Source organism: Aptenodytes patagonicus, unplaced genomic scaffold (assembly GCF_965638725.1).
Source record: "Aptenodytes patagonicus unplaced genomic scaffold, bAptPat1.pri.cur scaffold_134, whole genome shotgun sequence".
In the NCBI taxonomy this organism is placed as follows: Eukaryota; Metazoa; Chordata; class Aves; order Sphenisciformes; family Spheniscidae; genus Aptenodytes; species Aptenodytes patagonicus.
Genome location: NW_027472076.1, coordinates 4,123 through 75,115, shown reverse-complemented (window position 1 = coordinate 75,115; position 70,993 = coordinate 4,123). Strand labels below are relative to the sequence as shown.

The following is a 70,993-nucleotide window of genomic DNA, read 5'->3' as shown; positions in this document are numbered from 1 at the left end:
CCATGGCGGCAAAGGGTTTGAGCACGTTAAATAAATTAGGATGTTGGCTTGCGAAACAATCAAACGCAACCTCTGAAGCACTAACGGGGTTACTGATAGATGTAGATTCTATATGACATGTGACTTTGCAAAATAGAGCAGCAATAGACTTTTTGCTTTTAGCGCAAGGACATGGGTGTGAAGAGTTGGAGGGAATGTGTTGCATGAATTTATCTGACCATTCGGAATCGATTCACCGCAGTATTCAGCAATTGAAGGAAGGAGTGCAGAAATTGAGGATGGAGGACCCCTGGAACTGGCTAGACAGATTGTTCAGAGGATGGAGTTTTAGCGGCTGGTTAAAAGGACTAGCGAAGCTAGGAGGGATATGCCTAGTAGTGTTTATATGCATTTTGGTTTGTGTACCATGTTTGTTGCAATGTATACGGAAGATGGTCGAAAGGTCGGTTTCGGCAGTCTTTGTTGTAAAACAAAAAGGGGGAATTGAGGGGATAGGCATTGCGGAGTTTGACCTTGATGACCGAGCCTTCTGTCCGTGAGAAGAGAAGAACAAGTAAGAAGAAACTGCTGTGTACCGAGCCTTGTGTCCGTGAGAAGAGAACAACAAGAAGAAACTGTTGTGTTTATAGAAGACTAGCCTATGTGCTTCTGCCTAGGTGCGTGTGAACAAAAGGCTGTACCCTATCAGTAAGCTGCTGATAGCGCGTGAACACTTGAGTTTTGTATAAGAGGAGAGCTTAATGTATAATAAAGATCTTTGGTTGCCTCCGGCCAGAGTCCATGCCTTAATCCCCACAGTCGGCACCCTGAGCTAGCTGGCAAGATCAGAGTGCAAGTGTCTGTGGGGCTGTGGAAGGGCTGCCAAGGGAAGGTGAGGGCCAGCAACAGCTTGCAGTCCTGGCACCTTTCGTATGGGAGCTGTCGCTGGACGTTTGCAATTTCGGAGCTGAGCTCTGGCAGTGCTGAGAGCAAGCAAGTGAACGACGTCGGCACTGTGAGGTGGCTGGAAAGCTCAGAGCCCCTGTGTCTGTGGGGCTGTGGAAGGGCCAAAAAGGGATGGTGATGGCCAGCAACAGCTTACAGTCCTGGCCCCTTTGGTGTGGGAGCAGTGGATGGACGTTTTCAATGTGGGAACTGGGCTCTCGCAGCGTGAAGAGCGAGCAAGGGAATGATGTCGGTACCCTGAGGTGGCTGGCAGGCTCAGAGTCCCAGTGTCTGTGGGTCTGCGGAAGGGCTGCCAAGGGAAGGTGAGGGCCAGCAACAGCTTGCAGTCCTGGCCCCTTTGGTGTGGGAGCAGGCGCTGGACGTTTTCAATTTGGGAGCTGGGCTCTGGCGGCGCTGAGAGCGAGCAAGGGAAAGACGTCGGCACCCTGAGGTGGCTGGCAAGCCCAGAGTCCCAGTGTCTGTGGGGCTGTGGAAGGGCTGCCAAGGGAAGGTGAGGGCCAGCACCAGCTTGCAGTCCTGGCCCCTTTGGTGGGGGAGCTGTTGCTGGACATTTACAATTTTGGAGCTGAGCTCTGGCAGTGGTGCTGAGAGCAAAGGAATGACGTTTGCACCCTGAGGTGGCTGGCAAGCTCAGATCGCCAGTGTCTGTGGGGCTGTGGAAGGGCTGCCAAGGGAAGGCAAGAGCCTGCAACACCTGGGGGTCCTGGAACCTTTCATGGGGGAGTAGTCGCTGGACATTTGCAATTTGGGAGCTGGGCTCTGGCAGCAGCGCTGAGAGCGAGCAAGGCAACAACGTCGGCACCCTGAGCTGGCTGCCGAGCCTGGAGCCCCAGTGTCTGTGGGGCTGTGGAAGGGCTGCCAAGGGAAGGCGAGGGCCAGCAACACCTGGGAGTCCTGGCCCCTTTGGTGTGGGAGCAGTTGCGGGACTTTTTCAATTTCGGAGCTGGTCTCAGGCAGTGCTGCGGCGAGGCCCTTTGTGACAGAGGCGTGTTACAGGGCCAGCATCACCAGTGGCATCACAATGTCCCCACGGTGCCGCCCGGCTGCACACGGGCTCCATGGCTACGGGCCAGCCCCAGCCCGCAGGAGGAGGGCGGCTGCCCAGCAGCACCACCGGCCCCGCGGCACCACCACCATGTGCCGGTGGGTCCGCTTGTAACCGCCCCGGCACAGGAGAGACAAGAGGAGCCCCCAGGCCGGCTGGCAGTGCAGGCGGCGTGGCGGGAGGAGGCGGCACAGGGGCAGAGGTGCCGGTGGCGGTGCTGGTGCCGGTGGCGGTGGTGCCGGCTGGCCCCATGGCTGAGGGCTCCCAGCTCTCGGTCCCCGCAGCCGGGGCTGGGAGCGGTGATGGGCACAGCTGCTCATCATCACGTCTCCCCCAGGTGTCATAGCCAGGACCATTGACTACTGCAAGAGGGTTGCGTGAGCCTCGCCACAGCTGCACCACAGGGACACCCATGGGCGCCGTCGTCACCCGCCCCCACCGTGGTCCGCCAGGCTCCCAGGGACATGTCTGTCATTAAAGCCCCCGCATGTCACCCCGCACCATCGCCTCCAGCCTTCCTGGTGCCACCAACCCCCGCTCACTCGCTCCCCAGCTCTGCCCCGGCCCCCTGCCCTGCCTGAGGTGACCCCCGTGCCCAGCCCTGCCCCGGCTGCCGGTGCCTGAGCCCGTCACAGGAGAGGGCTCCCTGCCAGCCCCGGAAATGCGGGACCGGTGGCCCCATGGGCTGCACAAGGGCCGTCAGCGCTAGGGCTGGGGGCTCAGGGATGGGGGGCTGAGCCGAGTCCTGCCCATGCTCCGGCCCGCGTGTCCTGGTTTCGGCAGGGATAGAGTTAATTTCCTTCCTAGTAGCTGGTACAGTGCTGTGTTTTGGATTTAGGATGAGAACAATGTTGATAACACACCAATGTTTTAGTTGTTGCTAGGTAATGCTTACAGTAGTCAAGGACTTTTCAGCTTCCCATGCTCTACCGACTGAGCAGGCTGGAGGTGCACAAGAAGCTGGGAGGGGGCACAGCCAAACTGGCCAAAGGAACATTCCATACCATGTGACGTCATGCTCAGTACATAAACTGGGGGAAGCTGGCCGGGGGGGCTGCTGATCGGGGACTGGCTGGGCATCGGTTGGCGGGTGGTGAGCAATTGTACTGTGCATCACTTCCTTTGTGTATTATTATTATTATCATATTATTATTATTATCATTTTATTTCAATTATTAAACTGTTTTTATCTCAACCCACGAGTTTTTCTCACTTGTGCTCTTCCAATTCTCTTCCCCATCCCACCGGGTGGGGGGAGCGAGCGAGCAGCTGTGTGGTGCTCAGTTGCCGACTGAGGTTAAACCACAACAGTCCTTTTTGGCGCCCAAGGTGGGGCACGAAGGGTTGAGATAATAACAGATTAACCGGAGTGTATTAAGGAACTTATATCTGTTAATACTTGTTGGTCACAATGTTGGTTTCTCTGTTCTCGATGTTGATTTGTATAATCTGCATCGCGCTCTTTTTCCTGCTGTACATGTTAAAGATTGGTGTTGGTTTTTGCAGTTTGCTGTGGTCTGCAGTGATTAGTGATGTCTCGCTTGTGAGGTTTGTTTTTAGAACATTGACCTTGATGTTAGCGTGGTATGTAGGTTTCGCAATGAAGCCGTTACTGTATCACGGATGCCATTTCATGGAGACAACTAGCAATTACAGTGACTTTTCTAAGAGTTTTTTTACGGAGGAAATACAGAATGGCAGTGTCACTACCTTCTTCTATGATGTTTCCTCCTTCATTACAGTAACTTTTCAGTATTTTGAACAGCCTTGGGTAGTTAAGATACTTCTATTAGTACTTCTTTGGAATATTGTTTCGGTTTTGTCTAAAGTTGATAAGCAATTTAAGAATATCATCCAGAGATCTGCCCCAAAGCCGAATAGTTATGAGTGGCAGGGTGTGTGGGACAAGATGGGCAAGTACCTAGGCCAATGGGCACCCCCAGTGTTTTGGAACTTCACCCCTGAGCAAGTGCAGAATCCTGAAAAGTTAGTAGAATACTTGGACAAAGTATGCTGTCACCCTGGCAACTCCAGAGAGATGCAGCTCATTGCAACGTGCTGGGGCCTGGCCCATGCCTACCGAGCCCTGTTCAACACCATTCAGTACCCTCAAAGGGAAGAGAAGGTCTCTGGATCTGGTGGTAAAACGACACGCCCTGCGGTCACTCAGACCCGGGCAACGCACCCTGCGGCCACTCCGACCCCAGCGACATGCCGTGCAGCCACTCAGACCCCGGCAACAGGCCCTGTGGCCACTCAAACTCCGGTGACATGCACTTGCACTGCGGCCACTCCAACCCCAGCAACACGCCCTGCGGCTGAACCAAAGAACCAGCCTGTGCCGGTATCAGTCGCCCCTGTACACAAGAAGAAATGTTGGAAGTGAAAGTCGGCTCGTTTAGTAAGGGAAGAAGCAGCTTCTTCTAAAAGGGAACCGGAGGAAGAACTGTACGACTACCCTGGAGAAGGGCCATCACGAGAACGGGAGGAGGAGAGCCGGCCGCTGATCAGGGAGGAAGAAGCGGAAGAACTCATAAACGAGGCAGTGACCACCCGATCTCTATCCCTGAGTGAGCTGCGAGATATACGAAAAGATTTCGGCCGTCGTCCAGGTGAGCATATTGTCACCTGGCTGCTCCGATGCTGGGATAATGGGGCCAGTAGCCTGGAATTAGAGGGTAGGGAAGCCAGGCAGCTGGGATCCCTTTCTAGGGAAGGGGGCATTGACAAAGCAATTGGAAAAGGGACACGTATCCTCAGCCTTTGGAGGCGACTCTTGTCAAGCGTGAAGGAAAGGTATCCCTTTAAGGAAGATGTCATATGTCGCCCAAGCAAGTGGACCACCATGGAGAAGGGTATCCAGTTTCTGAGAGAATTAGCTGTGCTGGAGGTGATTTATGATGACCTGAACAATGAACAACTATCCAAAGATCCAGATGAAGTCAAGTGCACACGACCCATGTGGCGGAAGTTTATAAGGAGCTCATCATCGTCATACGCCAATTCATTGGCAGTGATGACCTGGAAAGATGGAGAGGAACAAACAGTGGATGAATTGGCTAGTCAACTCCGGCAATATGAGGAAAGTCTCTCTTCCTCCCTCGTCTCAGCTGTGGAAAAACTGTCCCGGGAGATCCAGCAACTCAGAGAGGATAGGTCCTACTCCTCACCTGTACGGACCAGTATCTCGGCTATTAGGAGTCAGCGTTCTTTTGCTCGAGAGAGAGAGTATAAGGGGTACACACCACAGGGCACCCCATGGTTTTACCTGTGTGACCACGGAGAGGACATGAGGAAGTGGGATGGAAAACCTACTGCAGCCCTAGGGGCACGGGTACGTGAATTGCAAGGGAAAACAACCACAGAAAGGGGTTCTTCCAGGAAAATTGCTGCTCCAGTTTCCAGCAGGCAGTTCCCCAGACAGAGTAGAAGGGCTGATCTTACTCCTGATGTTAATGAAGAAACTTCTGATTCGTATGTACAAGAAGTGAGAAATGAGTACTGTGATGAGGATTAGAGGGGCCCTGCCTCCAGCCAGGGGGAGGAAAGGGACAACCGGGTTTACTGGACTGTGTGGATTCGGTGGCCTGGCACATCAGACCCACAGGAATATAAGGATCTAGTAGACACCGGTGCACAGTGTACCCTAATGCCATCAAGCTATAAAAGGGCAGAACCCATCTGTATTTCTGGGGTGACGGGGGGATCCCAACTGCCCTGGGCTAACTGTATTGGAAGCCGAAGTAAGTCTAAGTGGGAATGAGTGGCAAAAGCACCCCATTGTGACCAGAGGCTCTGTGCATCCTTGGCATACACTACCTCAGGAGAGGGTATTTCAAGGACCCAAAAGGGTACCGGTGGGCTTTTGGTATAGCTGCCTTGGAGATGGAGGAAATTAAACAGCTGTCTACCTTGCCCGGTCTCTCGGAGGACCCTTCTATTTCGGGGTTGCTGAAGGTCAAAGAACAACAGGTGCCAATCGCCACCACAACAGTGCACCCACAGCAGTATCGCACCAACCGAGACTCCCTGATTCCCATCCATAAGCTGATTCATCGACTGGAGAGCCAAGGAATGATCAGCAAGACTCGCTCACCCTTTAACAGTCCCGTATGGCCAGTGTGAAAGTCTAATGGAGAGTGGAGACTAACAGTAGACTATCGTGGCCTGAACGAAGTCACGCTGCCACTGAGTGCTGCTGTGCCAGACGTGCTAGAACTTCAATACGAACTGGAGTCAAAGGCAGCCAAGTGGTATGCCACAATTGATATTGCTAATGCGTTCTTCTCAATCCCTTTGGCAGCGGAGTGCAGGCCACAGTTTGCTTTCACTTGGAGGGGTGTCCAGTACACCTGGAACTGACTGCCCCAGGGGTGGAAACACAGCCCCACCATTTGCCATGGACTGATCCGGACTGCACTGGAGCAGGGTGGAGCTCCAGAACACCTGCAATACATTGATGACATCATCGTGTGGGGCAACACAGCAGGAGAAGTTTTTGAAAAAGGGAAGGAAATAGTCCAAATCCTGCTGAAGGCCGGGTTTGCCATAAAACAAAGTAAGGTCAAGGGACCTGCACAGGAGATCCAGTTTTTAGGAATAAAATGGCAAGATGGACGTCATCAGATCCCATGGATGTGATCAACAAAATAACAGCCATGTCTCCACCAACTAGCAAAAAGGAAACACAAGCTTTCTTAGGCGTCGTGGGTTTTTGGAGAATGCATTTTCCAAATTACAGTCTGATTGTAAGCCCTCTCTATCAAGTGACCCAGAAGAAGAATGATTTCAAATGGGGCCCTGAGCAACGACAAGCTTTTGAACAAATTAAAGAGGAGATAGTTCATACAGTAGCCCTGGGGCCAGTCCGGGCAGGGCAAGATGTAACAAATGTGCTCTACACTGCAGTCAGGGAGAATGGCCCTACCTGGAGCCTCTGGCAGAAAGCACCAGGGGAGACTCGAGGTCGACCCCTAGGGTTTTGGAGTCAGGGATACAGAGGATCCAACTATACTCCAACTGAAAAAGAGATACTGGCAGCATATGAGGGGGTTCGAGCTGCTTCAGAAGTGATTGGCACTGAAGCACAGCTCCTCCTGGCACCCCGACTGCCGGTGCTGGGCTGGATGTTCAGAGGGAGGGTCCCCTCTACACATCATGCAACTGATGCTACGTGGAGTAAGTGGGTCGCACTGATCACACAACGGGCTCGAATAGGAAACCCCGGTTGCCCAGGAATCTTGGAAGTGATCATGGATTGGCCAGAGGGCAAAGATTTTGGAGTATCGCCAGAGGAGGAGGTGATGCGTGCTGAGGAGGCCCCAATGTATAATGAACTACCAGAAAATGAGAAGCAATATGCCCTGTTCACTGATGGGTCCTGTCGTCTTGTGGGAAAGCATTGGAGGTGGAAAGCTGCTGTATGGAGTCCTATACGACAAGTTGCAGAAACTGCTGAAGGAGAAGGTGAATCGAGCCAATTTGCAGAAGTAAAGGCCGTCCAGCTGGCTTTAGACATTGCTGACCAAGAAAAGTGGCCAGTGCTCTGTCTCTATACTGACTCATGGATGGTGGCAAATGCCCTGTGGGGGTGGTTGCAGCAATGGAAGCAGAGCAACTGGCAGCGCAGAGGCAAACCCATCTGGGCTGCCGCATTGTGGCAAGATATTGCTGCCCCGGTGGAGAACCTGGTTGTAAAAGTCCGTCACATAGATGCTCACGTACCCAAGAGTTGGGCCACTGAAGAACATCAAAACAACCAGCAGGTGGATCAGGCTGCTAAGATTGAAGTGGCTCAGGTGGATCTGGACTGGCCACATAAGGGTGAATTATCTATAGCTCGGTGGGCGCATGACACCTCAGGCCATCAAGGAAGAGATGCAACATACAGATGGGCTTGTGATCGAGGGGTGGACTTGACCATGGACACTATTGCACAGGTCATCCATGAATGTGAAACATGCGCTGCAATCAAGCAAGCCAAGCGGTTAAAGCCTCTCTGGTATAGAGGATGATGGCTGAAATATAAATATGGGGAGGCCTGGCAGATCGATTATGTCACACTCCCACAAACCCGCCAAGGCAAGCGCCACGTGCTTACAATGGTGGAGGCAACCACCGGATGGCTGGAAACATATCCCGTGCCCCATGCCACCGCCTGGAACACTATCCTGGGCCTTGAACAGCAAGTCCTATGGCGACATGGCACCCCAGAAAGAATTGAGTCAGACAACAGGACTCATTTCCAAAACAACCTCATAGACACCTGGGCCAAAGAGCACGGCATCGAGTGGGTATCCCCTATCATGCACCAGACTCCAGGAAAATTGAACGATACAATGGACTGTTAGAGACTACGCTGAGAGCAATGAGTGGTGGGACGTTCAAACATCAGGACACACATTTAGCAAAAGCCACCTGGTTAGTCAACTCTAGGGGATTTGCCAATCGAGCTGGCCCTGCCCAGTCAGAACTTTTACGTACTGTAGAAGGGGATAAAGTCCCTGTAGTGCACATAAAAAATATGCTGGGGAAGACAGTCTGAGTTATTCCTGCCTCGGGCAAAGGCAAACCCATCCGTGGGATTGCTTTTGCTCAAGGACCTGAGTGCACTTGGTGGGTGATGCGGAAGGATGGGGAAGTCCAATGTGTACCTCAAGGGGATTTGATTTTGGGCGAGAATAGCCCGTGATTTGAACTGTCTGATGTTAACTGCTACATACTATTATATGCCATACCAATGGTATTATAAGAATCACCCAGATTAATGAAGAATGAACTTTGATGAAACCAAGCAAAGCAGTGATGATGGAACCAGAACTGACTTCAGCATGAAACAATCCAACACCACATACCATCTCCATCTTTCCTGCCCTGAAGGACTGTTATGACAGATGGAGCCCAAATTCATGGACTAAATGAACTCAACATTTCAGAGGGATGGCCCATAGACTAAGGGAATGATATCTGTGTGTATATATATCCAAAAACAGGAAAAGGGGTGGCGATTAACGGGAATGCATTGGAAAGTGGGGGACCTGGGCATGACATAGATGGTATAGAATAAGGGGTGGATACTGTCCTGGTTTCAGCTGGGATAGAGTTAATTTCCTTCCTAGTAGCTGGTACAGTGCTGTGGTTTGGATTTAGTATGAGAATAATGTTGATAACACACCGATGTTTTAGGTGTTGCTGAGCAGTGCTTACAGTAGTCAAGGACTTTTCAGCTTCCCATGCTCTACCGACTGAGCAGGCTGGAGGTGCACAAGAAGCTGGGAGGGGGCACGGCCAGGACAGCTGACCCAAACTGGCCAAAGGGATATTCCATACCATGGGACGTCATGCTCAGTACATTAACTGGGGGAGAGCTGGCCAGGGAGGCCACTGCTTGGGGACTGGCTGGGCATCAGTTGGTGGGTGGTGAGCAATTGCACTGTGCATTACTTGCTTTGTATATTCTATTATTATTTCAATTATTAAACTGTTCTTATCTCAACCCACGAGTTTTCTCACTTTTACTCTTCCAATTCTCTTCCCCCGTCCCACTGGGGGGACGGGGGGGGGAGCATGAGCGAGTGGCTGTGTGCTGCTCAGTTGCCAGCTGGGGTTAAACCACGACACTTGTTCAGGTGCTTGTGATGTCACTGGTGGCTGAGCAGTTGATTGGGTATGAATGGACACCTGGCTTGGGTAGGTGCTTGTGATGTCACATGAGCCCAAGAAGGTGATAGGGCAGGAGCAGGCATCTGGCAGTGCAGGCAGTTGTGATGTCACAGGTGGCAAAGTAGCTATTACTGCAGGAGCACGCAGCTGGCTTCTGCAGGTGCTCATGGTGTCATATGTGCTTGAGTAGGTGATAGGTTAGAAGGAGGCACTTGGCTTGTTCATGTGCTTGTGAGGTTACATGTTCCCGAGTAGATGATAGGGCCGGAGCATGTCCCCTGCTTGTGCCGCAGCTTCTGATGTCACTGGTGGCTCTCCAGCAGTTACAGCAGGAGCACACAGCTAGCTTGTGCAGGTGCTTATGATGTCAAATGTGCCTGAGTAGGCAATAGGGCAGGAGTATGCACCTGGCTTCTGCAGCAGCTTGTGATGTAACTGATGGCTGACAAGGTGATATGACAGAAGCACGACCTTGATTTATTCAGGTTCCTGGAAGGCCACTGGTTGGCTGAGTAGCGAACAGGTGTGGAGCCAGACAGCAGCATGTGCAGCTGCTTGTGATGTCACATGTGCCTGAGCAGGTGAAAGGGTGGAAGGAGTAACCTGTCTTGTTCATGTGCTTGTGATGTCATATGTGCCTGGGTAGATGATAGGGCAGAAGCAGGCCCCTGGGTTGTGCAGGTGTATGTGATGTCACTGGTAGCTCTGCAGCTGTTAGGGCAGGAGCATGCCTCTGGCATGTGCAGGTGTTTGTGATGTCACATGTACATGAGCATGTGACAGGGCTGGAGAAGGTACCTTGCATGTGCAGGTGGTTGTGATGTCACAGGTGGCGAAGTAGGTGATAGGGCAGGAGCAGGCCCCTGGCTTGTGCAGGTGCATGCGATGTCACTGATGACCAATTGTCAGAGATGGAGTGAGGCTGCACTTCACCTGTAAGAGAGAAGCAACAATACACTTTATTGATAGAAAACAGTGAGTTAACAAAGTTCAATGGTAAATGCGACAGTGATTTAACAAGATTCGATGGCAAGGTACACTTGATTATTTACTTCATAGAGGACAGGGTCAGACAAAAACTACCAGCGAGACACTCCCTTTGAGTAATGAGGTTCAGAAAGGACCCCCTTGCTTTCTAAACTCCGTTTCAGAGAGGAGTCTAGGTGCAACTGGATCCAATCCTAGTCCCAGACTTGGCCAACAGTTTATGTCTAAAGGATTACATATGCGCAATCAATCCTTTATATCACTTAGCTAAGACTTCAAAGTTTAGCACACTACTAGTCACTTGTTGAGGATCTGTTGCGGCAAGGAATCTTTCAATCTCGAGGAGTAACCTTGAGAGGTGTCCCTACTCAAGAGGAGATCCCGCCGTGCAGCCCGCTGCTGTGCAGGAGAGCTCAACGGGCCCTGGGCTGTCCACTATTTATAGAGTAAGATGATTGACTTATAGTCATATTTGTATCTCGGCAAGTCGTTTGAGTCACTGCTCCAGGCAGCACCTGGCTACTATGTTGTCATCCATTCCCGAAGTCCAGCATAAGCTGGATGCAGCCGCAACGACCCCCACCGGTGGTCACTGCTTACGCAGAGACGGGGAGCACACCGCCACACGGATTAGGTGCTGGGGCAGAAGCAGGCCCCTGGCTTGCGAGGGTGCTTTTGGGGTAACTGCTGCCTGAGTATCTGATTGCATCTGAAAGGACACCTGGCTTGTGGAGGTGCTTGCGTTGCTGTTTTTCCCTGCCTATGTGACAGGGCAGGAGGAGGCAGCGGGCTTGTGCAGGTGCCTGTGATGTCACCTGATCCCAAGGAGATGATAGTTTAGGAGCAGGTCCCTGCCCTGCGCAGCCGCTTATGTTGTCACTGATGGCTGAGTAGTTAATATATATACACACTTTGGAGTGTGTGTATATATATAATGTATAGTATAATATATATATTATAATACATGAAATACTGTTTGTTGATTAATTTATTAACTAGCTGAGGAGGACTAAATAACTAATACTTTAAGAGTAACGGTAATACGTTATCAAGAAAGACCAATAAATTTGCCATTTTTTATTATTAATTATGACTTAATATTTATTAATGCTTTCTTGCTAGATCATTGGTATGGTTATCATTCTCTGTCTAGACATATCCTCTCAATCTACAGGTGTTCAATAAAGTAAGTAAAAAAATTAATTGACCGACTGTTAATTATTGATAATTGAATTTCTTAGTAAGTATTCATTCCTCTTGATCGATGTTATTTGAGTTAGCAATTACCTCTCAGTGTACAATAAAGAAAGGAATAAAAAAAAAAATCGATGAATTGATCAGTGGCTTGTATTAATCAAGTTAGTATCAATCGTCAATAATTACTTACTATCTGGTTATTAATAACCGATATTAGTCTTCAATTAATAAGTTGCGATTACTTTATTTGTAAATTTTTTGCGATACCCCATTAATGAATTATCATTATTTGGTATTTTTATTTATCAGCACTGTTATTTGCTATCATAATTATGATCGACTGATAGTTAATGGTTGACTAATTAATAACACACGTTCACTAGGACAGCTCCATTCCTGATCCAGAGCGCGTTATCAATACAGTAATTCGTTATTAACGTGATCTTAATCCAGTCGGTGTTAATTGATTCTAGTAAAATTAATCCGTATCGCTCTATCGCTAATTAATTCATTGATAATTACCGCTTAATAAGGTAATTAACAGTCGTTAACTGTAGCTCGGTGTATGTTAATTCTACCAACAATTAATGGCGAGCGATAGATTCGCGTTCGCCCTAAGCCCGCCCCGCCCGCCGCCGTCCCGGAGTTCTGCGTCAAGAAACACGCCCGCACCCCGTTTCTTTTTCGTTCGTTTAGCTATTTATTTATTTTCTTTGCCCCCCCCCCCCCCTTTTTTTTTAATTCTTTTTCTCGCCGCCGCCGCCGGGGGGGCGGACCGGGCAGAGGTGGCGGCCCCCGGCCCCAACCGCCCGCCCCCCTCCGCCAGCAGGTTTGCCGCCCCGGGGAAGGCAGGCGGGAGACTTTAGGACCCGGCGCGGGCGGGGAGAGGAAGGGAGTCCCGGCGGCGTGCGGTCCCCAACCCTGCTGCCGAGCCGCTGCCCGTGCCCCGGCTCCCGCCTTTCTCCCTCCCTCTCGCCCTGCCGCGCGCCTGCCCACCCCCGCCGCGGGCTGAAAGCCAACGAACGCGAAACCGGGGGGGGGGGGAAGGAAAAAAACCCAAACGGAAATCTTCTCCGAAAAGAGGCAGCATTCCCCCCTCCCCAGCCTGCCTCTGCGCCAGGCTCCCCTCCTGCCGCCGAGCGCTCTCGCCCGCCTCTCCGCCAGGCTCCCTCCCCTGCCGGGCTGCGACTGACCGCGGGAACGTCGGCGTGGCGGGAACCGCCGCCCCTTCCCCGCGGGGGGAGGCCGGTTAGCCGGGCAGCGGGGGGCGCGCGCATGCGCAGAGCGCGCGGCTGCGGACACCCACCCACCCTGCTCCGGGCTCCGCGGCGCCGGAGAGTCTGCGGTCTCTCTCGGTCCCGGGGGGGGCCGCACCCGCCGCCCGGCGCGTACGGAACTGCAGCGCGGGGAGGGGGGGAGGGGCGGCGCGCGCGCGCAGGTGTGTGTGTCGGTGTGTCTGTGTCTGCCTGTCTGGGCGCACGTGTGCCGCGGGGAGGGGCAGCGTCTGCTGGATCGCAGATACTTATTTTAATGTATTTGTTTTATTAAAAGAAATAATAACCCGGCAAGGGACGCCCCGTCCTGAAGTCTCCCGGCAGACGGCGAACTCGCACCGGGGGCCGCCGCCTCTACCCGGTCCCTCGCCAGCTGGGGAGGAAAAAAGCCGGCCGGGTGAGCAGATTTGCCGCGAGCCGAACTGATGGGGGGGCGGAGAGGAGCGGAGCGGAGAGGCTGGACGGGGCGGTGAAGCCGGCGAGTGCACGGCGGCCACCGGTTCGGGGGGGGGCGGTGGGCCTGTGTGCGCGCGTGGGTGCGGCGGGGGGGGGGGGGAGCGTTTAAAAAAACCGAAATTCTTAAAAATTATTTCTTAATATTGTATTGATTTTTTCTATTGGAACCGATAAAGAAAAAATAACTCTTGCATGAGACAGTACGTTTAAACTTACTGCCTAGTATTAGAAGCCCTTAAATCTCGGAAACGGGGGTGGGGGAAGAAATGCTCCCCCCCGCCTCCCCCTGGCCTGGAGAACAGGGACAGGGTGGCCCTTGTAATAGATACGTTTAAATCTCGAGAATGAGAAAAAAAATAGAAATTACACCAGAATTTCTCTTCTCTCGTTGTCTTTCCTTACTGGTCGATGAGGCATCTCTGGTGCGTTGGAGACACTTCACGGCGCACCAGCTCTGTTGGTTTTCAGGCCGCATTGCACCTCTCCACAGATGTTGCCCTCTCGCTCACATGCAGGGCCCCGCGTCTGCCGCCCACCCCTGGGGTGGCGGCAGGCGCATGCGGCTGTCGCTGTCCCAGGACCATGGCTGTGGGGCCTCTGCTCTTTCTCCTCTCCCTCTTTCCTTACTGATCGATGAGGCCTTTTGGGTTGCATCGGAGAGGTCCCCTGGCAGGCCGGCTCCTCCATGCTCCCCCTAATAGGGAGCCACGGCAGTGTCTGGTGTTCAGGCAGGGTGGTCTCCTTTCCAATTTGCTTCCTGTTACATGCGAGGTGTTCTCCTCCCCTGAGCAAAGGGGGCCATGACAATGGTGGCAGTGTCAGCAGCGGGGCACACACCTTGCTACGTTGCCTCATTCCCCCCTGGCTTGGTGGGGTTTCCTCAGGCTTCTTTACCAATCCAGGCTGTGTGACAGCTGCGTGGCCTCGTGAGCCCTCAGGTGTCCTAAACCACACAAGGCGCCGGTGCTGGCCTGGGCCTGGGTGCCCGTGGGTGCCGGCCGCAAGCAGCGCTGGGCAGCAGGGTGGCCGAGCCAATAAAACAGGGAAAGAAAACAAGTGTGGGGCCGCACCTGCATGGGTGGGCCCCGAGGTGTGCCACAGGTGGCAGGGGGGCGTCCCCCTCCGCCGCTGTCGCCTCTGTGGCATCGGCTTGTCGTGCCACTCCCCTGCCCGCTGCAGAGCTAGCTGCCCCGGCAGGGGCCTCAGTCATGGGGTCACATGTGCCTCAGTGAGTTGCTGTCTCCTTTAGCACGTCTGATGCTCCTGCAGCAGGGGAGTGAGTCCCTGTCCCCCCTCCCGCTTGATCGCCTGCGATCTGCAGCTGGGCCAGTCTCGGGGGCAGGTCAGCCCCGGCAGGCCGATGCCATGTGGAGTGGGTGCGTGTGCACACATGCTTGTCCCCATCTCGTGGGAGATGGGAGCGCGGTGCCGCTGCATGCGAGGGAAAAAAGCTGTGCAGCGGTCCTGGCTCCTTGCCCACGGTGGCGTGGGAAGGGCTGGACACCTGGGTCTGTGGGGTGCCACCTCTCTGGGGCTATGGCACCGCTAGCCCTGCCCAGGCACCACGTTCGTGGTCGCTGCTGCTGGTGCTGCCACTGCCATTCCGCCACCATCACATCCATGATGCTGCTCCCATGGGTCGGAGTGGTGAAAGAGCAGGGGTGGTCAGGGTTGGCAGGGCACACTGGCAGGCTGGGCGTCTGCGCGCGCGCCGCAGGTGGCAGTTAACTGGTTGATCCTGCCTGTAGCATATGCTTCTCTCAAAGCTTAAGCCATGCATGTCTTAAGTACGTGTGGGCAGTACAGTGAAACTGTGAATGGCTCATTAAATCATTTATGGTTCCTTTGGTCGCTCCTCTCCCGCTCCTTGGATAATTGTGGTAATTCTAGAGCTAATACATGCTGATGAGCCACCTAACTGAAAGCTGTTGCTGGGCCTCACCTTCCCTTGGCAGCCCTTCCACAGCCCCACAAACGCTGGGGCCCTGTTGCCAGAGCCCACTTCTGAAATTGAAAAAGTCCAGCGCCTGCTCCCACACGAAAGGGGCCAGGACTGCAAGCTGTTGCTGGCCCTCACCTTCCCTTGGCAGCCCTTCCACAGCCCCACAAACACTGGGCCTCTAAGCTTGCCTAGCCATGTAACTCTCCCAACATGCTCTCTCAGTGTCGCCAGAGACCAGCTCCAAAATTGAAAAACGTCCAGCGACTGCTCCCACACCAAAGGTGCACAGCATAAGGTCAGAGACACACTGTGGAGCTGTCTGGCCATCTTCAGGAGAGGCCTTGGTGCCCCCATCCCTATACACAAATAGGTTTCTCTCCAGCTCAGCAGCGATCACCCACGGGGATCTGTGTTTCCTTCTTTCCATGTGGGACAGACACGGTAGAGGTGTGTCTCTGCTCTGACCTCCTGCATAGCCCTGCAAAGACTTGTGCCTCTTATGGTCAGCTTCAGGCCCTTAGTGACCTGCCCTCAGGGGTGCCTCACAGTTGAAGTCCTCCCTGAGGATTGGCTGCACTCCCCAGGATGAGGAGGACATCAATATGTGCCACCAATGCGAGGCCAGGATCTTCTAAACCTGTCAAGGAGCAACAGGCAAGACTGCACTTTGGTTTGAGGAAGAACTGGGGTTGCTCTCAGTGAGATCACAACATCTCACCAAGGGTGAAAAGGAGACAAAATACAGAAAAGAAATTGACCATTGTCAGAGAGGAGAGAATTTGAACCCATGCACGCAGAGCACAATGGATTAGCAGTCCAACGCCTTCACCACACAGCCAACTCATCAGCATGCTGATGCTGTTCCTTCCACTGCTCCTGCTGCTGCTTCTCCTGCTCCTGCCACTGCTCCTGATCTTGCTGTTCCTGCTCCTGTTGCTCCTCCAGCTCCAGCTCCTGACACCTACACCTTTTTGTACTCTGACATGGGAGAGAAGGAGCCAGCCTCCAGCTTTTCCCTTTTGGGACTGGTCCACTCTCCCGACAGCTGGGATGAGCTCCGAGGACCTTTGGGAAATAGGTCTCAGTGTTCACATCAGAAAATGACTGAACAGCAGAGACCCACGCTCTGTCCCAGGAAGGAACACAGGAGAGTGACCCCGGAGTGGCTCAGCACCTCCAAAGGACTTGAGCCTGCCTTTGAGATGAATTTGTCACCAGCCACGTTCCCCTCACATTCTGGAAGGATACTGTCACCGAAAATCGGGAATGAAAGTCCTTAACACTGGGTGTATTAAAGAGCAGGCATTACTTTATTCGGCACTGCGTGCATGGGGGATCTCTCCACCTAGCATGCACGTTGCATTAACCATCCCTTATATGGTTCTTCGATATACATATGCATCACATTTCTTGGAATAATCACACATATTCATTAGATTTCCCAGAACTAATTATAATATCTGCATAGTCTTTCACGCATGCGTTTTGAGTCCTTTAGGAGCTTCTACAGGGGTCTCGGGTGGTTTCTAGTGGTCTCTGGTGGTCTCTGCAGGAGGTGAAGTTTTCCTTACATGGTCACAAATGGGCTCATCACCGCCATTTGTTACAGTTCTGGTTGTCCTTGTCTGGTTTCTGCTAGTTCTTATCTATCTCATGATGTGCTTGTTAGCTTAGGCCTTGTATGCTTGATGTATGCTTGATTAATCCAGCCATTTATCTCACAAATATTTCCAATAATACCACCAGCTCATATGGACAGGAGTCACTCACACCTGAGTGATGGACTTCTCACCAGGACAGAGCAGGTGCCTCAGGCTTGGCCGTGGCGTCTCTGTGCTGTTCCCCCTGGCACTCACCCAGGATCTCATCACAGGCTGCTTCCCTCCCAGCACAGCTAACAGTCAGGAATGAAGAGGGAGCTGAGGGGCACCAGCCCCGCTGCACACGACTCCTCTTTTTCCCTGCCAGAGCTCCAGCGCTGCAGAGAGTTGAAACCACTGCACTGGTCGCCTGAGCCCAGACCTCTCTGTGCCTTGAAGGTCAGACCTTGAGCTGGGGGAAATGGTGCAGAGGCCAGGCTTGCTGCCCCTGCTGGATAACAGAAAGGCAGCTAGGAGATTGCACGCTGTGGGATGGACACCGACGGCGGGGCCCCGGGAGCCTCTCTTTCTCCTCCGCCTGGTTAATTCCTGTCCTGGACAAAGGGGAGCAGTGCACAGCTTTGGGGGCTGGGACCAGAACCACTTGCACCCTGGTCACTCCGAGCAGTTTCTCCAGCCTCAGCCCACCCCACGGGCCTGTAATTGCCGAGGCATGTGAACAAGGAGGACTGGCAGAGTCAGGATTGCCTCCGGGGCAGGAGCCCACAGCAGGGGGGAGGCCTGGCCCGGGAAGCGCAATGCTCTGCCGAGCTCCTTCCCCAGAGTGCCGGCACTCCCCGTTGTGGATATGAAATATTCCTGGGATTCACTTCCTGGGTTCTTAACAAAGACATTCCTAACAAAATAGCCGGGGCCATCATTGGCTCTCATTAACCCAGCAGTCTGTTGAGTCCCTGCTGCAGTCAGTGCAGCACAGAGACATTCAACAGAAAATTCAGGCTTCCTTCACATTGTGTTTTGTGCCTTTGAGCTATGCCGATGAGTAATGGGGCTCCTTCCACAAGAGCTCTCACCCCAAAGTGGCCTCGTCTCCATTGCTATGGGATGTCAGGGGCGAAAGACGAGGCGCCCTCAAACCCAGGAACTACGCAGAAACCCGTAGTTTTACCAAGGGAGGAACTCTTTTGGAGACTCAGCCGGTTGGGATTGGAGAAGAGGGGAGAATGAAACATGACTCGCCCGCAAAGCTGATGCCCAATGTCTTTAATGAGAAAATCAAAGGAAAATGGAAAAGACGAGAGCTTAAGCGATGCGTTTTGGAGGCTGAGTAAAGCTCAGAGAAGTGCTGCCATCTGAAGGAAAACCTCCACGCCAGGGATGCTTCTTTTCCAATTCCCCTTCAAGGCTCTGGCACTCCTGTGTCAGTCACCTAGACCCATTGCTACGGAAGGAAGCAGGAGGTAGTTCATGGGGAGCATAAGGTAAAGCAGAGCAAGACGGGGAAAGAGAGAGGCTTCCTGGGAAGAGAGGGAAGGCCAGCGCAGGCCCCTTCCTCCAGGCGGAGCGCTGGGAGCCCGGCTCCTCTGCAGACCGTGGCCGCGCTCTCAGGGCTTGGCTCCAGGTCTGTCCTCGAGGCTCCTGGCGCTCAACCACGGGCAGGCAATCCGCGGGCTTCAGCATAAGAGATTGCCCCGCCCCAGAGGCCCCCAGAGCCCACGGCCCAGACCGGACCACCCAAAGCCCCCCAGCCCCAGGGAGCCCCCAGAAGCGATGGGCACACTGCCAGCGCTGAGAGAGCTCCCCACGGCAGCCGATGCGGTGGATCCCACGGCTGTGCTCTGGGGGAAGGAGCTGAGGATTGGGCCCGGCAGTGTCACCAGGACTGGCGAGGGCTGGATCGCAACGCTGGAGTCGGCGCACCGGATGACGCACGGCTCATTGCAGCTGTTGGCAAGCGGGGTTGGGCCGCAGGTGGCTGGCAGGCACGGGCTGTAGCACGACATGTCTCGCGGAGGGAGGCGACCCTGCAAGACCGGGAGGGAGCAGAGGGCATTAGCTGTCGGGCCCTTTCAGACCCCCAGCTTGGCTCCTCTGAGAACGGGCAGTGCCTGGGGGCTCAGCAGAGAGAGATTTGGGATGGGGCACAAGTCAAGAAAGCCGTGTCCAGCAGGAGGGCCCGCAACGGTGCCCTGCTGTGCTTTTGGCAGAACACCACAACGCACCCTCCTCTCCGCCGCCTTAACCTCCCCGCTGCCTGGTCACACCCTGCCGTATCTGAAGACCTCTTCTCTCACCCGCCTGGGATGTCTCACCCACAGGGACCTGGGCTAACCCGGCCAGAGTTACTTGCAACACCCCCATGAAATGCAGGGTCCCACTTGGTAAACATTCTCCAAGGCGGAAGCAGTGGCATGGCCCAAGAGTAGACGGACCTCCAGTGTCTGCAGAGAGGGGGTTTCTGGGCGTTTTGGTGGGCCTGCGGTGGGTATTTGTTTGTAATTGAAGGGTGATCTGAGAGGGTCCGCCCAAACGCAAGGAAGCTCCCCCTGCCCAAATCAAGCTCCTTCGCAGCCTATACCTCAGCCGGCCCTGCCACTCCCAGGCACGCCTGCCCCACGGAGGCACTCTGCTACCTCCAGTTGCTCCATTACCAAGGGTACGTCTGCAGGCTGCGAGGATATTTCACAACAATCCTTCTGCTCAGCCTTGAAGGCTGCCGTTGAAAATCTGGTAGCAAAGGCACCCCAGAGAGAGTCCTCAGTAAGCCCCCTCCCGGTATGAGGAAACGGATGCCAGGTTTTTCAGATGGGTTGAGCATAGCCTTGATGCTGTGGCCTTAGTCAGGGAAAGATCTTCTCCTGCAGACCAGGAGGCTCCCTCTTCTTGGCATCGGCCTGTGTACTTCCTGATCATCAGCCCTTGCACCAGCATCAAGTTGTTTGCTCAGCCAAACGGGTCTCCTTCTCCCCCCCCACCCCCCGCCCTCAAGAGCCCTCGTCTTGTCAGGTCAGGCTCCTCTCACCCACTTCTCTCACGAGGGGCCATGGCTGAGTAAAACGCAACAGGGCTTCTGAAGACAGCAGCCACTACAGAAGGCGGCGTCTATGGTGGGACTAGCTCTCCTGAGGCAAGCTCCTCGTCATGCCACTAATGCAAAAGGAGCATTGCTGAACTGCGGATGGTGGAGGAAGCGCCCGGTCGTTGGTTAGAGGGTGCTGGCCGTACGCCCCGAGCCTTGGAAAGAGCCACGGCTGGCAAAGAAACCAACCAATGCCCTGTTTCACATTCTAGACCATTCACCGAGGACAAGGGAGGCAAAATGCATGCAGCCCCCTCCACAAAAACTGTCCTGCCAACCGAGGAGACAAGAGGCAAAATGAACTGAGACTTACCAACTTCACAGAGCAGAGGAAGGCACGAGGAGAGGATAGAGGAGCTGGGAGTTGGGCACGCTTTTATACTGCGGCCCAGAGCCCCGGGGGAGCTGAAAAATGACACAAACATGAAGCATGTTGAGAAACAGCAATTTTGGCTTCTCAAAGCTCTGCCGGTAGATGAAAGACATGCCTCCTTTGCCTGAAATGCTTGGCTCCCTTTTCATCCTGGGTAGCACTGAAGTGATTTTGTTGATAGCAACTATGTTTCTTCCCCAGACCAATGCTCGTTTGAGGTCTCATTCCAGTTGCTGGTGAAGCCTTGCAGCAGATTCAGGCCATGAGCAGGCAGTGTGCGCGTCCTGCCCTTCCTGGGGAACATGGCCGCCGCTTACGTAGGACTTTGCCTGTGGAGCACGCCTGAAGGCCACTCAGAAGGGTCTCTCTTTGACGGGCTGAGGCCGACCCTGAGCAACACCAGTGCCTGCAGGCTATGGAGTTGCTCAGAGCCCAGCCAAGCCTCTGCAGGATGGCTGTTCCGCTGAGGGACAGAGAACGGAGGAGACGCAGATCCCCGGGGTGATTGGAAGGGGATGGTCGAACAAGGCCCTCCTGCGGTCTGGAGAGAAACCCCGTTGTGAGCAGGGATGGGGACACTGAGGCCATTGCTGGAGTGGATCAGGCTACTCGGTGGCAGATCTCTGCTCCCCTCGGGCCTCGGTGAGGCACATACTTTCCAGCCACGCAAAGGGAGCCCAGCAGTTCAGCTGTTGTCTTCGGTCCGGAAAGGCCAGCGTGTTTTCTTTGGGGACTGCACAGCCCTTGCCTTGCCTGCCAGGACTTTACTCATTACTCTCCTGAGGAGAAGCAACGGCTCAACGTGGCCCTGGAGAGCGGTGAAGGAGCCTGCTGACTCATGCCTGAAAGTGAGCCGTCACCAAGTGGACCTGTTTGCTTCGGCGCAGTCTTCCCAAACAACACTCGCCTTTGCATCATTGCTGGGTGGCTTGTTCAGGTCACTGACCCAGAGGGTCTGGCTTGTTTTCCCTGGCTCAGGGACGAGTTGGCACATTCAGAGCCCTTTAATTGCAAGGTAGCACCAGCAGACCACCTCGGAGTCACCCGTGAGTCACCAGAAAGTGCTGAGGCACTATGAGAGACCGCAGCTCCACCTCGGTGTGAATCATCCATGCACTGGCATCAGGGGCTCTGGGGGAAATGGATTCCAACATGCAGGGGACCCTAGGCGCAACCTCATGTCCGCATTCCTGCAGCAGTGCAGCTTTTTGTACAGTGTTGTCATGGCTGTTAGCGTCTTGCCCAACCACTTGGTGACTCCTTGAAATCCAGGTCATGCTCCTTGGTGAAAGAGCAGCCAAAGGAGGACAGCACGGATGTGCCCTGACATTCCCACTCCCGGACGTTTCTGGAGCACAGACCAAATCGAGGAAAGTCGCTGCCCCTATGCGTCCAGGGCCTGGGGAGCCTGCTTTTTTGACGGACCGGTGTGACAGACCACTGGGCTGAGGCTGCAGCCACTGAGTGGCACCAGAAGGTGCTCCCTGCTACCCTGCGAGACATAGAGGAGACTGTGCCGGTCTGGAAAGGTCTGGGGGGGAGCTCAAAGGCCAGGCGCGTGTCGCCAGCCCTGAGAGCTGCCTGGAAAAAGGCTCTGACTGCCCGTGCTGCTTGGGAAGATGGGCCACGCTCTCACCCGGGCGGCTGTGCCGTCTGGGGGAAGGGTCTTGGAAGGGGGAACGTTGTCTTCTCCTGCAAAGGATTGATGTCTCTGTCTCACTTCTGCCGTCGTTTCCAGCAGGGCCATGCTCCGGGGCTGTTGTGCCATCCTGCTGGGACGGTCGACCTCGTGCCACAGCTCACAGCAGAAATGTGCTCACTCCGTACAGGCAGAAACAGGTCCCAGGAGTCAGTATGGCACCAGGGTGGGAGGCAGCCACCCGTGCCACTTTTCCAGGTGGAACTGGAAGTGCACTGTCAAAGCAGCCAGTGATGCTCCCTCCTGAAAGGCTCTGAGGCTCCGTGAGGAACTTGCGAGGCACTCGACCCCCAGCGTGTCCTCAACTGAAGGGCAGGGAAGTGCCTGCCTATCTCTTCCAGCCCCCAAAGCCCCGAGATGCGGCCCTTTGAGACGCGGCCTGGCCCCGCAGAAGGGGCACGGGTTGCCCTCAGCAGTCTCCACGGGGGAAGCTGCCAGCAGGAACCAGCCCCGAGGGAAACTCCCCGAATGGGACGACCTGCCCTATGGCTGCTCTGTTCCCGGCCGGTGCACTAATAGGTGAGCGTTCAAACTACTGCTGTGCACCAGCAAATGCCAAAGGCCGCGGTGGGTAAGGAGAGAAGTTGAGTGCAGCCTTGCTGCTCCTCCCTCTCTGCTCTCCCTTCTGGCAATTGAGAGGTTGTGCAAAGAGGAGCAGACGCCAGGACAGACTGCTCCTCAAGTAGCCTCCTTTGCCACCAGACAGGAGCATGGCACAGCCCGCCACAGCTCCGCTACAGCAGGCAGTGAGTACCATCGCTGGGCTGCTCTCCTCCTTGGCCTGCCATCCTGCCCTGCTGCCGGATGTGGGAAAGGTGGGGAGGCATTCCTCTGCCGCATGGGGAGCCTGGCATTTGCTGTGCCTGAGCAAAGCTGAGGCAGCGGGAGAGGGCACATGCATCCACCTGCCTCAGCAGGCGTGTGGTAACACCTGAGGGCAGGAAGCGGACAGCACAGGCCCATCCTTGCTCCGCAAGATGCCTTCTGCTTTGAACTGCAGCCACAAGAGGACATGTCCTTCCCAGGGCTGGCAAGGCAACCGAAAGTGAAAAGCACCCTCAGTCAAATGCCTGTGAGTTTACTCCTCAGCCACTTGGGCCTCCTTGCACCCTTGGGGCTGGCTACCCACTTTGAGAATGAGAATTCTGAGAATGAGAACGGACAGATTTCCATAGAACGAGGCCTTTTTCTTTTTTTCCCTTTCCCCTTTTTTCCTTTGTTTTGAGGGCGCCACAGAGCTACCTGGCCACCTCTAGGAATGGTCCCAGTGCCCCCATCCCTTCACACAGTGGCACTTCCCTCCATCTCACAGAGGGCCCGTCTTTGGCCTTCACCTTCCAACCACCTCTGGGGATCCAAGTCCCCTCCTTTCCACGTCCCTCGGACGGACGGGCATCCAGACGGGGCTTGGCTCATTGCTGAAGCCTTCCGTGGCCCTGCGGGACCTTGCGTTTCTCAGGGTCAGCCTCAGCCCTTCAACAGGAGACCCACGTGAGTGGCCTTAACCACGAGTGCTCCACAGCCGAAGGCCTGACTAAGAGTGGTAGTCACGTTCCCCAGCAAGGATGTGCACAACCCGCACACAGGGCCTGGAGCTACTGAAACCCTTTCCTGGGAACTGGCGTGGGACCTCAAATGACCGTTGCTTTGAGGAGCCAGCATCTAATGCATCGCTGTGCTCTCACCCAATAGGGAAATGCAAGCCAGACCTTTCAGATGAAAGAGACAAGTTCGTCATCTCTTGGCTGTGCTTTGCAAGCCTCAAATTGCTGTTTGTTAACGTGCTTCACAAAGAAGGTGTGTTCCAGGTCTCCTGAGGCGCTCCCTCACCATATAAAAAGCCTGTGCCACTCCAGACCCTTCCATCCACATCTCTTGCCTTGCTCTCCACGGTGAACTTGGTAAGTCTGAACTCACTCCTTCTCTTCCTGCTGGTAGGATTTCTGTCAGGGGGACCGCTTCCTTTCTGTGCGTGGTCCTTCTGAGACGTGGTCCAGGCTTGAAAACACACTGCGCTTCCCTCTTCTGGGAGGTGAGTTGGTGAGGGAAGAGGGAAGGCTTTGTTCCCTTCCGAGAGGGAGTCAGTTGGGCTCCTTTGTAGCAGTGGCTCCGCTGAAGTCTGAGGCTGGATGACCAGTGCTGTCTAACCGGTCGCCTGGTGCTTCGTCCCCCATCCATAGTGCAGCGACCTGCCTTGGTCACCCTTGGCACGGAAAGGAACTTTCCAGGGAGATCTGGCCTTACCCAGGCACTGCCCGTTCTCAGAGGAGCCAAGCTGGGGGTCTGAAAGGGCCCGACAGCTAATGCCCTCTGCTCCCTCCCGGTCTTGCAGGGTCGCCTCCCTCCGCGAGACATGTCGTGCTACAGCCCGTGCCTGCCAGCCACCTGCGGCCCAACCCCGCTTGCCAACAGCTGCAACGAGCCGTGCGTCATCCGGTGCGCCGACTCCAGCGTTGCGATCCAGCCCTCGCCAGTCCTGGTGACGCTGCCGGGCCCAATCCTCAGCTCCTTCCCCCAGAGCACAGCCGTGGGATCCACCGCGTCGGCTGCCGTGGGGAGCTCTCTCAGCGCTGGCAGTGTGCCCATCGCTTCTGGGGGCTCCCTGGGGCTGGGGGGCTTTGGGTGGTCCGGTCTGGGCCGTGGGCTCTGGGGGCCTCTGGGGCGGGGCAATCTCTTATGCTGAAGCCCGCGGATTGCCTGCCCGTGGTTGAGCGCCAGGAGCCTCGAGGACAGACCTGGAGCCAAGCCCTGAGAGCGCGGCCACGGTCTGCAGAGGCGCCGGGCTCCCAGCGCTCCGCCTGGAGGAAGGGGCCTGCGCTGGCCTTCCCTCTCTTCCCAGGAAGCCTCTCTCTTTCCCCGTCTTGCTCTGCTTTACCTTATGCTCCCCATGAACTACCTCCTGCTTCCTTCCGTAGCAATGGGTCTAGGTGACTGACACAGGAGTGCCAGAGCCTTGAAGGGGAATTGGAAAAGAAGCATCCCTGGCGTGGAGGTTTTCCTTCAGATGGCAGCACTTCTCTGAGCTTTACTCAGCCTCCAAAACGCATCGCTTAAGCTCTCGTCTTTTCCATTTTCCTTTGATTTTCTCATTAAAGACATTGGGCATCAGCTTTGCGGGCGAGTCATGTTTCATTCTCCCCTCTTCTCCAATCCCAACCGGCTGAGTCTCCAAAAGAGTTCCTCCCTTGGTAAAACTACGGGTTTCTGCGTAGTTCCTGGGTTTGAGGGCGCCTCGTCTTTCGCCCCTGACATCCCATAGCAATGGAGACGAGGCCACTTTGGGGTGAGAGCTCTTGTGGAAGGAGCCCCATTACTCATCGGCACACCTCGAAAGCCACAAAACAGAGTAATGAAGGAAGCCCGAATATTCATAGAATCATTGAATCTCCCCAACGGGAAGGGACCTCAGAAGATCATCTGGTCCAACCTTTTGCGGGAAAGGGAGCCTAGATGAGATTATGTAGCACCCTGTCCAATCGCACCTTGAAAACCTCCAGTCATGAGGCCCCTACCACGTCCCTGGGGAGGTTGTTGCAGTGAATGATTGTTCTCACTGTAAAAAATGTCTTTCTTATATCAAGGTGAAACCTCTCCCGGTTGCTCCCTGTCCTCTCCACGTGGCTCTTTGTTAAGAGAGAGTCTCCGTCCTCTTTGTAGCGGCCTTTAAGCACTGGAAAACTGTGATGAGTGCAGGGGAAAAGCATCACAGGACAGCACGAGGCTCAGTATGGGATGATTTGGGGGAGGAACCAGAGGTGGGGGAAGGGAGGGTTCAGGGTGGCACTGGGAGGAAGGAAGGTGAGAAAAGTAGAGGGAAGATGGGATAACACGGCTGTCACTCAAGAATTGGTTGCTGTTCAGGATGCTTGCCCGGCCATGCCCTGCTTCTGATCAGTGCAGCCTGTCCTGTCTTCTTCTTCTTCTTCTTCTTCTTAAGTTCTATTCCTAACTATTTTCCCTGGCGAGCGAGGGGCTCTCTATTCTCTGTGTGTGTGTGTGTGTGTGTGTGTGTGTGTGTATGGAAGTCTAGGGGCCAGCAACTGGAGTCAAACCACACGTTGCCGTGGTTCCTGTCTCGGTGGTGCCCGTCACTGGAGTGGGACCAGAGGTCATTGGGACTGTTTGTCTGGGGTGCCGGCACCTGGACAGACCAGGGTGAGTGGAAATAACGTGCCAGCGAGTGGAGCGTGTGAGGGTATGCCAGTCAGTGTGTGATTGCTCTCGAGCGTCAAGCCAGATGATGGAGCGAGTGGGTAAAGCGGCTTGGGAGCCACGTAGGGGGGTGTGCCTCTGAGGGTGGGGTCACAGAAGGAGTTGGCTACAGGAGGCACCAGAGGGTCCTGGCCAACTGCCAGAGACACCGTGGGGCCTGTTTGTGTCTGTGTGCGAGTCTCTAGGGGCGAGAGAACTGGAGGAGCTGGCTACCAGAAGGACCAGGGTGTCCAGCCAACTGGAGCCAGGCACCAGATACAGGGCAGCAGGGTGTCTCAGCCCGGCTGATGGAGGGATCCACATTGTACATGTGTGTAATGTTTTCCCACTCACAGACCTTCACTGTGATCAGCCAGAAAGGGGACCTGGACGAGGCCCTCGGTGCCCTTTGTTGAGTGCTGAGTGTTGCTGCCTGGGTTGATCGGTGTGGTCGGTCACGTGTGTATGGGTTGTAATGTGCAAACGTGTGTAAGAGAGGGGAGGTTGTGTGGGCAGGAAGAGGCTCCAGCCACCTCTGTGCCTTTCATAACCACGCTGGATCATCCCTGTCCCTCTGACCCCTGCCAAGGCGCTCCTGACCACCTGGGACAGCACATCCCTTGGTGGCATGGCTGCCTGCTGGCTACCCCTGCCTCCACACGGGTCTTCCCTGCAGATCCCTGCTTTGTCACAAAACTGGTTAAGGGCTTGGTGTGTCTGAAATATGAGGGGAGGCTGTGAGAGCTGGGATTCTTCCCATGCCTGATGGAAGGGAATGAAGAGGGAGCCAGACTCTTCTCGGTAGTACCAACTGGCAGCACAAGAGGCAATGGGCACGAATTAAAACACACGAAATTCCATCTCAAGGCAAGAAACCACTTTCTTACCGTGAGGGGGGTCAAACAGTGAACCAGGTTGCCCAGAGAGGTTGTGGAGGTTGTTGGAGCTACTCAAAACCCAACTGGACTATGTCCTAGGCAACCAGCTCAGGTTGACCCTGCTGGAGCAGTTGGCTTGGACTGAAGGATCTCAGGAGGTCCCCTCCAACCCCAGCGATTCTGGGATTCTGTGAACAGATAAGAGCAATGTCTCCCATAAAAAAATATCTTGCTTGAAATGTTCTGTGACAGAAAGTGGTTTACGCGTCTTTTGGTTTTTGTTCCCGTGGCTGGTTGAGCCTTACTGAAGGCAAAGTAAACAACATCCACTGCTCTTCCCTTCTCCACCAAGCTAGTCACCTCACTGTAGAAGGCTACCAGCTTGGTTAAGCATGACTGCTCCTTCGTAAACCCATGCTTACTACTCCCAACCACATTCCTGAGCTACCGTTGTTTGGATACGACTTCCAGGACGTTTTGCTCTATCGTCTTCCCAGGGACTGAGGAGAGGCTGACCGTCCTTGTGAGCTCCCTGGATCTTCCTTCTTTCCCTTCTTGTTCCTCTTGCCTATGTGGAGACAGAAGAGGTTGAGGTGTGTCCTGAGCCACTTCAAAACCTTGCAAGTTCTTTTCAGGCAACTCTCATCTCAAAACAAAGGCATACTTGGGGGCACGCATTGAGCTGCTCACACTCAGAAACTCCCATTTTTGGGACCATTGTTGGGCTGACCGACGAGGATGGGATTCGAACCCACGCGTGCAGAGCACAATGGATTAGCAGTCCATCGCCTTCACCACTCGGCCACCTCGTCAGCATGCTGCTGCTGCTCCTGCCACTGCTGCCACTGCCGCTGCCACTGCTCCTGATCTTGCTGCTCCTGCTCCTGCTCCAGCTCCAGCTCCTGCTCCCGACGCCTACAACTTTTTATACTCTTTGACATGGGAGAGAAGGAGCCAGCCTCCAGTTTTTCCCTTTTGGGACTGGTCCACTCTCCCGACAGCTGGGACGAGCTCCGGGGACCTTTGGGAAATAGGTCTCAGCGTTCACATCAGAAAATGACTGAACAGCAGAGACCCACGCTCTGTCCCAGGAAGGAACACAGGAGAGTGACCCCGGAGTGGCTCAGCACCTCCAAAGGACTTGAGCCTGCCTTTGAGATGAATTTGTCACCAGCCACGTTCCCCTCACATTCTGGAAGGATACCAGCAGCTCACATGGACAGGAGTCACTCACACCTGAGTGATGGACTTCTCACCAGGACAGAGCAGGTGCCTCAGGCTTGGCCGTGGCGTCTCTGTGCTGTTCCCCCTGGCACTCACCCAGGTTCTCATCACAGGCTCCTTCCCTCCCAGCACAGCTAACAGTCAGGAATGAAGAGGGAGCTGAGGGGCACCAGCCCCGCTGCACACGACTCCTCTTTTTCCCTGCCAGAGCTCCAGCGCTGCAGAGAGTTGAAACCACTGCACTGGTCGCCTGAGCCCAGACCTCTCTGTGCCTTGAAGGTCAGACCTTGAGCTGGGGGAAATGGTGCAGAGGCCAGGCTTGCTGCCCTGGTGGTCCAGGCTGCTGGGGTGGTGCCCTCCTGTACTCCCCCAGCTCAGGCCCTAAGGGCTGTTTCCTTGGGAATCACGTCTGGCTGCTTCCAGCACTCTGGGTCACCAACCCACAACAACAGAACTCATAAGAATGAATATCTATTCAACATAGATAGGCTTCCACTGCGCTGCCTCGGTACATCACAGAAAGGCTTCCCCCCCATGTTGACTGAATGATGCAGAAAAGCTTCCCCCGTGCTGACTCGGTATGGTAAGAAAGGCTTCCCCCGTGCTGCCTCAGTATGACACAGAAAGGCTTCCCCTAACGCTGCAAGTACAGCAGAGTAAGAATTTTGTCCCGGGGACCTGACAGCTCTCATACTTGGTGTCTCACAGAAAGCTTTCCTCTAGAACATCCTGGTGCATGACCCCCAATGAAAACGTCCTCCTTCAGTCTGCCATGCCGCTGGCCAGGCCACTACCAATTGCTTGCTGCCCTGACCTATGCTGATTGCTCAGCTCTCCACTCCACTGCATCTCTGGCCGGGCCCACTTACACACTGCCCCACTAACAAGTGCTTGTGGCTACGATCAGCTGGCCACTGACATTAGCTTTGTAGTACATCACAAGTGAAATATGCTGTTGTCATTTTTTTTTCTATGCACTAGGATAACTCTTGTTTTCTTATGCCATCTTTTGAATTGAAATGAGAGAACATAGTATTCTTTGTGAATGCTAGAGGCAAATAAAGAGATGAAAGGCAGGTACTGTATCTTTCTGCATCTTTGGATGCAGAAAAGAAAATAGTGGAAAGAATCTTAAAATACCAGATATTTCTGTAAATGGAAAAGTGTCCTAGAGCTTTATTATAAAAAAAACATAATCTTTGATCTTTATCTTAATTCTTTGCTCTATCAGGTGCCCTAAGGAAAAGCAGACATTGCTCTGTTTTTTTTGCCATTGATTTATATCCTCACACACATATTGTTCTTTTTTTTTGCATTATTTACAATTTTACATGTAGTTCAAGCTATCCAGGTACAGAGATCTTAAAGGATCTAACTTAGGCTAATACATGGTGTATAAGGTACCTTTCCAACTTTGTTAGTATGTGTCCATCTTGTCTTGACAAAGATACCTTAGCATAGAATCATAGAATCATAGAATCATTAAGGTTGGAAGAGACCTCTAAGATCATCGAGTCCAACCGTCGACCCAACACCACCACCCACTAAACCATGGCCCTAAGTGCCACATCTACACGTCTTTTAAATACTTCCAGGGATGGGGACTCCACCACTTCCCTGGGCAGCCTGTTCCAATGTTTCACCACTCTTTCAGTAAAGAAATTTTTCCTCATGTCCAATCTAAACCTCCCCTGGCGCAACTTGAGGCCATTTCCTCTCGTCCTATCGCTTGTTACTTGGGAGGAGACCGACCCCCACCTCGCTACAACCTCCTTTCAGGGAGTTGTAGAGAGTGATGAGGTCTCCCCTAAGCCTCCTTTTCTCCAGGCTAAACAACCCCAGTTCCCTCAGCCGCTCCTCATAAGACTTGTTCTCCAGACCCCTCACCAGCCTCGTTGCCCTTCTCTGGACACGCTCTAACAGCTCGACGTCCTTCTTGTAGTGAGGGGCCCATTAGGGCCTCACTACAATAGGAAACATTAAACAGAATTCTCCTCAACTGCTATTTCTACTGCTAGTTTCTCCTTCTAAAACCCACTGCATTTCAGGAGATATAAAAACTCAGGCACACAACTGTGGTCTTCAAGAAGCTTTTCAGTAAGGGCTGGGAAAAAACAAATCTTAGTAATGCAACATGGCCCTGCCAGTGCTCCACTGCTCTTTTACATGGAAATATATTGCTATAAAAGTAATGCCTCAGCATCCTTTTTGCTTAGAGCTCTTTACTGTAACACTTAGCATTAGCCTGATGTTTACCTGTGCACAGCGAAGAGTTTGAATGTCACATAGAAAAACTTGATCCCGTAAGTTGAAATTATATCAGTGTTGTCCAGTGACAGGACCAGAGGCAATGGGCACAAACTGAAAAATATGGGGTTCTCTCAGGTTCCCTCAGTGTTTCCATCAGGAAACACTTTTTCACTGTGAGAGTGACCGAGCACTGGCACAGGTTGCCCAGGGAGGTTGTGGAGTCTCCATCCGTGGAGATATTCAAAAGCTGTCTGGACATGGTGCTGGGCAACCAACTCTAGGTGGCCCTGCTTGAGCAGGGGGGTTGGAGCAGATGACCTCCAGAGAACCCTTCCAATCTCAGCCATTCTGTGATTCTGTGATAGCTGGGAGTGACCTCTAACTTCCAGGAGGTCTTGTACAAACTCTTGTATGCAAAGTACATACTCGGGTTTGTCCTGGTTTTGGCAGGGATAGAGTTAATTTTCTTCCTAGTAGCTGGTACAGTGCTGTGTTTTGGATTTAGCATGAGAATAATGTTGATAACACACTGATGTTTCAGTTGTTGCTGAGCAGTGCTTACACTAGTCAAGGACTTTTCAGCTTCCCATGCCCTGTCAGTGAGAAGCTGGGAGGGGGCACAGCCAGGACAGCTGACCCAAACTGGCCAAAGGGATATTCCATACCATGTGACATCATGCTCAGTATATAAACTGGGCGGGGGGGGGGGGGGGGTGTTAGCCAGGAGGGGTGCTGCTCGGGAACTGGCTGGGCATCGGTCGGCAGGTGGTGAGCAACTGCATTGTGCATCACTTATTTTGTATGTTCTTTTATCATTATTATTATTATTATTATTATTATTATTATTATTATTATTATTATTATTATTATTATTATTTTCCCTTCCTTTTCTGTCCTATTAGACTGTCTATATCTCAACCCACAAATTTTACATTTTTCTTTCTGATTCTCTCCCCAATTCCACTGAGGGCTGGGGGAGTGAGCAAACGGCTGTGTGGTGTTTAGCTGCCTGCCGGGTTAAACCACAAGGTCTCAGTGCTCTCATTAAAGACAAAGATCAGGATCATTTCAGCTGCCACCATACAACCACCAAACCCCATTTCCACAGCTTTAGCAACTCTGCAGCTCCTCCACCAGGCTCGTGGGTATCACAAAGACTCTGTGTGAGAGCTGCGCCCTGCTGGAGGCCACTGCAGAACATGGCAGGTCACACCAGTGAGATAGTCCAATGTCTCCTCAAGGAGAGCATTGGCTCATTCCCCATCTGCTTGGGCTGCATTGCCCAGTGACCCCCTAGGCTTGGATAGCTTGCTTCTGTTGAGATGTATCTGTGTAAGGATCCTCAGGGTCAGTATCTGAGTTGCAGGTGAAAGTCCTCTCCTCAGGGAGCCCCAGAGCAAGAGCAAGAGCAGCATGGACAGGCAGAGAAACAATGAGCAATGCCATGATCCTTCTGCCAGGGGAGGTAAGGAAGGAGGCAGGTGCTCAGGAGAGCCTTCACCTGTGCATGACCCCTCCCAGCTGCAAACATGCAGGGCAGTCGCTCTCTGTTAATGTTTCCATCTAATTCCCTGACCATTGCTCTGCAGCCTGAACTGTTTTCAGGCGGTGAAGCCATCTCAGCTCGGAGCTGTCTCTGATGAGGCCAGAAAAAGGGACACTTGTGTTGTCTGCAGGCTGAGGGCTTGGTGATGGGACTTTCTAAAGCTCATTGCAAGGCCTCTTGTTATTGGTGTCTCAGTGTAATGGTACAGAAGAAAAATCCTTTTCCAAACCTGACAGATGCATTTCCATTTCCCCTCTGCCAATAGTAGAAACCTGAAAGCAGAGACTCAAGAAAGCACCTTGCCTTTAATGTACTGCCAGTCTTGAACATCCTGTTGCAAAGTCCTCTCTGGTCACGTCATTGGGTTAGCTAGAGCTGTAAGCAGCCCTGACCCATGCAGCACCATCTGAATGGGAAGATTCATCTGCCCTGCCAGGAGTTGCTCTGTCTACCCAGCCCTTCTCCCCACAGTGCAGTCCGGAGGTCCCAGTGCAAGCTGAGTGCTGACCCTCACACACAGCAGTTGCTGCCTATGCATGCAGGACTGCTGGAGCACAAGGATGCTGCTGCTCTGAAGTACAGCCCTGTGAAGGCATTTCTGCACACCCCAGCTCCACGCCCTTGCAGCTGTCCACTAGAGGCAGCAGTGGTGATTACCCATCTCCCTGATGGTATGGCAGGCAATTCCTGGTCTGCAGTACCTGCTTCTGCACACTCAAGAAGTCGAGAGAGCACCATCCTTAAAGATGCTGTCAGTTGTGTGATGTGCTAGCTTTAGAAGACCCTGCTGGAAACTTCAGCCACATTGCACAGCAGCCAGAAACTTGCCATATTATGGGCTGTGGAGAGTTTTCCTTGAACAAGCTCAGCTGTCCTCTGACTCCAGATGTTGTTCCACAAGCGGGGTCCGGTACCCTGTGCGCAACGCCAATTTACACACTGAGGAGAGGTATTTCCATTTCTTATATTCTAGTTTGCGCAAAGTAGGGAGCTAGGTGGTAGCCCACAAAAGACTAGCTCTCCAATTATCAAAACTTCACACTATTTATATTCTATCACCTATTGGTTAAATGATTCTCTCGATTCTTATGCAAATTAGCCCGCATGCTCAGTCTTTCTCTTCTTTTGGGTTGGAGGGTTTCTTGAGTTGGTGGGCTGTGAGTTGGTGGTCATGATCTCCCCTAGTCGGAATTAACTCCTTCACCTTTAGTTTCAGACTTCAGCTGTTGCAGCCAAATTCCTCTGGTTTTGCTGATAAAACAAGTTATCTCCTAACAGCCTGATTTATACAAGCCAGGATGCCGTGTTTGTCCAGAATGTTTCTGATTTATCTCCCTTGAAATTAGATGCCATGCCAAGTATTTACTTTGAACCTCCCCGACCTTGAATAGTTAACAAAGCACTGGACAAAATAATTGCACCATTAATCAATGGCAGCCTCCTGCAAACTTACATCACAGACTGTAGTCTTGCTCTGTCTCCCTCTTCTCATCTTGGCACTTGCAGGCAGTGGAGCTGTCTCTGCAGTGCTGCCAAGTTGCTACGGGCTCCCTTAGCCCCAGGCACCTGGCCCAGCTCAGGAGCAGAGGAGGCCCAGACATTACTCTCCCTGCCCATGCACATCCTCAGGATACCCGCAGGGCTCACAGTTCCTACAAGGCAGCAGAGTCACACCTGAGAAAAATTCGGAAGTAGAATAAACTAACCACCTTTGTTCTCCCTCTAAACAAGACAGATCCCTGCAGCACAATTGGACCTAGCACAGGATGGGGCTCCAAGAGAGGTGGAGTTATTCCCTGCTGCAAGTCCCTGTTCCTGTTCCATAAACAGAGAGGATACATAGACAGTAACAGAGAGGGGGATCATTTATGCATAATTAGGGTAGTGGTTCTGCTGGGTCTGCCTTGGCATCATCCTGTGTTCAATGCTGGAGGGGTCACAGCTCCCTCCCATGCACACCACAAACACACAGGAGGAGGGACGTGTCTTGTCCAGCTTTAGGTATGCACAGCATAGATGTCTGCATGAGACCCCCTTGTCTATGCTCCCATATAATCAGTGGAGATAGTGGGCAGAAGTTACTAACACGCAAACACCTGGTGACTTTGGAGGTGCCATAGGGTATTCTACACTCATGCAAGTGGCTGCGAGCTCTGACTGAGCAGTTGTGAGGGACCTGCATCCTTCCAGAGTATTAGCTGGGGGCTGGGTGGGGAATATCCTTGGCCACCCAAAGTGATACCAGGGGCATTAGGGCCTTAGTCCAATAGCTCAGTGGAGGATGCAGAGCTGTTCAGCTGACCAAACGGAGGTGTGTACCACTGGGAGAGCTAGGGCTGTCTAGGGTCCATCAACTATATTCACTAGAGCTCCCCTGAAGGCACCCCCAACCTGCCCCAACATTGCATGCAAATCATGTAAGACAGTGCAGACACTCATTTTAATGGTCTAAAGCCAGGCCTCTATGTCCATGTCAGGTGTCCAGAGTGTACAGCACAAACATATGCAGCTGGCAGATATGACACAGGCCTACAAGAAGGCCCTGCCCTTTTGGAGTGGGTGCTGGCAGACACCACAGTGCATCTCAGGTGGATTTGGTGCTTGTGTGCTGGTAACTGAAACAAAGCACGGCAATAAGGCAAGGTCTGTCGCTTATTGCTACCCCTCAGGCAGCAATATGAAAGAAATTACACCCTCTCAAAATGCAGCACACCCTTGTCCTTCTTGCAGAGTGACATCACCTCAGTTGCAGGTGCCAAGATGCTGCAGAGCTTGCCTTGGGCAGCAGGACTCCTCTCCTGCCAAGGCTGCATGTCCCAGTCCTGTTTCTCTCTGGTGTTGGGGACTGCAGGGTTTGCTCTTCTAAGAGACATCTCAGTTGATCACTGCACTGTGATCTCCCATCCTGTCTAGGATGTAGCTGTTATGAAGCAGGCCCTTTCCACACACAGAGTCCACACAAGGGTTACCTGGTGCCACCGTGGAGCTTGGTCTGGTGCAAGAGCTGACTGGAGCCATGCGGTCGGTATAAAAGGGCTGCAAGCAGCAGGGAGTGGGGGACTGTTGGGTGTGGGGTGGGTAGGGGGTGGTATGGTCTGAGGCAGAGCATAGTCAACAGCAACTTACGCATGTCCAAACCTACCCCACAATGGCGGGAGCAGCCGCAGGTGCGGGGCTGAGCTAGGCCTATGCCCATGCCTTGAGCACAGCAGCTACAGATGGGAAGGGGCAGTCGAGGGCTGTCACTGGGGTGCAGGTGACAAGATTTCAGATCTAGCCCCTCACAGTGTTTTTGTCATCTGATTGGTGAGACTGTACCTTTCACTGCTCATGCAGTAATGAACTTGTGCCTAAACCAGTGGCCAAAAAAGGGTTTGGGATCATGTTAAAAACTGAAAGAGCTCTCAACGTGATGCCTGAAAGCTTGACTTAGTCCTGCTTTGGGTTTTTACAATCAAATAAAATTAGGCTCAACTTGAATGTTTGCTTATTTTGTCCTTTTTGCTTTCTGCTTCTTGCAGGCCCCCATCTATAGGAAGAAGCATGCTTATTTTTGCTGTTCTTTCATGTGTCCAGGATGATAGGCTGAGAAGCCTGGCAAAGCCGAGTAGTCAGGGATGGTTGTTTTTGGACAGTAAATAGATGAGTTTTATGCATCAAGTGTGTTCACCACCTACAGTGTATTTTTTTTCCTAGATGTAAATTTGGGGCAGCCACATTGGAAGGAGTGATTGGTGAGGAAGAAGTTGGGAGAAGAGCTTAGTTCTTACTGATCCCTCAGGCTGACTGTTGCTGAATGGTATGAGAGGGAAGCTGTCCTTTCCAATATATTGTTTCTGAGAGGAGAGGGCAGAGGAGCTTGAGCTCTTGGGCTGCCCAGCTGTGATGGAGAGGTTCCCAAGGAGGGCTAGAAGTCATGAAAGCAGATGATGTCCATGCCTGTTTCACATGCAGTGAGCAGACCACTGTTCTCCTGTTGTTAGTGTTGCTAGGAGAGAAGCTAGACCAAAGCTTGGTGCTGGGAATGTTTTATCCTTGCAACTGAGTGTCATCCCACTTTTGCAAAGTGATAGACACTCCTTAAAAAACAGTGTTCAGTCATGCTTTACTGATGATGACCACCCATGTCCACACTTAATTTTGTGTCATCCTGTGTGATTTTGATCACATCTGGGAAAAAAACCAACAAACCAAAACCACAACATTCCCACAGGTGTTCTCTTGTGCAGAAATATTTTAGGGCAGAGGCTGTTGGTGTGAATTCTGCTCCATGCAATTTCGTGGTTTTATGAATCTACTGTGATTCATTTTCGGTTTGCCAGCCTTCACTTGCCACTTTTCCTTTTATAATCTCTAAGTCATTCCAGCCACTACACTTTATATTTTGTTTAACATTGATTATTTTTCTCCTGACAGCTCCTGCTTCTCCTCTCTGGGTTTTCAGCTCATTCCATGGTGACGACTTCACATCCTTGGATCCTAATGCTAGACATACTCCTGGGGCTAGGCTATCATCCACTGCAGCTGCCATAAATGCAATTTGGTCATTATGTGGTGCTTGGCTATATCCTGGACTTACAAGGCAGAGGCTAACAACTTTCTTCACCCCAGATATGTTTCTCCCCTGTTATTTGTCTTGTGCTTTTCTGAATGATAGCATTTTCCATTTTACATTGTCCTTTAAAAGCTCTCACAACGCAAGGCTTCCACTGGTAATGATTGCATGTCCCAGTAGAGGTGAGAATCATTGTGTCATGCCCCATATCTCTGTATCCCATGACTTGGCATCCCGTTGAAGAAGTGTTTGACTAAGGGCTGTGACTATGTCCTGATGGGGCGGTTATCTGTGGTGTCTCAGCATCACAGGCATGGTGGTCTTCCTTTAGGAGAAGGCCCTTTAGGGATTGTATTTCTTGCATGATTACTGGAAACGTTGGTTCAGTTCCAGATCTTCAGCTAAAGCTGATGGAGGGTGGACTTGTTTGCTTTGATCTTCTAGGGGCATGCTTGGCTTTCCATTCTTTGCCTCACTTGACAAAATCAGCCTGCCCAAAAACAGGGACGCGGATGAGTTGTGAGAAAGAAACAGGGAGGTTATCCAGACGTCTCATGAAATTGGAGGAATGTACCAAAATCTATTTCCCTGAGGTCTCTTGAATTTGACCAGATACAGCGCCAGTTTTCCAGAGAGGTATTCTTCTTGCCTGCTCCAGGCTTGTCTGGTATACCTCTCATCTATGGGCAAAGAGTTGCCTGGGATCTTGGACAAAGATGTTTAAAGGGTTGTTTGAGTTCCTCATCTTGCCAGTGAGATGGAGGCCTCTCAAAACCTTTTCTGCTTCCTTTCAGATTTGTGGCAAGTCCTCTGAGGCTTGTCTGGGTGGATAAAAACCAAAATGTTACACTTCAAGTGAGACACTCAACAGGCCCATAGTTATCTATGCTCCTGGTCTTATGTGATGACCACAAAATGCCTCAGGAACTCACCACATTTCCTGCATTCTTCACCTATTTTGAATGCATACACATACACAAATGACCTTAATAGCTATGGCATGGATTTGGGAGGGAGCTGAAACTCAGTCTGTGTCTCCTTTTGCTCACCCTTTTTTCCCCTCCAAAGTCCTCATACTGGTAAGTTCACATTACAGATCTTGGGGAAAAAAACCAAAAACCAACAAGAAAATAAAGGTCACCACAATCTTGAGACATGGTTTAATTCAGTGGAGTAAATAGGAGTGACCAGATCCAGAGAGTGGCCAAGGTGCAGATTTCTAACTTGAATGGTGATTTATATTATTTTTTAATCCCCCATTAGGCATTTGCTACCTTTGTGAGGTCCATTTCCTATTCCATTTTGCTTGAATCTGCATTTGAAATGTTTCCCAAGGTTTTCCACTCTGAGCAGTGGCAGGTCATCTCAGAGAGTCTCTCCCTCCTCATTGCACAGTCAAAGTGTATTTGACAGAGGTTCTCAGGAACCACCATTTCCGTCCTGTGCAGAGCAGAGTATTCTGGCACTGCTTTCCATCCTGAGTGGGAATAAACCCAGATTTCATTTCTCATAAGAGGGGAACACCCATTGTGTTACAATAATAATGAGTCTGTTGGAAGAGAAGTAATGTGGGAAATCAGATCTCTCAAACAGTATGGTGAGCGGCTGGCTGGCTGGCAGTAGGAGTTCCCATTGCAGGATATCAGATGACACTCTCCAAACCGTTGTTCTGCTGAGTTCTTATATCCAGCTGGCCCTTGGTCCTACATGAACACTCCAGAGCATGCTAATCTGTTTCTATTGGTTATCTTCAGCTACATATCAAAAAATTCCTAAATATCTTAGTTATGAATGAAAGTCTCTCCCACATGGCCATTCCTGAATCTGCAGGAACCATTTGCAATGACCACTTAAAATGATCACTGTACAGTTTGGTCAATTCTTTCATCTGCATGAGGAATTGCCCTGGGGGAATCCAGATTCTCCACAAAGGGACTTAACATGCATCTAAGCTTCCAGCTGCTGCTGTCCATTGATCTATGCACAGCAGGAGATGCCTGGGGGAATCTCTGTGCCTCTCCAAAATTCCCACATGCATAAGTCTTCACAACTTGTCAGTTGTGAAGCCAGCTAGGAGTTGTTCTCTTGCTGTGAATTACCTTAAAAGTTCAATTCATTACCTTTTTGCAAATTGGTCCATTGTCTTAAACCAGTTCATTGTCTCAACCCTGTGGACACTGGTGGACTTCCTGGATCCCTGAGGACTTTATGAATAAGTGTACTGGGTATGCACACGGGTATAGATAGCCCTTTTACCCAGCTAAAGCAGAATTGCAACTATAGCATCCTTCTTATATCACAATTATAGCTTAAATCCCATTTAAGTGATCTTGCCACAGACTTTGGAGAGGATGTAAGCAATGCCTGCTTTCACTGAATGGGGTGGGAAAAAGAGCAAGGATGGCTCTTTCTCCCCACTCAAGTGTAGTGATCCTCAGGAGGAGTTCGTTTTTCACAGAACCACAGAATGGCTGATGTTGGAAGGGTTCTCTGGAGGTCATCTGGTCCAATCCCCTACTCAAGCAGGGCCACCTAGAGCTGGCTGCCCAGGACCATGTCCAGACAGCTTTTGAATACCTCCAAGGATGGAGAGTCCACCACCTTTCTGGGCAACCTCCTTCCAGTGCTCAGTCACTCACTCAACCTGGAGCTAAGGTTGTTTCTGGGGACAACAGTGAGAGAAGTGATGAGCATCTCCAAAGCTTAAGCAAGCCTATGTACACTGAATGGCACTTTGCAGATGCTGATCCTTCTGCACTGGTTTTAAGAATATCCGAGCATGACAGACTGAGAATTTGAACATCTTGATTAAGTGCCAAAACTTAGAGACTTAACCTGTAACTATGAGCTTAGTGTTGGGATGAGATTTGTCTGTCCTGTCTGTCGTCAGTATCACACTGTCCAGCTGAGCTTGTCAAGTCAAGTTGCCTTCATTTTTTAATTGTGGGGAATTTTTTTTGTAATTGTGGGACAAGGGGTGGCATGCGTGTAAATTGTCCACCTTTGTCAGTGTTGTGATGATGTTATTTTACTTCATTCTGGGGAATTCTTTTTGTTGGTGTAAGTGAAGTTTGTGAAGACTGTGAGATGAATGTATATTTTAATGATATTTTGCCTTCATTTATGGTATGTTAGGTTGCCTTCACTTACATGAAGAGAAATAGCTGCTGCTGGGATGTGATTTTTCTGACCTACTCCATACATTGTCTTTGAGATGAGATGCATTTTGGCCATAAGATGCTTGTTTCTTTCTACAGACTATGAAGGAGCTCTAGGGTTACCAGCTGAGGCACAGCAAACCAATGTCCAAGCAAAGCAAACAGATGCGTCCAAAATCCAAAATCCAAATCCAACGGCAGATATTGACTAGCCACTTCCTTTCAGGGATCAGTACTGGGACCAATACTGTTTAATATCTTGATTAATAGTCTGGATGAGGGATGGAGTGCATGCTCACCAAATTGGGGAGGGGGGTGGGTGGACCTGCTGATACAGTAGAGGGCAGGGCTGCTCTTCAAACAGAGCTCAATAGGCTGGAGAGGTGAGCTGTCAGGAACCTCATGTAAAAGGAGAGGCTGAGAGAACTCATAAAATAATTGCATAATTCAGGTTGGAGAGGACCTCTGGAGGTCTCTAGCCCAGCCCCCTGCTTGGAGTACATTTCATCAGATCAGGTTGCTCAAGGTCATGTCCAGCTGGGTCTTGAACACCTCCAGGGTTGGCAGTGGACTATGAGAAGATACAGTTGGACATTCCATATTGTCAGCAAATAGTGCAGATCCCACAACCTCCCTAGGCAACCTGATCCAATGTCTGACCACTCTTAAAGTAAAAAAACGGCTTTCCACATAGCTGATTGGAATTGCCCACAGTCCAACTTGTGTCTGTTACCTTTTGTCCGACCTCTGTGCAAGTGTGATACTTAACCAAAGTTTTGGATGAGAAAATGTTACCATGTCCAAATGAGGCCATAAAACCACCCCTACACCTTGTGTCCTTCTTTATTTGTCAGCTTTGTTCTCTGTCACCTTTGAGAAGAAGAGAGAACCCAGGTGCGTAGTGCAGAAAGCCAAAGCACCACCATAGGCTCGGATGCCAAGACCTGTGGCTCCTGGTCTAAAAGCGTTGTCACTGTCATTCACTGACGGGAAAAGAACCAGCACCTCCACCCAACATGATGATTTACTTGGGGTGGTTCTTAACTTTCCAGTGATGCCTTCTTCTTGATAGGAACATCTATCAAGCATCCCTTTGGGGCAGGACTCTGGTATCAAAAGCTAAGACAGTTGCTCCTCAAGTTTGAGGGTCACGAGGGTGTGTGCCAGTGGAGTGTGATAATGTTCATCCCATGCTCTGGGCATGAAGCTGAGGTGCAGAAAGGCAAAGGCATTGCTGAGATCAGACCCTTTTTGCTGCTGGCGTGGTGTCAGTGTAGGTTGCCTGACATGAAGGAAAGCGAGTGGCTGGTCACTGGGTTTCTCCACACTGCAGGTGCAGCCATTTGACTCCTAGAAAAAAATTTGGGGATAAAACCACCTCTGAACCATTTTCTCTCTATTCAGGAATAGTCAAAGCAAAGCAACCCCACTGAAATTGGCAACCAGAAACCCAGGCTTATAATATGCCTTCCCTTCTCTTTGCCTCCATTGATTTCTTCATTAGTAAACAGTCTCCTGACTGAGTCTGTTAATTCTTGTACTTGCAAACAGACTGGCAACGTTACTAGCCCTAACAGATTATATACTGTGCAGCTTGTTTTAGCAAGGGGCTAAAGCAAAAGTACATGGTAAGAAGTTTGCTGAGAAGCAGCTAACTCACTGAGGAATAGAAAGGTCTTTGTGAGCACTGGTATCTTTTCCTTGCAATCATGCCAGATATTTCTGTCACTGTTGCAGAGAAAATTGGTCACACTGGAAAAAGAAATCCTTCCAACCCATTCTGGCTGTGTCCACCTATTTCCGAAGTGAGTCTATTTGCTTCTGCAGTCCTTGTCTGATGAGGTCAGGTCCTTCTTAGCTCATGCTTGAATCAAAATAACATTTTCCAGTTAATATCATGCTTGCCTTTGCTTACTTTGGATTTATGCATACTCACTTGCTGATTCCATTTTCCATTTTACCATTATTCAAATTAGATCAGACTAGTTTTATATAAAGAGCAATTTAGGCATCTTTCATAGGGTTTCACCTGCTCAATCACTTTCTTTTGGTGGAGACTGCCAAAATGTTTAATAAAATCCTAGTATTTCCATTGCTTTGTATATAACATGAAAAGCATCTCTTAGAGGGTGGATGAAAGACCCGATGGATGTAGGTCTTCTGTCTGTGGTATTTCCATGTCTTGAGTGAGTCAAAAAATCTCCAAAATGTCGTCTTGGGTCAAGATGGTGCGGGAGGATTGAGGTAAAATAACAAAGCCTCTGTTTAGTGGTGTGCTGTTGTGCTCCTTCTGAGGCCAGCACTGCTCAGTGGTTCCATTAGTGGCCTAGATTGTCAAGCTGACTCTTTACAGATGCCTTAGCATTAATCTAGCAAAGGAACCCATTTTTCTAAAGTTGTGTCTTCCTTCCATGTCCAGGTTTGAGGTTAAGGCAGTACCTAGAAGAGCTAAGAAGTCTTCTGCAGAGGGAGAGATGCTTGAAGAAGAGAGTGATGAAGACAGCGTGAACGTAAGAGATAGTTAACTGCTGATTCCTGAGAGAGGTTTGTGCCTTTTCCTTTTTTTCATTACTGGTGGGTGCTGAGAGCCCAGGTCACAACGGGATGCCTGGGATAGTAGAGTGCACCTTCTGTGCCTCCATTGGTCCATCACAGTAAGACTCCAGGGACCCATTTTGGAAGAAGATTCCAGGAAAGCTCAGTGCCACAGACTGCAGCTGATAGTGCTGAGGCATGTTTTGCCCCTGCATACCATTCGCTGAAATATAACTCTTCAGTTTTACGAGTTAGTTTGTGCAGGAGGAAGTAAAAATCTAGGGCAGTCCATCAGCACCGGGTGGTAACAGTCGCGCGGTTACTGCTGGGACTGGCCCCAACCGCCCCCCGTAGCTCCCCCGCCCCGCCCGTTGGGATCCACGCCGCGGCGGCGGGGCCCGCAGTCCCGCTCGGTGAGCGGCTCCCGGCCGGACGCGGGCCGCAGGCGCGGGGGGCGGGCGGGGCTGGGGGGGTCCTGGGGGAGCGAGGCTAGGCTGGGGGGCTCGCGGGGCTCGGGGAAGCGGCGCGGGGCTGGTGTGGCCCCGGGGCTGGGGGGAGCGGAGTGGGGCTGGGGGGTGTCCCGGGTCTCGGGGAAGCGGGGCTGGGGGGGTGACCCGGGGAGCGGGGCTGGGGAGGGGCTCGGGGAAGCGGAGCGAAGCTGAGGAGGTGACCCGGGGAGCGGGGCTGGTGTGTTCCCGGGGCTCGAGGAAGCAGAGCGGGGCTGGTGCGGTCCGGGGCTGGGGGGAGCAGAGCGGGGCTGGGAGGGTGACCCGGGGAGCAGGGCTGGTGCGGTCCCGGGGCTGGGGGGAGCGGAGCGGGGCTGGGAGGGTGACCCGGGGAGCGGGGCTGGTGTGGTACCGGGATTCAGGGAAGCAGAGCGGGGCTTCATCTGTGGCCAGCCCTTAGCAGTGGAGGGGTGTCCCAGGAAGCAGCCCCACCAGCCGCCGTGGGGACGAAGCAGCCCTTTTCTGGAGGAGGGAGGCAAGCGCCAGAGCCGGGCTGGGGGATGCTGGGCTGCCCAGCTGGCTGGGAGGGGTGCCCGGGAAGGCACGGGGCTGTAGAGCAGCTGCAGTAGGGCGGAAGCCGGCCCCAGTGCTGAGGCACAGATGTGCAAGCAGCTTCTGTCCCTTCTCGGTCCTTGTGATCCCAAGGGAAATGCACGTGGGCTGGGGAGGGGGGGGGCAGAGATGGTCCCCCAGGGCTGGGGCTGCACCTGCGCTGGAGCAGGTGTTGTTAACTGAGCCCTGCAAGGGGAACGGCAGCTATTCCCCTCTGCTCGTGGCTGAGCCTCTAGCTCTTCAGTTCACCCCTGTTTGCTCCTTACACGACACGCAGGCCTGCAAGGGTAGCAATAGACGACTGAGCTGAAGGGCAGAGAGCCAAATATTTCCAGCCTGTAGAAACTGAAGGATGTGAGCCTTATAATGAGGCAATGTCTTGTAAAGTCTCTTTCACTCAGCACATAGCGAGTTCCTGGGGCAAGACTATGCGGGGCTTCTGATTGGCTTGACAGGTAGACGAGATGTAAAATTGGTCTTTAAAGGAAAAAAAAGAGCCCACTTTTTGTGCAGTTTCACTCAGCTTCTCTCATTACAAGTTCCTGATGAAATGCTTCTGTACGGATGCATTGTACCTGCAGGAAGGGGCTTCGCATTCCCTGGATGTCACTCTTGTTCCTGTGAGATGCAGAGCTGCAAGCAGGCAAATGCTATGGATGCAGTGAGAGCTGTGGTGGCTCTGGTGCTGTGGGTGGGTGCGTGATCTCCTGAAGGTGTTAGTACCACAGAGATAGCCACTCTCCACCCACACGAGCCACTGCCTCCAGAAATACAGAGGGTGCAGCCCCATCCCTGCTGCTGTGACTAGCGTGGCAGGGAGCCCAGGTATTCCTCAGGTGCCCTGGTTGCTGCCTCTGTTTCTGTGTGGTGCATAAGGGGATACTGCAAGAGCCTGACTTCATATGTCAGCCCTATGCCTGAGGCAGAAGTTGCAGGAAAAGGCTGAGGGAAGTATTGTGGTCTAGGGAGACAATTTAGCTTTAAACATCTGCTTTTTTCCAGGGTATTTTTAGCATAGAGCGATGGCAGGAGAGGTGCTGGGACGTACTTTTGGAAGCAGTGGAGGATCTTGTGTTGGACATGTTCAAGAAGTTCAAGCTTAAATTATCACATATTGATCATGAAGGCACGCACAATCTGTCCAGAGGTTTACTTGAAGAAACCAATGACGCAGTCAGCCTTGCTGACTGCATGTGTGAGCACTATGGACCAGACACTGCTGTGGAGGTAGCCATCTGTGTGCTGGAAGGGATCAAAGAGACACTGCAGCTAAACTGAAGCAGAAGAAACGGCAAGGTGAGGAAATGGGAGGGTATGAATACTTTTTCTTTCTCTTTGACTTGTCCCTGGAAAAAGCACAAGTGACTTCCTAGCAGTGGTGAGAGAGAACAATTTTCAAGTCCTGGGGAAGTGGGAGGAGAGAAATCCAGTGCATTCCTTCCTAGGGAGAGGAACTGCAGGGGCTCCTTCCTGCTGCTGCTCCTCTACATGCCCCTTTCAGGGACTGCTGTTCTAATTCTTCTCTTTCCCCCTGGGGTCTCCCATGCCTGACCCACAGTGTTTGGCCTCAACAGCAGGAGAACCTCTTGATCAGATGGGGCGAGTTGTGGCCCACAGCCCAGGCTCTTGTCCTGCTCCAGGAAGGAAGTGTGGCCCTGTGTGGGAGCTGGGGTTCCTTGGTAGGAGAGGGGTTCCCTCCTGATGTGAGGGCAGTGCAGTGGGTGTCTGCTGCCTTCACCCCTGTCTGTCAGAGGGTACTGGGATATGGGATGGACAGTAAGTGTTAGGGCATGAACCCACATGCTTTCCCTTTGGTTGTGTCTGAGGAGGCTCTGGTTGTACCTGCCTGGGGCCCTGTGCTGCAGGAGTCTGCAGGAGCCCAGGGATGATGCCTTCAGCCCCAGGAGCATGAGCAGAGAGGAAGGAGACACTGTAGGGGATCCCAGACTATTGTGCTCAGCACAGGTGTGGATCCTGATACAGTTTCAAGACAGACAGGGAACAGACTTCCTGCTTTTGGGTCTTTATAACCTTTATGGCCTAAAGCCCAGGGCTCTGATGCCTGTGGGAGCTCCTCATGGGGTGTCTCAGATGAATGGCTTATGAGAAGATGCGATGCTTGAACTCTGTTTGTCTCAGTAGCCCACTCCCGTGGAATAGAGAAATGGAAGTTCCTTGGCCTTTGTGTTCTGAGTGAAGTAGGAAGACAACACAGTTTGTTTCCAGGCTTTTGTTTTTCTTTGAAACACCAGAATTTGGTGCTCTTGGTTTTAACTAGAGAGCTCGGGTAGGGAGAATGAAGGTCTAGGGGCTAATCCCAGCCCAAGCCACGGAGGGAGGACTTAAGCAATGGAATAGGAAGAATTTTAGCTCAATGTTCCTGCCCCTTTCCATAAATGACTGCAGAGTGTCCCTTTTACTGGCCTTCCTATTGTGTCTGCTGGCCTTGCATGCTGTGTGAGACTTGATGGCCAGACCCTTTCCCAGACCTTCAGTCAAAGAGCAGTTTGGGTACCCACGGTGTGTTCAGCACACAGGTGCACCTGCATAGGCACCTTTTACAAAGCCCTGTTGAATCAGCCAGTGTGGAGGGCTTCATGCTGAGCCAGCAAGAGTGGAGAGTTGCTCATGGAACTAAGAAAGCTCTTAGAGCAGGTCTTAGCTGAGACCTCTAGGAAAGGCAACGTGGAGCAGAGGTGTCAGGCCTGATGCTTCTTGGAGAGAAATATTGGCAGGTTGAAAGAAGAACTCTGGGATCTGCCTGGATTTTCAGGGGGTGGGGAGCATTCACAGTGCTGATGTGCCAGCGTCAGTAGCAAATCACTGACTTTGCAGTGTCCTCTGGGATTTTAGGCAAGCTTGGGCAAGGACTGGGCCTTGGAGGAATCCACTGCCCCTGAGCATTGTCCATAGGATGCTGCTGCATGACAATGCTAATACACATGTTCAATTCCTGTTTCAGCTCTGGGTCCTGGAACGTCAGCTGAAGGTAAGTGTCGCTTCAGCAGAAACCATTACGCTATGTGCTGCTGTCTCAGCCATGAGACAACAGTGCACAATCATCTGTCCACATAGGGAATGCAAAGGACACTTCAGATATCCTTCCCTCGCAGAGTTTGAGAGAAGAGAGGTGATTTGATGGGTGATAGCCAAGCAACTTTCATTATCACCTATTTATTGCAGTGGAGATTGGCCAGAGCACTGTTAACTATTCATCTTCCATTTGAGAAATGAAACTGGAAGTCTCTGTCTTTAGTAGAGATGCCACAATGCTTTACAGAAAGAAGAATATGCTTAGCAACTCTATTCCAACTAAATCCTCAGCCGTCTTTCCCATGAAGGAATTCTTCCCCAATGGGTCCCATCCTCCCAACCTGACTGTACCTAATAGAGATGTGTAAAGAGGAGCTGGTCCCCCCCATCTTCCATAAATAAAGCATAGAGATGCCTGTTCAGAATGGTGTTCAGCATGAGCTGTTGTTAAGGTCTTTGGAAGTCATGTAAAACAAGTGCAGTGTAGTGGTAGTGTGTTGTTGGAATAGTTTTAATGACAAGGAGCTAATGGGAAATCTGCACTTATTAGGGACTGTACTTACATTTCTTACTGTTCTAGATTACAGGCAGAAATAGACCATGTAGCAAGAGAGTTCCATACATTTAAAGAGGTGAATGCTTGTCTGGGTGAGAACGTGACTCTAAGCAGTAGATACACGAAGCTGGTGATGGTTACAAACCCTCTGGGGAGAAGTGAACAGGAACAGGAAGTCCTGGGTCTAAAAGAAGGATGTGCAGAAGTTGGAAGGGAAGAAGCTCACCCTGCAGTTACTGTAGAAACACTTTTTCAGCCTAATGAAAGAGGTCAAATGCCACAGATCATTGTGCTGGTGGGTGGCGCAGGGACTGGAAAGACCATGACAGTAAGAAAGATCATGCTAGACTGGGCAAGAGGAGCCATTTGTGCACAATTTGACTATGCTTTCTACATAAACTGTAGAGAAGTCAACCTTTTCCAGCAGGCAGATATGCTGAGTCTAGTGGATCTGATCTCAGCTTGCTGTCCTTGTGGAAAGGTACCACCTGAAGCAATCCTGGCTAGTTCTGAAAAACTCCTGTTCATCGTTTATGGCTTTGATGAACTGAGGTTTTCCTTGGATCAGCCAAAAAATAAGCTGTGTTCTGACTGTGGTGAAAGGAAGCCAGTGGAAATCATTCTGAGCAGTTTATTTCAGAAAACTCTCCTCTCTCAGTCCTCCTTGCTCATCACTACAAGACCAACAGCTCTTCAAAGGCTGGGGCAGTGTTTAAAGGAGGAGCATTATGCAGAAATAATGGGCTTTTCAGATGCTGAGAAGGAGGAATATTTCCACAAGTTCTTCAGGGATGAAGAGAAAGCAGTAAAAGCCGTTACCTTTGTCAAAAGAAATGACACTCTCTTTGCCATGTGCCTTGTACCCATTGTGTGTTGGACCATCTGCACTGTCCTTGAACAAGAACTTAATGAAGGAAAGATCTTGTCCAGATTTCTAGAACACCCACAGAGCTGTACGTGCTGTACCTTTCCAGCTTACTCAAGTGTGAGAGTGACAATCTAAAGCAGGATATGAAGAAGTTCCTGAGCAGACTTTGCTGCATGGCTGCTGATGGAATCTGGAAGCAGGAGATCCTGTTTCATGAAAAGGAGATTGAGGTGTATGGCTTAAATCACCCAGTCCTCCTCTCACTTTTTCGGAATGAGAGTGTTCTAAGAAACCGTATGAGGTGTGTGAGTGTCTACAGCTTCCTTCACCTGAGCTTTCAAGAGTTTTTTGCAGCATTGTTCTATGCACTGGAGGACAATGAGCAAACAGGAGAATTGGGGACGCCGGGGAAGGATATAAAGGTGTTAGAAAAGTATAGTGAGTATGATACAAATTGGATATTAGTGGTATGATTCCTGTTTGGCTTGTTAAATGAGGAAACAAGTGAGTACCTGATAGAAAGAACTGGGTGTAAAATCTCACCTAGAGTTAAGGAAGATTTATTGAAGTGGATTCAAATAGGCCAAGGAACAACTCCTGTTCTGGTGGAGTGATTCACAACTTGAATGTATTTCACTTTGTTTGAGATTCAAGAAGAAACATTTGTGAGCAATGCATAGGGACATTTCACTGGGATAGTTCTGAAAGACTGCATCCTGAGCCAATGTGATCAAATGGTTCTTTCATTTTGTGTCAAACACTGGACTGGACTGGACTGGACTCCTTTCATCCTGAAGGGTGCTCAGTTGCACTGGAAGACCATGAAAACAAGTTTGTTCCAGGGCCTCCAGATGGGTCACATCAGTAAGTATTGCTGGCAACCACAGGGTTGGAGTTTCTTGATTACATAATTTGGTGTTCTCCCCTGTTTTAAAAATGAAAAATGGTTGGAAGTCTTTCCATTATAAAAACTTGCTATGGTGAAGAGAACCTTCCTGCTGTCATACTAATAAAATTCCCCTGCCCCCATCCCCTATCTACGTTGCTCATTTTTTTTTACTGATTGACTAAGCCTATTGTGGAGACCATGTATGGAGGCAGGACCTGCTGTGTGAGCACTTGCATAAAGGACAAAGAGAGTACTGAATTCAGATGTCCCATTTTCTCTTCAAAGTCTTTGCTCCTAGGTGAAGGCAAATATCAGCCTGGAGTGATGTTTTTCTGCAGGAAATAGAAGTGTCTGTCTCCCCTGTACCATTTTTATAGAGACCCATTCTTCTCTGCAGAAAAGGTTTTTAAAGGTATTTTCATTTGCCTGTCCTTAAAATACAAGCCAGTTTGGCTCATGCTGTGGAGGGCTTGTTAGGACTTGGGTAAAACATCACTGTAAAAGTGCAGTTATCCTCTATGTCCTTCTTATCTGTGGGGTGCAACCTTCTCATTGCGGAGAGGCGTTCTTGTGTTACCGGATGACTGTCAAAGCACAATCCTCTACGCTTCAAAAAGAGAGAGGCCTATGACTGTGGAGCTGTCAGCCCAGTAGGATTGCTTCTGGTGTGGGGATAGAAACTTTCTTTGAAAATTACACCTTTGCTCAGAATTGTCCAAAGGTGGAACTTGGACTGAGACAGAGCTGAAAAAAGGCAGGTAGTGTGCCTTGTATTAGAGGAAGGAGCAGTACAGTCATTTGACGTGTGCTCTTTCATCAGTGCGCTATTTCAAGTAATAGTTTTTTTGTTTTTTAAAGGACAGTTAATATTAAGGCCAGTTACAGAGAAAGTCTTCCACCTTCCTAGACTCAAACAACTCAGTGCAATGGGATACTGAAGACAAATGCTGAGAAGTTTTTCAACTTTGGTTTTTCAACGTCTTGGATATGAGGGAAGAGCTGGGACGGTGCAGCCTGGAGAAGAGAAGGATTAGGGGGATCTTACCAATGTACATAAATACCTGAAGGGAGGGTGCAAAGAGGACAAAGCTAGGTTCTTTTCAGTGGTGCTCAGTGACAGGACAAGAGGCAGTGTGTCGGAGTTTCCCTTTGTTCAGTGTCGACGACGGAGCGGGAGTTGCGATTCCGGAGTAATGACAGATCTCAATATGAGTATGGTCATTCTCCTTTATTTACACTTATAACAGGGCTTATATAGTTAACTACTATGGACACGCGCTACCTGCGGCTTGCAGATAGGTTACAGCCTTGTGTTCACGCGCATCTATGCTCTAGCAGATTGGCCCGTTCTTTCTGATCATGCGAAATGCCTTCATGGTCTTTATCTTGTTTTTCTCCTTTCAACTGCACATTCCTTTCTCCGTTATTTACTGCTTAAGTGCCTTGTCATGCCAGGTGGTGCAGTGTTTGCTCATTAAAATCAAACTCAGGAATGTCCGTTAGTGAGACTCCCATTCCCACAGCAGTGGGCACAAGCTGAAACACAAGAGGTTCCCTCTGAACACCAGGAAACCCTTTTTCACTGTGAGGGTGAACAAGCACTGGCACAGGTTGCCCAGGGAGGTTGTGGAGTCTTCATCCTTGGTGATATTCAAAAGCTGCTGTACATGGTCCTAAGCAACCTGCTTGAGGTAGCCCGAGCAGGGAGGTTGGAGCAGATGACCTCCAGTGGTCCCTTCCAACCTCAACCATGCTGTGATTCTATGATTTATGGTCTTTCAGAGACCCACTGTCTCTCTGCCACCACCTGCTTCTGGCTGAAATGTTGCCTTCTGCAGCAGATTTGTGGTAGTGCCCAAGGATGTTCTCAACCCTTCCACCACAAAGGTGTGGTCCTGCTGTTCACTCTGTGCTTTGAGAATCAGTTTGATTGATTGTGTGAGATTGCATTCGATGAAGACGATTTACTGTTGCTACTCTTCCAGATTTCTTTCAAATTAGGGTGGTAAGTGTCTGTTAAACTGGAAAAGCTGCTGCAGCTTTAGGTGTGGCATTGTTAGTCTTCCACCGGAATAGGCTGCTTCAGAGACCTCGTATTCTAACTAGAAAGATTTGTGTTGCAAAGCATAGCTAAAGCTAATGCATTTCTGAAACAAATGATCTGTGCTAAAGATGCCCTTTGAAGTCTTTTGAAGGCCTTTCCCTCTAAACTCAGCTCAGGCTATCTTGCACTGAGTTCGCAGTGAAGATCTATAGTCAGTGAAGCCCAACAGCAAGCAGACTTGCAGATACCCCTTTTCTTCCTGCTGGCTGTCCTCCAAGGGTGTTCTCAATCCTTCCAGCGCATAGGCTCCAGCTCTGTTCCTTTCATCCAGGTTCCAGCTACTAAACATCAAATTGATGGTTTGTGTGAGAACCTAAATGTATTCAATGGATGATTTTTGCTGCTTTTCAAGGTTTCTTCAGTGAAAGTGTCTCTTAAATTGGAGAAGCTGCTGTAATTTGGGGCCTGGCATTGGGACTGCTCCACTGGAAGACAGTGCCTCAGAGGGGAGTTTTTCTTCAGAAGTAAACTTCTGTGCAACTAAAGCGCTCATATAAGTAACAGAGTTCAGAAAGCAAGCTCTGTGCAAAAGATGACCTCATTAGCTTTCCAAGGCTTTTTACCCTGAGGCTGTTTGACATAAAGGCTGCCTGGTCAGCATTGACTCCTGCCACTGAGGTTTTTAAGTCAGTCTTAACCAGATTGTTGAGTCTTGTTTGTCTTGTGGGCTTCTCATGTATTCTCATCCTGAACAGGGAGATGCTGTGCACTGCACTGTATGAGAGACAGCACTGCGCAGGACCTCATGGCTCAGGGGAAGGGGTGCTGAGCCCATAGTTTTTCTTTCTGTTTCTGTGCCCAGCATTTTTAAAGAAAGTCCCTATCCCCTATCTTGCCTCTGCTTGTCATAAACTCCTTCCTCCCACTGTGAGAGCTAAGCTTAAGTGAGAGCCATGCAAAGCCAGACTGTGCTGAGAGATCCCCAGGCTCAAGAAGACACTGTATAGATGTATCCAATTCACCCCCTGCCCTTTGGATGCAAAAGCCTGAGATACGGCCTTCTGCAGCCCATGATTACGTGCTCTCCACTTCTCCCTAGGGGTGCTGTCTTCCTGCTAAAAGTTCTGATGGGTAATGTGACCATGCCAGAGTTGATCTTTGCTGTAGGACCCACCAGTGGCATCTGGACACCTGTTGTGGTGGCTCAGCCTGCATTCTATCTCGCAGAGCAACCCTGTACTTGTGACTTGGGATGGTGCATGGGTCTCTTTTCTGTATCTGTATTTCCACTGTCAGTAGTGTGACTGGTAAGGAGTTTGGGAAGGGATGATGGTAGCTGGTACTCTCTGGGTGTTTTCCCATGAATGTTACGAAAAGAGCTCCTGGTGTTCCCTCACCACAACTAAGGAAAACATGTGAGGAAGGCCTGGCAGCACAAGTCTGGCACAAGTAGAGTGGAAAGAGCAACTTTATTGTCCTGCTCCAAATTACACTGATCAAGAGCCTGGCTGTCCAACAGGTAGAATCATAGAATAGTTTGGGTTGGAAGGGACCTTTTAAAGATCATCTAGTCCAACCCCCCCTGCCGTGGACAGGGACATTTTTCACTACATCAGGTTGCTCCAAGGCCCCATCCAGCCTACCCTTGAACACTTCCAATGATGGGGCATCCACAACTTCTCTGGGCAGTCTGTTCCAGTGTCTCACTGCCCTCATAAACAATTTCTTCCTTATGTCCAATCTAAATCTACCCTCTTTCAGTTTAAAACTGTTGCCCCTTGTCCTGTCACTACAGACCCTGGTAAAAAGTCTTTCTCCATCTTTCTTATAAGCCCCTCTGAGTATTGAGAAGCCGCAATAATGTCTCCCCAGAGCCTTCGCTTCTCCAGGCTGAACAACCCCAGCTCTCTCAGCCTTTCTTCATAAGAGAGGTGTTCCAGTCCTCTGATCATTTTCATGGCCCTCCTCTGGATCCACTCTAACAGGTCCATATCTTTCTTGTACTGGGGACCCCAGAACTGGATGCAGTGCTACAGGTGGGGTCTCATGAGAGCAGAATAGAAGGGCAGAATCAGCTCCCTCGACCTGCTGGCCACGCTTCTTTTTATGCAGCCGATGATACGATTGGCTTTCTGGGCTGCAAGCGCACATTGCCAGCTCGTATGCAATTTTTCTTCCACCAGTATCCCCAAGTTGTTCTCCACAGGGCTGCTCTCAATCCATTCATCCCCCAGTCTGGATAGATACTGCGAATTGCCCTGACCCAGGTGCGGGACCTTGCACTTAGTCTTGTTGAACTTTGTGAGGTTTGCATGGGCCCACTCCTCAAAAGGTACCCCCACGCAGGATTTCTGTCTGGACCCTGGGCTAGTTGTGGCTCTGACTACTTTCCAGATCTGTGCAGTTACAGCCCTGAGGTAGGTTTTTGCTCTTATACTGAAGCACTGGGCTCCTGCTTATAGTACAGCTGGCATTACCCAATGGGCCCAGCTGGACTTGGTCCCTTGGCTCCTGTCTTTAGGAGTTCAGTGCTCAGTGGGGAGTACAATCACCCTTTTCCAAACAGTATTGGTTAATGCACAGAGAAGGAACATTGCTTATAAGAAGGGGTTAACAACAGAAGCGAAGGCTGTGAATGTGCTCCTGTTCCTGTCTCCTGCTTGGGGACATTGTTAGCTCTCTCTTGCTGGGGGCGGTTTCTCTTTTTCAGCCCCTGAATTCTCAAAAGAATCTCTGTTCCTTGAATTCTGGAGGAGTGTTTTAATCTGATCAGAGCTGCGGTGGTTTTGGAGACCTCTGTTGAGGCAGCCCAGTGCATTGCTCCTTGAAGGTTTGCAGATGAGGGTGAATAGCACCAGCCTATCTTCCTTGGGAATGCTTCTTAACAGACTTGACGCAGCTAACACAATCTGTATATGGACAGCAAAACTAGAAATGTCTCAGGTAGCCATGAACAGTGCAGCATTTGTGATTACTGTGAATTTCATGTAAATCTGACCTAGCATTGCACAGTATGAGACACATCTGGTTTTTGGGTTGTTGGGGTTTTTTTTGCAGTAAACTGGAAGTACACACAGTTGCGCTTTGAGTGGGGTGTTATGCTCCCTAACATGCTATCTTGATGTTTGTGAATTAGTAACAAATTCAGCTTGCATCCTCTAATGCAGATCATGTCTTCTCTGACTTTTCTAGGCACACACCCCAGGCAAAGGAGTCCAGTTCACCACCTGTGTCCCTGCTCTGTCAAGCTGTAGGAAATCTGGGATCAAATTAAAAACAGCCAAGTGAGAAAACTATTCTGTTCCTTAGAGACAAACAAACAAAAATGGCAATGCTTCTCTCAAATAGGCAGCTCACTCTGTTTACCTGAATTCTGCTGGTGAGGAAATCCCTTTGTTTGATGCTGTTAAGCCTACTGCCTGTGACCAGGTGTTGGAGAGGTGGAGTGAAGTCCTTTCACAGCCTGATACAGCTTGTGTTCACAATCCTCATACCATAGACTAATATGAAAGGGCCCTGCAATGCAGCATTTAGGAAAGGGGATTTTCCACGGCTCCACTGGAACCTGGCACTGTCCATCTGGGAACTTCAACTAAGGATGGGGAGGGGGTGGAGAAAGAGACCTTGATTTCAGATCAGGAGTTAAGATGCTTAGGAAGCGAGGAGGAGACTTGCTCTTCCTCTGCTCTTTACTTCATTAGAAACAGGATAAAACCACATCAGAGGTATTGAAGCTGTTTCCCACCCCAGAGAAGGGGATAGCAGAGCGCAAATTGTACATCCATGGAGGGGCATCCACACTAACACCTAGGCCCAAGATCGGGCTGTAGTGAATCCCACAGATTCTTGTGAGTTTCCCTTCCTCCCCAGGAGCACAGTCCAAAGGCAGGGCTGTAGTAGCTGAGGCAAGGCCTGGCAGCTGCCCCCTGCCCAGGCCTGAGGGCAGAGCTGGTCTTTGCAGGAAAGGGCTGGGGTGTTCCACAGAACGAGTGGGGCTGGGGGCAGGCGGATGCCCAGCGGCCTGCAGGGAGCCAGGCCCAGTGCTAGGCAGCCCCGTGGCCGCCTGCAGCCACAGCCTGCTGGGATTGGGCGCGTCCCTGTCCCTGTTCCATCAGCACGACTCCGACTGGCCCCACAAGGAGTGGTGGGGCTGGAGGGGCTGTGTGGTGCCACGGCTGGCTGGGATTGGTGAGTGGAGAGGGTAGGGGTGGGGCTGTGGGGAACCCTCCCCTGGGCTGGGTCCTGTGTGGCCAGAGCAGAGCTATGGGGCTGAGGGGCCATTGGGTGCCTCCTAGGAGGGGATTGACTGAGGGGAGCGGCCCCTCATTGGCCGTGGGGTGGGTGTGTGGTGAGTGTGGGCAGAGTTTGTGGCCATGGCTTATGGTCATCAGCCTGGTGAGGGCCTGGCTGCTGTGATGACCCCAAAGCTCTTCTCCCTGTGTTTCCCCTGCAGGTTGTGATGGTGCCGACTCACCAGCACCATCTATGGGGACCTGGCCACAGTGCTCAGTACCAGCCAGAGCTTGAGAGAGCTGGACCTTGGCAATAATGAGCTGGGAGATGTTGGATTGCAGCTGCTGTGCGAGGGGCTGAAACATCCTTCCTCGCAGCTGCAGGCGCTGTGGTGAGGGACATGGGGCTCCTCAGGGCTTTTCCCAGAGCCTTTCCCACTCCAAGGTCTCCTTTAACTTTTCTTGGCTCTATGGGAAGGCAGCACTTCTCACTTTAGTTTACAGTGAGCTGAGTCCATTCTGTTTAAAAGGTGGCTTTGTTCCTCCCAACGGACAGACATATTGAAGCATAGGTCCCATCAGGAGGTGGGCGGAGGAAATGGGAGCTGCTCCTGGCTCTAGCCACGAGAGGAGCACTGTGCAGGCAGAGCTGGTGGCTGTGCCCTTGCTGTGCTTCTCACCCAGCTCTTCCAGGAACCCTGGTCACAGGGCTGCCTGCCTGGTGTGCATCTTATCAGCCCCCACTGCTGGGGGAGGCAGGAATGAGGCTGCTGGGGCAGGGCCTGGCAGCTGCCCACTGGCTGGGGCAGAGCTGTGGGGTTGAGGGGTACCTCCTGGGAGAAGATTGGTTGTGGGGTGGGCGTTGGTGGGGTTTGTGGCCATGGCTTATGGTCATTGGCCTGGTGAGGGCCTGGTGGGCGAGAGCATCTGTCCTGGTGGCTGTGACAACTCGGTGGATTTTTTTCAGATTGGTAAGATGTCAACTGTCAGCATCTGTGGGGACCTAGCTGTGTTGCTCACCACCAAGCAAAGCCTGAGGCAGCTGAACCTGGAAGGAAATGAGCTGGGAGACCCTGGATTGCAGCTGCTGTGTGAGGGGCTGAAACATCCTTCCTGGCAGCTGCAGATGCTGCAGTGAGGGACACAGGGCTCCTCAGGGCTTTTCCCAGCTGCCCCAAGGGTAGTACTCAGTGTAGCTTGTGGCTGAGGTGGGGCAGCTCCTGCCTGCATGCAGGGATGGTGACAGGCTGCCAGTGAGGTGCATCTGCAGGGTGGGGTCCCTGCTCATTCTGTGCTTGTTGCCTGCCGTGCTAGGACAGCAATAATAGCTGTGACAGATGTCTTGCCTAGGGGCATTCTGCCCCAGCCCTGGTCTCTGTAGTACCCCAGAGGGATGCATGCCTCTGGGCATGCTTCCCTCTTTTACTGCAGTAGAGAGGCTTGTGGGCAACCAGCGGAAGGGCAGGGCTATCCTTTTGACATTTCCAGTGGGAGTGAGCTGGAGAGTCAGTCCTGATCTCCTGGGTGCCCAGTGTCTGCCTTTGCACACTGTGCCCACAGCCATGTGTCGACACATGTCCTGGGTCACTCAGCTGCCATCCAGTCGTTCCCTTTTACTCGCATGGCCGTCCAAGCTGCCATTCCCAATGTCAGGGTTCTTGCATAGATGCTGTCTCATCACAGCGAGCCCCAGGTGGATGTTCGAGTCGTATGGGGTATGTCCCATGGCACTGGGACCCTCTAGGCAGACAGTGAAATCCAGCTGTGCACACACCCATGGGGCAGCGGGAGCACTTGTGTGCACAGTGATGTGACTGTGTCTGGGGAGAAAACAGAGTTCACAGAAATTCCCGCTTGTTGTCTCTAGCCTTTGGAGGTACCCAGTCAGTGGGGAAGGAGGTCAGGGACAGGAACTGGTGGGAATTAATCGAGAAGGTTGGTGGACTGAAGGGCTGTAATCACCTTTGTAAATAGCGTTGAGCCACGAGGATAGATGCACGGGGCAGAAGTGCTGATGTGGAGGGTGTGATGTTCACACTCTGGATGTTTTTGGGTGCTTTCCCTTTGGCTTACCTTTGGGGGAATGAGATTTCCAGTTGCTTGCAAGGAAGGGGCTGCAGCCGTGGCCTACGAGCGGTGGGCATGGCACTGAGCTATCAGTGTCTGCTGCCCCGATCGGCCCAGTCCTGAGTGGGTGAGACTGGATGGGCTATGTGGTGCCATGGCTGGCTGGGATTGATGGGTGGAGAGGGTGGAGTGGAGCCATGGAGAGCCCTCCCCTGGGCGGGTCCTGCATGTCTGGGGCAGAGCTGTGGGGCCAAGGAGCCCTTCAGTGCCTCCTGGGAGGGGATTGGTTGAGGAGAGGCTGTGGGCTGGGCTGGGAGCAGGCGGTGGCTGCGGTGCTGGCCCCTCATTGGCTGTGAGATGGGGGTGTGGTGAGTGTGGGCAGGGTTTGTGGCCGTGGCCTATGGTCATCGGCTTGGTGAGGAGCTGGTGGGTGAGAGCATCTGTCCTGGTGGCTGTGACAACTCGGTGGATCTTCTCCATTTTTGTCCTCTGCAGGTTGTGGCATTGTCAACTCACCAGCGGCATCTGTGGGGACCTGGCCACAGTGCTCAGCACCAGCCAGAGCCTGAGGGAGCTGGACCTCGGTGAAAATGAGCTGGGAGACCCTGGATTGCAGCTGCTGTGTGAGGGGCTGAAACATCCTTCCTGGCAGCTGCAGGCGCTGCAGGTGAGGGACATGGGGCTCCTCAGGGCTTGCTGCACCGTGGGCAGCACTCAATGGGACTGGGGCTGGGTGGCTGCTTCTTGCAAAGCTGGGTAGATGCTAAGACGCAGATATCTTCAGCGCTGGGTCCCTGCTCACCCCGTGCTCCCTCCCTGCCATGCCAGGAGAAGATCCACTCTGGATCCGCTCTAACAGGTCCATATCTTTCTTGTACTGGGGACCCCAGAACTGGATGCAGTGCTACAGGTGGGGTCTCATGAGAGCAGAATAGAAGGGCAAAATCAGCTCCCTCGACCTGCTGGCCATGCTTCTTATGCAGCCGATGATACGATTGGCTTTCTGGGCTGCAAGCGCACATTGCCAGCTCGTATGCAATTTTTCTTCCACCAGTATCCCCAAGTTGTTCTCCACAGGGCTGCTCTCAATCCATTCATCCCCCAGTCTGGACTAATATTGGGGATTGCCCCAACCCGAGTTGTACTTCATGAGGTTCACATGGGCCCACTCCTCAAGCCTGTCAAGGTCCCTCTGGATGGCATCCCTTCTCTATAGCGTATCAACCATACCACTCAGCTTGGTGTTGTCTGCAAACTTGTGGGTGCACTCAGTCCTACTATGTATGTTATTTATGAAGATAAATAGTATTGGTCCCAGTATGGACCTTTAGACATTGAGCCATTAACTGTGACTGTTTGGATGTGGCCATCCAGCCAGTTCCTTATCCATCTAATAGTCCATCCATCAAATCCATATCTCCAATTTAGAGAGGCAAGAATGTTCCAGTAGGAATTGCTATTAACTTTCCCATGCATCCTTCTGTAAAAAAGATAAAGCTATAGAACAAGTTTCCTCTGGGTAGGCTACAATGGGGTGTATATGGTAGTCTAGAATAATATTTTTAGTGTAAGCCCTCTGTGAGCTTTATTCCTTTGTACAACTCTCATAAACAGATAGATGATTCATCTGTTCTAAGAATTCTCATCAGGACATCCTTGACCCCTCTGTTTCTCAAGCTTTCTATCTCAAGCTTCCCTTGTTGGCAAGGGAAGGGAGTGTACTGAGTCTGGCTGGGGAGGAGTTAATTTTCTTCATAGGAGCCAGGGTGCTATGCTTTGGATGTGTGACTAAAACATCATTGATAACACACCAATGTTCTGTCTACTGCTGAACAGTGCTTGCACAGTGTTCAGGCTTTCTCTTTTTCACACTCTGCCTACCCAGCAAGTAGGCTCGGGGTGGGCAAGAAATTGGACATGACAGCTGACCTGAACTGGCCAAAGGGATATTGCATGCTCAGCAATAAAAAATAGGGTAGAGGAAGGAGCAACGGGGAGGAGGGTGTGTGTATTGTCTTCCAGGCTGATTGTTGCTCAGAGACTGGCTGGACATCATTCTTATTGTGGGAGGGGGTGAGTGATTCCTTTTGTATCACTTGGGTTTTTTTCCTCTTTCCTTCACCTATTAAACTATTTTTATCTCAACCTGAGAGTTTTCTCACTTTTGCTTTTCCTCTTGCCTTCTTCCATGTCACTGCAGGAGTATGGGAAGGGAGGAGGTGAGCAAGCAGCTGTGTGGATGCTTGGCTGCTGGCCAGGGTCAACCTGTCACACCTTTTGAAGATGATCAAGAGCAGCTGTGCAATGATACCAGCCAGCTCCTCTAGCAACCTGGGGTGAATCCCATCAGGTCTATTGTGTGTGTCCAGCTGGCATCAATGCTTCCCAGCTGCATCAGCCTCCACTGTGGTTGAAGCTTCACTACCACAGATACTACTAGAAAATTTCACCAAATCACAGAATGGCCAAGGTTGGAAGGGACCTCTGGAGGTCACCTGTTCCAACCCCCCTGCTCAAACAGGGCAATCTAGAGCCAGTTGCCCAGAACCATGCCCGGATGGCTTTTGAATAGCTGCATGGATGGAGACTCCACAACCTCCCTGGGCAACCTGTCCTAGTTTTCATTCACCCTTACAGTGAAAAAGGGTTTCCTGATGTTCAGAGGGAACCTCCTGTGTTTTTAGTTTTACCATTTGCCTCTGATCCTGTCACTGAGCACCAATGAAAAGAGCCTGGCTCCATCCTCTTTGCATCCTCCCCTCAGGTATTTTTATACATTAAATACATTGATATATATTTATATAATATATATATAGGTATTCATATATATCTATAACATTTGGTGACCAGGGAACCCTGAGGGCAGCTATTCCCCAGAAGAGACAAGATAAAGAAGAGCAATGAGTTCCTCAGCATTTTGCATGTCTTTGTTACTGTCCCCTGAGCAGTGGGACCACATTTCCCTTAGCTCCCCAAGCCTGCCTTGTACTGCCGATGCCTGTACAGAAGCCCTTTTCGTTGCCTTCCCCATCCTTCACTTAGTTCCAGCTTCAGCTGAGCTTTGGCTTTCCTGGCTCCATCCCTGCACCCAAAGGCCATGTCTTATATGCCTCCTGAGTAGCCTGTTCACCCTTCCACACTCTGTGCACATCCTTCTGGAGTCTGAACTCAGTAATTCAGGGGGGTCCCTGTTCATCCATGCCAGCTTCCTGCCAGGCCCTGCTCGACTCCGCGCACATCAGACTGGTGTGTTCATTGGCTTTGAGGATGTTGTCTCTGAAGATCCAAGAGGGCCCCACAGCCCTTTTGCCCTCAAGGACAGTCCAAGCAGGTCCTTAACTAACTGAAATCGGCTCTTGTGCAGTCCTGGGCGGTGATTCTGGGGGCAAACATTGTGGCTTTTTGGTTGCATTACCTTCTCAGTGCTCCAGTTATCCTGCAGACGCTCTGCTCCTGGGATTGGCTACAGCTGGAAATTTTTTGTCTTTTTTCTGCAAGTACAATTTAAATTAGAAAATAAATCTGATTAAAGTTTAATTTTAAGAATGCCCTGTGTTTCCAAATTATTCTCTGAATTAATCAAATTTTTTATTAATCAATTTTTATTAATAATTTTAGGTTTTTTCCCTTTAAAAAATTAATTCATATTCCTTTAGGAGTTATTGATTCAGTAAGAAGAAAATTTCAATAGTACTATTCTGGCCTGAAAGTCTTCCCATCAAATTGACTTAACACATTCTCTTCGCCTAAGTAACTCATTGGATCTGACATATTCTCATGGCTGGCTTTTCCAGCATTCACTGTCCATTTAGAGAGGTAGAAAGGAGGCCTCATCCTCAGACATGCATGTTGATAAATGCATCAGTTGGGCACAAAAGAGTTCCTTGACATCCCTGACTATGGAGACACCCTCTCTTAGCAACTGACAACAGGCATAAGGGCCTTCTTATGGCAGTGCTCAGAGCCCTTGGGTGTTGGCCCAGAAAGCCCTTGGGTTACGTCTATGAGCCCTGAGCATCCTGTGTTGAAAGGTAGCTGTAGAGGGCACAGGAAGACTTTGCCTTAGCACAGCCCTGCAGGTGCTGCAGAGAACAGGTGTGTGCCAAGCTGCTTAACACAACAGCACAGAGGAGTCTTCTGATTCCTTCCCATCCACTTAGCTCCCATGTGGGAGACCTGAATAACTAAGAATAAACTCAAAACATTCCTCCCCTTTCTCCCTTGTTAAATTACATCTCCAGCAACAGCAAAAACACCACAAAAAGTTCTTAAATGAGAATGTTGACACAGAGGGTCTGAACAAATTTTACCCTGTGCTAGAGGGTGTCTGCATTTAATGACCCCATTTAGGACTTGATTAGAAATCTTCTACTGGAAGCCAGGTTGGGAAGAAATTGCCCTGGGCTCTGTGGACCGAACAGTAATGGAGTCTGAGGATACATTAGAAAATAAAGCTTTATTGAGGCACTAAGGTGTGCAACAATGCGCCTATATGGTGACTCATCTGATCACCAATAGCAAACACAGGATCATAAGCGATGCCATGGCTCTGTCAGACTGCCAGGGACACAGTGTCTGGGTCATCTGGCAGCAACAGCCAATCATGCAAATGTCTTTTGAATGTGTGTAAGCGTTGTGCCACCCCTTGGCTCCAACAATGGCAGTGTGATTTGAGAGAATCTTACCTTACACGGACAATGTGGGCAGCATCCTGCATACACTGCTGATGTTGGTCAAGGGACAGGGTGTTCGGCAAGGTGTCAGCAGTTTGTCTACACCAACAATGTTGGTCAAGGTACAGGGTGTCAGGGGGCTGGGTGGCAGAAGCAGATTCTTTAATTTTAAACACACCCCCAGATGCGTTTTCCAAACCCTTGCAGTGTTCGAAGTGTTCACATCTGCAGGCCTGGCTCTGACAGCTCTGTGGAAGCTCTCATTATAGCTCTTTATAAACTCTGACAACACATGTAGGGAAAAGTTTTGTGTGCTGTAAAATATCTCGGTATCTTGGTTTTGAGCATCCTGTTAAAATGCTCAGCGACAGAGGCTTTTACTTCACTATTAGTAACAAAATGGTGAACATTACACTGCTTTAACAGCTTCTTTAAAAGGCTGGTTTAAAAATTCTTTTCCGCAGTCAGTCTGCTAAAAATTGCTTTAAAACCCCCAACAATTTCAGAACTAGTTGTGTTTTAGACCAATGGTGCACGCATGCTTGGATAATATGTCTAGCACTGTTAAGATGTACTTAACACCATCACTGTATTTGGAAAACTGTTGCATATCCACCAAGTCTGTCTGCCATTGTGTATCCGCCTCTGCCACAATCACCTTGTTTCTTTCAAAGTGCTTCCTTGCAGCCTTGTGTAAGCTGTAAGCATCCTGGATTGTAAGCCAGGTTGCTACTTGGCTTCTATTCAGATTGGCAATTTGCCTTTTAGCAGCTTCAAAAAGGGGATTTATACCCGCAAAGCTTCCCCACTTCCCCAGGAGCACTTGAAATTTCATTTAACAGAAGCAGTAGCATAGGCATATCTGCTGACACACTGCTACTTTCATACAAAACGAAACACTAGAAAATAAATCTAACTCAGTTACAGAGAAAATTTACTGATGGGGTATAAGGGGAGTTGGTTGCTAGTTAGACTTTTCCAGACCTTTTCCCTTTTTTCTTTGAATGCCACTGTCACTTCTGCGCCCATCGTCTTTATTGAGCTGCTGCCAGCCCAAATGGTATGGCAGAAAAGTCCCAACACATTCCTGACTTCTCCACTCTGTCAGTCAGCCAGAGCTTTCTGAAATGTTCTGTAAGATCATCAACCTAAGGACAAGGAAATATAAATAGCACCAGCCTGCACCCATAATGATGTTACAGGTAGCTCTAAGATGCCCCACAACCATGGGGAAGGGGAGCTCCCCCACCAGCACCTGCCCTCTCTGTGACACTGACCTCAAAATTCAGTTCATTGTTCACAGACCTATCAGCCAGTTCTTTTTTGCGATTCCTTTTGAGTCTTTTCCTTACTGTCCCCACACTCATGTTCTTCTGAAGTTGGCATTTTGTTTTGGTTTTCCATTTTTGCAGACAGCGTTGCCTCTTCCTTGTAGCACTGTGCAAAGCCCAAAGCCTGCCCCAGCAATACCGTATGGTCATCCTGTAGGGCTGGGACCAGATGCAGGGGCCTCCGAGTACAGTACATAGGACTGGCCTCTTCTTTGCATGTGACGGGATTTGTTGCTGTTTTCAAAGGTGAAATTTCAGTTTGGGCAAGTAGCAGAAATCCTTCTTTCTGTCTCTTTCATGAACCTATCCATTCCCTGCTGGAAAAGGAGCTTAAAAACTGAAAAAGTAGAAAAAACCCTTTTTTTCCCCCATATGTTTAAAATGTTTTTTTCAAATGGTAGCAGTGCAGAAATACCTATTTGAGCACAGATTGTGTTTGCAGAGTTTGGGACACCTAACCTAAATAGAAGAATGACCTTCTTTGTTCTGAGTCCCTGAAGTGCAAAGCCAGAAAAGGCAGGATCTGCATTAGGGGAGCACTGCAGAGACTTAACCTGCCACGAATACAGTTCTGTTCTTTACGTTTTGGAGACCTTAGCCTCAATAAAAATTAATTTGTGTGCTGAAGGGTCACTTCAAACAAATGACTCTCAAGGCCAATGTGGATATTACCCCCTGTTAAGCACTCACTGGAACAGACTAGGGAACATATTTTTGCAGGTGCCAACCCTCCAGTTCTCTTTGCTAATCTTTTCTCAGCACTTCACAGGAAAGCATAGCCTTGGAGGTTTTAACTGAGAACTGAAAACTGATGTTTAAAATACTTTGGCAGGCAAAATCCTTTTTTTTTCCCCTTAAAAATTGAAGGGATATTTATCAATAAAACCCAAACTCCAGAAAATCTTCAGCCCTTCCCATGGTTTACACAAAGTATCTACTTAACTTCATAACATCTTTAACAAAACTCAACCTCAACAAACTCTCCTACATTATTCTTCTGCTCATCCTGATGCAAACATTTGATCATTGCTTCAGTGCAGGGCTGAGAAGACATAGTTTTGACCACTGAAGTTTCAGAATATGGTTCATAGACTGACATTTATTATGCTGAAGCTCTATAGGACTTTAATGTACTTCAAACTAACTTCCACTGTCAGCTCTTCTTTTTTTCAGGGCCTAGAAACAGCTAGTAGAAGTCTTCAAGAGTGACAGTTGTGTTTGGCCTATACTAGTGTCTATTGAACAGCTACAAACCCAGCTTTAGGTGAATCTGATTGTTCCAGAAATTGCACCTCATCAGGATTTCATATTTTGAGTAGATTTCACATGAGCTGCAGCTGCACTGCACTGGACACTGTAAAACACATCTCAGGGAACAGCTTTTACCCAGAGAGCTAACGGTATAGATCTGGTACTGCAAACACAACTTCTCTGGGTGAGAGATGAATTTTGGGATTCCTCCACTGGCCATATTCCTCCATCGCAGAAACTCACCCAACCTCTACACACACTGAGGCAACCACTCCCCTTTTTCTCCAGGAAAAAATATGAATATGGATGAAAGCATCTCAGTACTGAGACTTGGCCCATGGAATGACTGCTGGATCATATCCCAACTGACTCTTTAACTTTGGAGGAAAAACAAAGAGGTGAACTTGCCCAAGGTCACTCAACAGAGAAATGACGCTGGAGTCCAGGTCTCTCTGTTACTGCACAATTGTGTCATAAAACACAAACCTAGTTGGATGATGTCCTGGTTTTGGCAGGGATAGAGTTAATTTTCTTCCTAGTAGCTGGTACAGTGCTGTGTTTTGGATTTAGCATGAGAATAATGTTGATAACACACTGATGTTTCAGTTGTTGCTGAGCAGTGCTTACACTAGTCAAGGACTTTTCAGCTTCCCATGCCCTGTCAGTGAGAAGCTGGGAGGGGGCACAGCCAGGACAGCTGACCCAAACTGGCCAAAGGGATATTCCATACCATGTGACATCATGCTCAGTATATAAACTGGGGGGAGTTGGCCAGGGGGCGGTGACCGCTGCTCGGGAACTGGCTGGGCATTGGTCAGTGGGTGGCGAGCAATTGCATTGTGCATCACTTATTTTGTATATTCTTTTATCGTTATTATTATTATTTTCCCTTCCTTTTCTGTCCTATTAGACTGTCTTTATCTCAACCCACAAATTTTACTTTTTTTTTTTCCAACTCTCCCCCATCCCACTGGGGGCTGGGGAAGTGAGCGAACAGCTGTGTGGTGTTTAGCTGCCTGACGGGTTAAACCACAACAGATGATCATCTGGAAAAGAATGGGAGCTGTCTGAGTGACTTCAAACCGAGTCACTAAAACAAATTGTTTCCAAAGGAAATGCCCCTAAGGAGATTAAATCACTTCAGAGCAGTAATGAAAAGGCTATGGGAGTGGATGAGCTGAGTTAATGAACAGGGCTTTCTCATCTTTATTTCTCTGACCCCTAGTTGCTGAAAATGTAGGACATTTGGAAATTACAGCCCCACTTTGTTCAAATAATGACTCTGCTTAGCTTAGGAATTAAGCCCTTGCTAAGGGATAGTGTTTATTTTATTTTAGAATTTAATTGAAGGCTGTCCCTGATTTCAGAGGAAGACTTTTAAGAATAGTAAGTGTTGGGACACATTTGGGACAAGTGTAAAGAAAAGAGGACTTTTCAAAGCTATAGACTCTTCCCTCAGACCCGTGCCCAAAGGGCAGCAATGGAGACTGTGATGCCTAACTGAGCAGCTGGCTGGTGCCAGTGGGGAGCAGCAAAGAAGCGGTGGGAGACTCAGTAATCACAGAATCACAGAATGACTGAGGTTGGAAGGGACCTCTGGAGGTCATCTGCTCCAACCCCCTGCTGAAAGAAGGATCAGCTCTAGCAGGAATTCCTGTAATTTCTAATTTTTATCTAATCCCAGAGGACTTCTCCACACACTTGGAGGCAGTCTGTGGGAGGGCTTGGAACTCAAGGCAGAGTCCCCTGTTCCACCTCCAGCTTCTTTACAGTCAGAACATCAGCCGGCCTTGCCATTCCCAGTACTCCCCATAGAAGCACTCTCCTGCCTGATACAGTTTTTGTTGCATGTCCTGAAACTTTTTGTTACTGGTTCCTCACAACCCGCAATGTTTAACCTTCCTGACCTTGAAGGCTGCAGATAAGACCTCGGTAGGAAAGGTGCACCAAAGAGAATAATTAATAACCCACCTGCTGGTGTGAGGCTTAAGTTTCAACAGAAAGGATGGAGGACACCCCCAAATGCTGCTTTTGTTACAGATCCTCACCTGCCTCACACATAGTGCAATAATTTGATTTCCAAAGTGTAAAGTATACATATTTTTTCTTTTAATCTGGAAAGATGTTCCTCTTGGAACCCCAGATCACCAGTGTTGAGTGTGTAACTCCCACTAATGCCCATTTATCCCAGCAGACACTGGCCAATTTCTTCAGCACTAGTGTCTCTTTCCATTGTGTTTACTTCCACCTTGGACCAGCCCTGGTCATTTTAATCTCCTATCTCCCACTTGAAGGAGATCACACCTCTAAGTGAAACAGAACAGGAGTGCTGAGGAAACTCACTCTGGGAGGAGACACCAGTGGTGGGATCAGATGTCCCAGGAAAATTCCTCTCCATGTCAAGAGTGACCAAGACAGCTTACTGCACTATCAATGGGGGAGAAGTACCTGGTAACTAGTTAGAGAATACCAGGACTATGCCCTGGCTTCAACAGAGCCACTGCCAAAAAAGAAACCAGCTAACTACCTCTCGGAAGAAATACAAAATTCCAGTTTGGACTCACCTCCCAGAAGAGGGAAATACACTGTTTTTTTGTTCTAGAACATGTGTCAGAGGTATCAGGAACAGAAGAGAAGCAGTTACCCTGACAGGAATCCTGCCAGCAGAAAGAGGAACGAGTTCAGACTAACGAAGTTCACCAGGGAGGACACAAGGGTGTGAGGGCCTGGAGTGGCACAGGCTTTTTAAGTAGTAAGAACAATTGTTCTCGGGGTACGCAGCCCCTGAGCTGGAAGACAGAAATGGGGAGTAGAATGAAGATCACATAATCCAAGGGAAATGGTTAGCGCCCTGCTACACCACTTAGACATACACAGGTCTATGGGGCCAGATGGGATCCACCCAAGGCTACTGAGGGAGCTGGTGGAAGTGCTCACCAAACCACTTTCAATCATTTATCATCAGTCCTGGCTAACTGGGGAGGTCCCAGCTGACTGAAGATTGGCAAATGTGACATCCATCTACAAGAAGGCCTGGAAGGAGGATCTGGAGAACTACGGGCTGGTCAGTCTGACCTCGGTGCCAGGGAAGGTTATGGAGCAGATCATCTTGAGTGCCATCACACAGCACGTACAGGACAACCAGGTCATCAGGCCCAGTCAGCATGGATTTATGAAAGGCAGGTCCTGCTTGACTAACCTGATCTCCTTCTATGACAAGATCACCCACTTAGCGGATGAGGGAAAAGCTGTGAATGTTGTTTACCTGGACTTTAGTAAAGCCTTTGACACCATTTCCCACAGCATTTTCCTGGAGAAACTGGCTGCTCATGGCTTGGACAGGTGTACTCTTTGCTGGGTAAAAAACTGTCTGGATGGCCGGGCCCGAAGAGTTGTGGGGAATGGAGTTCAATTTGGTTGGCGGCCAGTCATGAGTGGTGTTCCCCAGGGCTCAGTATTGGGGTCAGTTCTGTTTAATATTGTTATCAATGATCTGGATGAGGGGATCGAGTGCACCCTCAGTAAGTTTGCAGATGACACCAAGTTGGGCGGGAGCGTTGATCTGCTCGAGGGTAGGAAGGCTCTGCAGAGGGACCTGGACAGGCTGGATCGATGGGCCAAGGCCCATCATGAGGCCATGTATGAGGTTCAACAAGGCCAAGTGCCGGGTCCTGCAATTGGGTCATAACTACCCCATGCAGCACTACAGGCTTGGGGAAGAGTGGCTGGAAAGCTGCCCAGTGGAAAAGTACTTGGAGGTGTTGGTCGACAGCTGGCTGAACATGAGCCGGCAGTGTGCCCAGGCGGCCAAGAAGGCCAATGGCATCCTGGCCTGTATCAGAAATAGTGCGGCCAGCAGGAGTAGGGAAGTGATCGTGCCCCTGTACTCGGCCCTGGTGAGGCCGCACCTCGAATACTGTGTTCAGTTTTGGGCCCTCACTACAAGAAGGACGTTGAGGTGTTGGAGCACATCCAAAGAAGGGTAACGAAGTTGGTGAAGGGTCTAGAGAACATGTCTTATGAGGAGCGGCTGAGGGAACTGGGGTTGTTTAGTTTGGAGGAAAGGAGGCTGAGGGGAGACCTTACTGCTATCCACAACTACCTGGAAGGAGGTTGTAATGAGGTGGGTGTCGGTCTCTTCTCCCAAGTAGCAAGTGATATGATGAGAGGAAACAGCCTCAAGTTGTGCCAGGGGAGGTTTAGATTGGATATGAGGAAAAATTTCTTCACCGAAAGGGTTATCCAGCACTGGAACAGGCTGCCCATGGAAGTGGTTGAGTCACCATCCCTGGAGGTATTTAAAAGACATGTAGATGTGGTGCTTAGGGACATGGTGTGGTGGTGGACTTGGCAGTGTTAGGTTAACAGTTGGACTCGATTATCTTAGGAGTCTTTTCCAACATAAATGATTCTATGATTCTATGAAATGGTGGCCCAGAGCCCTGGGGAGCCTGAAACTCGTCTTCATGGTAAAGCATGAAGAGCAAACAAACAGCAATTTTGGGCTTGCAAAGCACGGCCAAGAGACAAAAAACTTGTCTCTTTCATCTGAAAGGCCTGGTTTGCATTTCCTCCTGGGTGAAAGCATGGTGATGCATTAGAATACAGCAGTACTTCTGCTCCCTCCTCAAAGCAACGGTCATTTGAGATGTCAGATTGTGACAGAAAGTTTCAGTACCTTCAGGCCACATGAATCTGCTGTTCACATCCTCCCCTTCATGGGGAACGCTACGGGGTCTGACTGGAGTTAATTTTCACCATTGCAGCCTGTATGGTGCTGTGTTTTGGATTCATGACTAAAACCGTGTGGTTTAGACTATTGCTGAATGGTGCTTACACAGCATCAAGGCTTTCTCTTTTTCCCACTCTGCGTCTTCCCACCCCCTTCCTCCTGCAATGGTGTAGGCTAGGGATGGGCAAGCAACTGGGAGGAGGCAGAGCCGGGACAGCTGACCTGAACTGACTGAAGGGATATTCCATACCGTATTATGTCATGCTTAGCAAGAAAAGCTCAAGGAAAGGAGGAAGAGGGGGGATGTTTGTGGTTATGTCATTTGTCTTCCCAAGAAACCTTTATGCATGCTGAGGCTCTGCTTCCCAGGAAGCGGCTAAACATCTGCTTGCTGATGGGGAGTAGTGAACACATTACTTTTTTTTGCTTTGTTTGCACGTGCAGCTTTTTCTTCACCTATTAAACTCCTGTTATCTTGATGAACAAGTCTTCTTGCCTTCCTTCTATTTTCTTTCTGTCCTGCAGAAGAGGGGAGTGAGTGAGTGGCTGTGTGGGTGTTGGGCTGTTGGCTGGGGCCAGCCCACCACAGGAATTTGACCACCACTCAGTTAGGATTTCAGATGTGATGCACTCCTGATGCAACTCAGGTTGAGGGGCTGAGGCCGACCTCAAGGCTGACTTGAGAAAAACAAGTCTCTGCAGAGCCATGGAAGAGCTCAGAGCACAGCCAAGACCCTGTAGGATGCCTGTCCGCCTGAAGGGTAGAGAATGAAGGAGGCTCAGATCCCCAGGCCATTTCACAGTGGGCTCTGCTTACCTCCAGCCTCTGTGGTTCACACATTTTCCTGCCACACAAGGCGTTTTGTGACTTCTTCAAGTGAAGAAAGGTCAAACTGTTCTCTGCAAATTGCATAGCCATTGTTCTACAGACTTGACTTTCTTGACTTCACTCTTCCAAGTGAGGGCGCCCATCCTGCTTGGGAAGTGGAGAGGATGTGAGAGGGAAAGGCACTGAGCATTGGAGAGGGATGAGAGACTGCTGAGTGCTTGCTTGAAAGTCATCCCAAACCAAGTTAATTTTTTTGCATAAGGACATTCATCCCAAAGACCGCACACCCTTATATGGTGCTGCAGAAGGTTGTTCAGGTCAGTGCTCCAGAAGGCCATGCCTGTTTTTTTCCTGGGTCAGGAATAGAGTGGCACATTCAGGACCTTTTAATTGCAAGGTGGCACCAGGCCATTCTCTTGTTGCATGAATAGAGTTGGGGAAAATGCTCTCGGGCAAACATTGGACCCATGACTCAATGCCCACATTCTTACTGAAGTACATTTTTTTTTTCTGCCAGTGTTATCAAAACTTGCAGTGTCTGGAAGTGCCTTCTGTTGGACCCATGGAATCTGGTCAGAGCTCTTCATGCACCAACTACTTGTTAAATGACAAAATTTATCTAATCCACTTTCTGTAGCCAGGCAGGTGCCAGCTGATGTTTACAATGGTTTATTGTTCAGTTAAAGGGGGCAGAGTTCTCCGGATTGCTTTCTTCAAGAGAAGGCTGTGTGTCTCTTCCATGGAGCTGTTCTATGTGAACGACAAACTCATGTTTTGCAAGCACTGATTACTGAAAATATGCACTGTGGTGCTATTATGTTCAAAAACATCTA

General features: G+C 50.6%; 1 non-coding gene and 1 pseudogene across 2 annotated transcripts; one reads left to right on the top strand and one right to left on the bottom strand.

The window, feature by feature from the left end:
- Positions 1–28,059: 28,059 nt before the first annotated feature.
- On the bottom strand, positions 28,060–28,141 carry TRNAS-GCU (transfer RNA serine (anticodon GCU)). Its single transcript has one exon. It is a non-coding gene; the product is annotated as a tRNA-Ser (tRNA).
- Positions 28,142–35,497: 7,356 nt separating this feature from the next.
- On the top strand, positions 35,498–60,101 carry LOC143173585 (NACHT, LRR and PYD domains-containing protein 12-like; annotated as a pseudogene). Its single transcript, XR_012997609.1, has 10 exons — positions 35,498–35,516; positions 42,952–43,010; positions 44,658–44,964; positions 46,616–46,644; positions 47,269–48,976; positions 54,238–54,345; positions 55,499–55,669; positions 56,245–56,411; positions 57,840–58,011; positions 59,545–60,101. The product of XR_012997609.1 is annotated as an NACHT, LRR and PYD domains-containing protein 12-like (transcript).
- Positions 60,102–70,993: the final 10,892 nt, after the last annotated feature.